Below are 68443 nucleotides of genomic sequence, written 5' to 3' on the forward strand. Positions count from 1 at the left end.
TGCATACATCCCAACCACTGTGCTGAGGAGTGGAGGGAGGCAAGTCAAGTCAATGGCAACAGAGGGCTGCACACAGCATCCGCACAAATTGTTACAAAGTGCCATTGTGTATAGTCGTCTTTTGTGTGACAGTGCTTGTGACTGCCACCCAAAAGTAACAGTCTGAGTTGGTGGGATGTGTGTGTATGTGCAAGAGAGACGTTAATAATGTGTGTACCAGAGGAGGTTGGTGGGCGGGCTCATTGTAATGGCTGGAATGGAATCAATGGAACGGTATCAAACACATCAAACATATGGAAATCACATGGTTGACTCGTTCCATTTATTCCATTCCAGTCATTACAATGAGCCTGTCCTCCTATTGCTCCTCCCACCAGCCTCCACTGGCGTGTACCACAGAATTTTCTGTGTCAAATTACAAACTACAAATGTGCTGAGAGTACAGCCAGTGCAGAACTGTGCCAGTGCAGAACTGTGCCAGTTACTACATGTACAAGGACATGCTGTGGGTCACAACAACACTCCTTTCTCTCTTTTGTCACTTTCTCTCCACCATCTCCATTCTCTTGTTTTTCTCCTTCTTTCCATCTCTCTTTCTTTCCTTTTCTACAATTTACCCATGCACCTGGGCTCCTCGGGACTCTGCCCTCTTTCTCCGGGCTCCGTCCCTGTACCATCTCGAGTGTTGGTATTGGAGGAGCTATTGGCAGCGCAGGCAGAGTCTGTTGACCCCATGACCCCTGTTGTTGACCCGCCGGGCTCAGAGATTCCGGGGGTTCCAGGTGTGGCTGTCTGCATGATCTTCTGCCTCACCTCCCTGATCTTCAGCTGCAGACACAGTTTGGTGGGGAAGGTGTCCGAATAGCGCGCCTGGAAGGCTGCAGTGGCCTGGGCTAGACGGGGGGACAGAGGAGGAGAAGAGAGGGAAAGAAGATGAGCCCTCTGAAGAAAACTATTGCAGTGCAACCTTTGCCTGGTTGTATCAGAGACTAGTTGGTTGTAATCTGGTCTTGCTCAACCACAAAACCAGTATACAAGGTGACCAATGACAGTAAACAATTTGGCTACATGAGCCAATGAGAGAAGCAGATGGTGCCGGGTGGTTACCTGAAGGGAAAAAGCCATGTTCCTGGAAGAGCTGCATAACGAGAGCCCTGCGCTGGTCCAAAGTTCTCCGGAGAGAGGAGTACGGTACTCTGTCCATCTCCCCCAAGACATCCTCAGACTCAGCACCTAGAGAAATGACAGGACAGAGGAGAGAGAGATGAGAGGAGAGAAGAGAGGGGAAGGAGGGAGGGGAAAAGATGGTGATTGAGAGAAGTGAAGAATAGAGAAAAGAGGGGGTAACAAGGGGAATCAAAACGGATGAGTGAGAAAATAATGCAAGGAGGAAGGGACAAGTAACTAAGGAAATAGCTATAGGGGTCTAGCCAAAAGTAGTGCACTATACCGTATAGGGAATAGGGTGCCATTTAGGACACAAGACATAACCTATAACAGACTGTCGTGCACTCCACACTACGTACCAGCTCTGTCGAAGGTGAAGATGTCCCCCTCACACTTGGCCTCGCTCTTTGGTGTGTTGGGCTCCGAGCTGCAGCTGGAGAGACGGCTCCGAGCTGCAGTCTTCCTCCTGGGAGAGCTGGGGTCCTCTGCTGACGAGTCCAGGTCTGAAGGGGAGGAGGAGGAGGAAGATACAGAGGAAAAGGAGGTGGTGGTGGAGTGAGTGAAGAAAGAGGAGGGGGATATAGGATGAAGAGAAGGTGTTTTAACCACAGAATTCAATAGAACATGGAATAATAATGTATTCTACCTCTGTTCTTAATGGAGGAAAGAAATCTGTTTAAATTCATGTTAGTGGCTGTGCTAGATTCTTAATACATTTTCTTTTGAATATGTTCGACAAATCTCTCCCTTGTCATGCTTGTTTCAGGATATGGCTTAACCTGACAGTGCAGCTCAAAGCCCAAATATTGAGACTGACCAAGACAGCAGGGAAGATTATTGGCATGACACTTCCCTCCTCTCTCCAGGACATTTTCCAGGAGACCATCATCAGACAGGCCAGAAAGGTAATATCGGACCCCACACATGCACTGAACACAGAGTTCCAGCTGATGCCATTGATGAGGCGTTATAGGGTACCTATATGCAGGCTGAACAGTTATAAACATTAGCTTGTCCCCGTCAATAAAACTGCTTAACAGCAGGGGAGACATAGAGGCAGACGGCAATGACGGACTGGAGATGGCCTGCAGGCCTTAAAGGGATACTTTGGGATTTTGTCAATGAGCCCCTTTATCTACTTCCCCAGAGTCAGATGAACTCGTGGAAACCATTTTAATGTCTCTGTGTCCAGTATGAAGTAAGTTAGAGGTAGTTTCGCGAGCCAATACTAACTAGTGTTAGCGCAATGACTGGAAGTCTATGGGTATCTGCTAGCATTGCCAAAATCCCAAAGTATCCCTTTAATCATGTGGAACTGCCACCTAGTCACAGCCTTGCCTGACATTAACTTATTAACTTTTTGTGTGGGTGGGGAGGGGGGTGTATGATGTTATTCTCAATTGATTCTATGTATTTATGTGGAAGCAGAAGCACTTTTTTTTTTTTACTAGGCAAGTCAATTAAGAACAAATTCTTATTTACAATGACGGCCTACCAAGAGGCAAAAGGCCTCCTGCGGGGACGGGATATACATATTTTTTTAAAGTAGGACAAAACGCAAATCACGACAAGAGTTATCATGTCAACACAGTCTTACTTATCTCTCTCTCTCTCTCACCTGTAGAGTTCCTCCTCTTCTTGCGGTAGCTGCCCAGTATGGCTCGGGGGGAGGTGGCCAGACTTTGGAGGGTGGGAGAGGGCAGCACCTCTTCTGGCCTGAACTCTGGCAGCTCGGCAAAGCGCTCCTCGAAATAGGACCCCAACAGGACCCTGTACAGTTGAAATATAGTTTGATTTTATGAGGCCCATGTTGGGATCAAACTGTACCCGGCTCCACGAGGGGGCTAAAAGGGTGCTTGTGCCTCCTCAGTTTTAGTTTTATGTCCCTATATAAAAAGAGTAAAAAAGTTCAAATGATTGAGTGACAGGTTGGGCCCAAAAAAGATGTATCTCCGCCGTGGAGAGAGCGCCGCAGTGTGTGTAGGGGGGCTCTGGAAAGCCACTGGGGTGGTTAGGTATAACTCCTTTGGGTTTCTATAAAAAGCGGTAAAAACACTTCTCATCTCTGTGGTAGGCTAAGTGAATAATGTGATTTACGCCTCCACCCTTTAATATTTGATTTGATTTATAAAGGCAGGTTCAAGTTTACCAGTCGGGCCCTGGTGAGGACACCGTGTTTGAGACTGAACTGTCTCCTTCCTGCTTCTCTGCTGTTCCTATGGGGGGCTCTGCAGGAGTGTCTGCCCTATGATGGGGTGTGTGAGGTTTTCATGTCGACATTGACTGATTATGACCGAGCTCTCTCCGGAGCCTGGAGAGGAGAGGGTGTGCTCTGACCTTTTCCCCGGCTTGGAGAGAAAATGATTGCACCGCAAAATGTTCCTTGGTGTGGCACGGAAGTTGTGTCACTGCTGGGGGGTCTGGAGACAACCCCAGTGTCGACTGTGCATCGTTCGGGAGAGAATGCTCCCTTACCTGCTTCAACAAAGGCCCATGCGGGGAAGTTTGTGCCATCTGCCTCGGGGCAACTGCTATGATGTTCCTTTATTTTCTCCATACCATGTTGGTCAATATGTATCATGTACCCAGTGCTCGTTTGGAATGTGCCATTCTGTCTCGCTGTCACATGTCCATTAGTTTGGGTTGTGTGTGCATTTAAGGGGGGTGGTAAGAAATACTGAACCGTAATGATTTCAGTTGAAGGGAAAATGACCACTGCTACATCCTGACAATGTTTATGAGGTTACTGCTTATGTGTGAGGAACGTGTCTCGGACATAATTTAAAATGTCGAGACCAGAATAAGGGCAGGGGTATGTGGTCAAGACGCGCTATAGCCACGTCTCTCTCCACTATTGCGCACTGACTCCTGCTAATTCGTGAGCACTATTTGTTTCACCGTGTCAATTGTTTGTCCATGTTTATCAATGCCCCGTGAAATATACATTCATCAGTGAAGTTACCTTTAATCCCAACATATTCCAGCATTCATTTAGAATATTTGATTACGGAAATGTTGAAAAGTCATTAAATATAATATATATTCATCCCATTCTCATTCTCCAAGTGGAAACGTCGTTTGGAGAGCGCACAAACTGTGCAACACTTGTGATGAAGAACTTTTGGTTTATTTAATTGCATTTACCAGTTTACTGTCCATTTCTTTGTTGTAGTTGTTTGGAGACTATGCGCCCGGTTTCTCCGTCATGTTTAATGTTGAGCTAACTCTCTCTCCTCTGCTCTTGTCCTTCTAGACCTGTCTGCTGCCTTTGATACTGTGAACCATCAGATCCTCCTCTCCACCCTCTCCGAGCTGGGCATCTCCAGCGCGGCTCACTCTTGGATTGCGTCCTACCTGACCGGTCGCTCCTACCAAGTGGCGTGGCGAGAAGCTGTCTCCGCACCACGTGCTCTCACCACTGGTGTCCCCCAGGGCTCAGTTCTAGGCCCTCTCCTATTCTCGCTATACACCAAGTCACTTGGCTCTGTCATATCCTCACATGGCCTCTCCTATCATTGCTACGCTGACGACACACAACTAATCTTCTCCTTTCCCCCTTCTGATAACCAGGTGGCGAATCGCATCTCTGCATGTCTGGCAGACATATCAGTATGGATGACGGATCACCACCTCAAGCTGAACCTCGGCAAGACGGAGCTGCTCTTCCTCCCGGGGAAGGACTGCCCGTTCCATGATCTCGCCATCACGGTTGACAACTCCGTTGTGTCCTCCTCCCAGAGTGCGAAGAGCCTTGGCGTGACCCTGGACAACACCCTGTCGTTCTCCGCTAACATCAAGGCGGTGACCCGATCCTGTAGGTTCATGCTCTACAACATTCGGAGAGTACGACCCTGCCTTACACAGGAAGCGGCACAGGTCCTAATCCAGGCACTTGTCATCTCCCGTCTGGATTACTGCAACTCGCTGTTGGCTGGGCTCCCTGCCTGTGCCATTAAACCCCTACAACTCATCCAGAATGCTGCAGCCCGTCTGGTGTTCTACCTTCCCAAGTTCTCTCACGTCACCCCGCTCCTCCGCACACTCCACTGGCTTCCAGTTGAAGCTCGCATCTGCTACAAGACCATGGTGCTTGCCTACGGAGCTGTGAGGGGAACGGCACCTCCGTACCTTCAGGCTCTGATCAGTCCCTACACCCAAACGAGGGCACTGCGTTCATCCACCTCTGGCCTGCTGGCTCCCCTACCTCTGCGGAAGCATAGTTCCCGCTCAGCCCAGTCAAAACTGTTCGCTGCTCTGGCACCCCAATGGTGGAACAAGCTCCCTCACGACGCCAGGACAGCGGAGCCACCTTCCGGAGACATTTGAAACCCCACCTCTTTAAGGAATACCTGGGATAGGATAAAGTAATCCTTCTACCCCCCCCCCAAAAAAAAATAATAATAAAAAAAAACATTGTAAAGTGGTTATCCCACTGGCTATAAGGTGAATGCACCTATTTGTAAGTCGCTCTGGATAAGAGCGTCTGCTAAATGACGTAAATGTAAATGTAAAATGTGTGAACAAGCTTTAGCGTGCATAGATACACCTGGCCTGCGTGCCAAGAATAGGTGTTGCCAAATGTATTTAAATGCCCCGTTTGGGGATATTCTAGTTAGTTCACTTTTGGGTAACTCAAGGGGAGGCTGTATCTGAGCCTGGTGGACCCCACCTGTGGTTTATTAGTTAAGACAGGTTTTGTCTGATGAGAGGCTTTTTCTTTTGAATGTTGACATTTTGAAGTCAGAACTTGGTATATATATATTTGTAAATATCATCGTCATCTTTGAAACACCAGCGCTGTGTAAATATATCCAACAATAATTTGCATCTATACCTGTATGCCTCCTGTTGAATCTTTGTCCTTACGACTGCTAGAAGGCCCCTATTTTATGTTGATACAGTGCAGCGGAGAAAGGCTACAGATTTCGTGCCAACCTGTCACTTCAAAAGCACTCAATGATCTTGGAGTCTCTGCATTTGAACTTCATGTTTATTGTGGTATAGCATCATTTAAACAGAATCCAATATAATTCCAATGCAAGAACCCCAAAAAATGTAGCCCCCTTGCCGATTTCAACTGCCCCCTTAGTCACTTTATCCTGGTCTGGATCGAACCCTCAACGCTAGTGATGTAAGCACCAAGCTCCAACCAACTGATTCCCTGGCTACAAATTCTTCTCCACTTGGTCATAACTGTCAATACACGTTTACTGTCAACTATGTAATCTACCAAATAGTGACCACAGAGAGAAGCAACGCGATTGTGATGTGTTTTAATTTCCTCCCATTGCCCCTCCCCCCATCCCTGTCACTCACTTTTCAACGGAGTCAGAGGGCTTTTTGAGTGGCGGTGGGCGGAATTTGGTCTTCTTGGCTGAGGGGGGCGCGTTCCTGTCAGTCTGTGAGGGAGGCAGAGGAGGGTCCAGTCCTGTGGGAGGGTGGAGAGGTTCCCTCGGTCCAGCCTGGAGAGACACAAAAAGGTAGAGGGATCAGTAACCTTACCAGCAGCCTTATAATAAGTGTTTGCGATAATTGCTTGCATCGCGATAATAGAATTGTTCGTATTGCTTTTTGCAATATCTACAGAAGTCATTGTTTTCGATGGGTGCGCGATCTTCAGCAAAACCCAGAGTCTCTTACCTCTTTGCTGTGGCCCCCGTTGCCACTGTCCCCTTTGTTGTGGCCCTCATGGGGCCAATCCTCTGCCTCCCTGGACTCCTCTGGTTCAGGCGTCCCCCTCTCCTTCTTTATCCCCCTCTCCCTCTCTCCATCCACGTCTGTCTGTTTCTCTCTGGCATAATCTCTGTCATCGTCCGTATTCTCTTCTTTCATGTGGCTGGCTCGACCACCATCTTCTTCATTCCCTGCAGGAAAACACAAAATAGCGGCTCATGATTCCTAGTAATAATACAGTTGAAGTCGGAAGTTTACATTCACCTTAGCCAAATACATTTAAACTCAGCTTTTCAAAATTCCTGACATTTAATCCTAGTAAAAATGCTCTGTCTTAGGTCAGTTAGGATCACCACTTTATTTTAAGAATGTGAAATGTCAGAATAAATTGTAGAGAGAATGATTTATTTCAGCTTTTATTTCTTTCATCACATTCCCAGTGGGTCAGAAGTTTACATACACTCAATTAGTATTTGATAGCATTGCCTTCAAATTGTTTAACTTGGGTCAAACGTTTCGGGTAGCCTTCCACAAGCTTCCCACAATAAGTTGGGTGAATTTTGGCCCATTCCTCCTGACAGAGCTGGTGTAACTGAGTCAGGTTTGTAGGCCTCCTTGCTCGCACACACTTTTTCAGTTCTGCCCACAAATGTTTTATAGGATTGAGGTCAAGGCTTTGTGATGGCCACTCCAATACCTTGACTTTGTTGTCCTTAAGCAATTTTGGCACAACCTTGGAAGTATGCTTGGGGTCATTTTCCATTTGGAAGACCAATTTGCGACCAAGTTTTAACTTCCTGACTGATGTCTTGAGATGTTGCTTCAATATATCCACATAATTCTCCTTCCTCATGATGCCATCTATTTTGTGAAGTGCACCAGTCCCTCCTGCAGCAAAGCACCCCCACAGCATGATGCTGCCACCCCCGTGCTTCACGGTTGGGATGGTGTTCTTCGGCTTGCAAGCGACCCCCTTTTTCCTCTAAATATAACGTTGGTCATTATGGCCAAACGGTTCTATTTTTGTTTCATCAGACCAGAGGACATTTCTCCAAAAAGTACGATCTTTGTCCCCATGTGCAGTTGCAAACTGTAGTCTGGCTTTTTTATGGCGGTTTTGGAGCAGTGGCTTCTTCCTTGCTGAGCGGCCTTTAAGGTTATGTCGATATAGGACTCGTTTTACTGTGGATATAGATACTTTTGTACCTGTTTCCTCCAGCATCTTCACAAAGTCCTTTGCTGTTGTTCTGGGATTGAGTTGCACTTTTCGCACCAAAGTACGTTAATCTCAAGGAGACGGAACACGTCTCCTTCCTGAGCGGTATGACAGCTGCGTGGTCCCATGGTGTTTATACCTGCGTACTATTGTTTGTACAGATGAAAGTGGTACCTTCAGGCGTTTGGAAATTGCTCCCAAGGATGAACCAGACTTCTGGTCTACAATTGTTTTTCTGAAGTCTTGGCTGATTTCTTTTGATTTTCCCATGATGTCAAGCAAAGAGGCACTGAGTTTGACGGTAGGCCTTGAAATACATCCACAGGTACACCTCCAATTTACTCAAACGATGTCAATTAGCCTATCAGAAGCTTCTAAAGCCATGACATCATTTTCTGGAATTTTCCAAGCTGTTTAAAGGCACAGTCAACTTAGTGTATGTAACCTTCTGACCCACTGGAATTGTGATACAGTGAATTATAAGTGAAATAATCTGTCTGTAAACAATTGTTGGAAAAATTACTTGTGTCATGCACAAAGTAGATGTCCTAACCGACTTGCCAAAACTATAGTTTGTTAACAAGAAATTTGTGGAGTGGTTGAAAAACCAGCAGAAGAGATACACTGAAAGTACATTCAAAAAGGCCATACGCAGAGAAGTGAAGAGAGGAGAGATGGAAGGAGAAATGGAGGTGAGAGAGGAGGAGGGTAGGTGCAAAAGTACAGCGTGAAAGTGAGGGGAGACGGACTTCAGTTTTGACGTACCTGTTGGTATATTGCTGCTGGACGTACCCATTGAGTTAGCACCGGGTTGGCTATGTGCCTCGACATCCTCCATCATCTTCTCTATCTTTATGCGCTCTTTCTTTATCTCAGTCTTGGTCTTCCTTTGGGCCTGGCCCTCCACCTGTGGCTTGTGTTCCATCTCTGCAGTCAGGTGTGGCATTCCCTCTTCATGTGACTGGGTCACCTTTGAACCCTGGACGCCAACAGCCAAGAGTGATGATTGGCCGGACACTTCTTGAGCCAAATTGGGGGGCACGGAGGTAATGGAAACCATACCTGGCGCCAGGGTGACGCTCGGGGCTGGGTAAATGGCGGTTAGGAGTTGACGTCCGGTCCCCGGGGCTCCAGGGGAAAGGGCTGGGGCTAGCAAGGGCGGTTGGCCCGCTACGAGAGGCTGCATCAGGGTTTGGCCGGCCGGGGCAATGGTGGTGAAGCCCAGGGTTCTCAGGGACGACGGCAGGTAGCCTGGGCCTGGAGAGAGAGGGGCCTGGACCGTTGCTGTGGAGACCACTCCGGTGCTGGATTGGACATAAGTGATCCTAGAGTAAAAAAGAGCCAAAAAGCAGATGGTTTAGCTATGAACACATTGTTCTGATGAACGTCAATTGACCAACCACAATAAACTAAAAGTCTGCTGAGTTTCTCTTGTCATTAAAACATGCCATGTGAAAGTAATAGTGGGACACACAGTGCATTTTGAAAGTATTCAGATCCCTTGACTTTTTCCACATTTTGTTACGTTACAGCCTTACTCTAAAATTGATTAAATTGTTTTTCCCCCCTCATCAATCTACACACAGTACCCCATGATGACAAAGCAAAAACAGGTTTTTAGAAATTCTTGCAAATGTATATAAAAAAAACCTGGATGTATCACATTTACATAAGTATTCAGACCCTTTACTCAGTAGCACCTTTGGCAGCGATTACAGCCTCAAGTCTTCTTGGGTATGACGCTACAAGCTTGGCACACCTGTATTTGGGGAGTTTCTCCCATTCTTCTCTGCAGATCCTCTCAAGCTCTGTCAGGTTGGATGGGGAGCGTCGCTGCACAGCTATTTTCAGGTCTCTCCAGAGATGTTCGATCGGGTTCAAGTCTGGGCTGTGGCTGGGCCACTCAAGGACATTCAGAGACTTGTCCCGAAGCCACTCCTGCGTTGTCTTGGCTGTGTGCTTAGGGTCATTGTCCTGTTGGAAGGCGAACCTTAGACCCAGTCTGAGGTCCTGAGCGGGTCTGGCGCAGGTTTTCATCAAGGATCTCTCTGTACTTTGCTCCATTCATCTTTCCCTCAATCCTGACTAGTCTCCCAGTCCCTGCCTCTGATAAACATCTCCACAGCATGATGTTGCCACCACCATGCTTTACCGTAGGGATGGTGCCAGGTTTCCTCCAGACGTGACGCTTGGCATGCAGGCCAAATAGTTCAATCTTGGTTTCATCAGACCAGAGAATGTTGTGGTCTGAGAGTCATTAGGTGCCTTTTGGCAAACTCCAAGCGGGCTGTCATGTACCTTTTACTGAGGAGTAGCTTCCGTCTGGCCTCTCTACCATAAAGGCCTGATTGGTGGAGTACTGCAGAGATGGTTGTCCTTTTGGAAGGTTCTCCCATCTCCACAGAGGAACTCTGGAGCTCTGTCAGAGTGACCATTGGGTTCTTGGTCACCTCCTTGGCAGCCAGCTCTAGGAAGAGTCTTGGTGGTTCCAAACTTCTTCCATTTAAGAATGATGGAGGCCACTGTGTTCTTGGGGACCTTCAATGCTGCAGAAATGTTTTGGTACATTTCCCAGATCTGTGCCTCGACACAATCCTGTCTCGGAGCTCTACGGACAATTCCTTTGACCTCAAGGCTTGGTTTTTGCTCTGACATATACTGTCAACTGTGGGACCTTATATAGACAGGTGTGTGCCTTTCCAAATCATGTCCAATCAATTGAATTTACCACAGGTGGACTCCAATCAAGTTGTAGAAACAGCTCAAGGATGATCAATGGAAACAGGGTGCCCCTGAGGTCAATTTCGCATCACATAGCAAAGGGTCTGAATACTTATGTAAATAAAGTATTTCATTTAATTATTTTTAATACAATTGCAAAAAAATTCTAAATACCTGTTTTTGCTTTGTCATTATGGGGTATTGTGTGTAGATTGATGAGAATATGTATTTATTTTTATCCATTTTAGAATAAGGCTGTAACGTAACAAAATGTGGAAAAAGTCAAGGGGTCTGAATACTTTCCGAATGCACTGAATATACTGTATAATCAGACGTTTCTTGTAGGTTAAAGTGAGTACCTTGTTGGAGGCGAGGTCAGCAACACGGTCTGAGGGGGTTTGATGCCCGGAGTCATCACAGTGGCTGTTGCCATGGATACAGGGAAGGGACCCCCAGGATGCAATGCTCCAGCAGGGTGGACATTTGTCTGGACCATCGGCATGGGGGCAATCTGGATGATCTGTGCAGGACAACACACACATACAGGTCAGCCAGGAGGCTAGTGGTCCCCATGCATCAGTTGCATGCATACTTGTACCACCAGAGTTGTGGTTTTATTCCCGCACTACCGGTCAAAAGTTTTAGGACACCTACTCATTCAAGGGTATTTCTTTACTTTTACTATTTTCTACCTTGTAGAATAATATTGAAGACATCAAAACTATGAAATAACACATATGGAATCATGTAGTAACCAAAAAAGTGTTAAAATAATATTCAAATAGCCACCCTTTGCTTTGATGATAGCTTTGCACACTCTTGGCATTCTATCAACCAGCTTCATGAGGTAGTCACCTGGAATGCATTTCAATTAACAGGTGGGGTTAAACACGTAATGTGTTTGAGCCAATCAGTTGTGTTGTGACAAGGTAGGTGTCACACCAGCCTTCGCTTTGGCTCTCCCTTCTGTCCAGCTCAGGCGTACGGCGTCGCCAGCCTTCTAGCTGCTGCCGAACCTGCTGCTGGCAAATGCCCTTCACTCATCAACCCCGGACTTGTCTCGTCATCATTACACACACCTGGTTCCAATCTCCACTCTACCACTGTATATTTACTCCCTCTGTCGTTTGTCTTTGTCGGTCATTGTAAATGTTACTTGTTTTCCTGAGCGGTATCTCTCCTACTATTTCCTGAGTACTTTATATTTTTCACTTTGGGTTTTGTCCCGCTTTGATATATGGTGCTTCAATAAATTCAGTAGTTCTAAACCTGTGACTGCCTCCTACCTACTCCTCTCTACACATGTGACAGTAGGGGGGGGTACACAGAAGATAGCCCTATTTGGTAAAAGACCAAGTCCATATTATGGCAAGAACAGCTCAAATAAGCAAAGAGAAACGACAGTCAATCATTACTTTAAGACATGAAGGTCAGTCAATCCGGAAAATTTCAAGAACTTTAAAAGTTCTTTAAGTACAGTCGCAAAAAACATCAAGCACTATGATGAAACTAGCTTTCATGAGGACCGCCACAGGAATGGAAGACCCAAAGTTACCTCTGCTGCAGAGGGTAAGTTCATTAGAGTTACCAGCCTCAGAAATTGCAGGACAAATAAATGCTACACAGAGTTCAAGTAACAGACACATCTCAACATCAACTGTTCAGAGGAGACTGTGTGAATTAGGCCTTCATGGTCGAAACCACTACTAAAGGAATAAGAAGAAGAGACTTGCTTGGGCCAAGAAACTCGAGCATTAGACCGGTGGAAATCTGTCCTTTGGTCTGGAGTCCAAATTTGAGATTTTTGGTTCCAACCGCCATGTGTTTGTGAGACGCGGTGTGGGTGAACGGATGATCTCCGCATGTGTATTTCCCACCGTAAAGCATGGATGAGGAGGTGTTATGGTGTGGGGGTGCTTTGCTGGTAACACTGTGATTTATTTAGAATTCAAGGCACACAACCAGCATGGCTACCACAGCATTCTGCAGCGATACGCCATCCCATCTGGTTTGGGCTTAGTGGGACTATCATTTGTTTTTCAACAGGACAATGACCCAACACACCTCCAGGCTGTGTAAGGGCTCTTTGATTAAGAAGGAGAGTGATGGAGTGCTGCATCAGATGACCTGGCCTCCACAATCCCCTGACCTCATCCAAATTGAGATGGTTTGGGATGAGTCGGACTGCAAAGTGAAGGAAAAGCAGCCAACAAGTGCTCAGCATATGTGGGAACTCCTTCAAGACTGTTGGAAAAGCATTCCAGGTGAAGCTGGTTGAGAGAATGCCAAGAGCGTGCAAAGCTGTCATCAAGGCAAAAGGTGGCTATTTGAAGAATCTCAAATATAATATTTGTTTAACACTTTTTTGGTTACTACATGATTCCATATGTGTTATTTCATAGTTTTGATGTCTTCACTATTATTCTACAATGTAGAAAATAGTAAAAATAAAGAAAAACCCTTGAATGAGTATGTTCAAGCCTTTTTTCGGAAAGAGGTCTACAAGTTGCTGTTATGTGGTATGCTTGTGTGTAATAATCACTACCTTGTTTCCTGGAAGAGCACCATTTTGAACAGGAAGGGGAGGGGCCACGAGGGAGATGGGCTGAGGAGGAGTAGAGCCTGTTCTCACTGTTGCCATGGGAACCAACATCTTGCTCTGTAAGACTGGAGACTGGGCTTGGACTGGTGAGAGAAAGAGAGAGAGAGAGAGAGAGAGACAGGGAGAGAGAGCAGTTGAGGTAAGACTGGTTTGACATGATAACTAATGACAACCATAAGGTGATGAATTCTATCTCTCACCAAGTATGCGATTATTGTGGATAGTTAGATTAACATAGCAGTTTGATTAAAACATTTACATGCTTTGCAAGAAGAACGATTGCCCTAATAATCCTGTTTACATGGACACATCTGAAATCAGGCTACCTGATGGCACTCTGATAAATGCAGAAAATCGCCAATCAAAATAAATGTTCTACCACAGCAAATAATTTGGTTCTGAGTTCGGACATATAACGTTTGTATGTGAAAACTACCTTGCATACATTCAGTTGTTCACTCTCACTAAAGAGGGAGGCTCGCTCGGCTGGTGCTAGCACATGCACAGATAAAATACACCGCTCGAACGTCGATTAAGGTGTTTACATGTCCTAATAATTCAAAAGATTGCTCAGAAAGCCAGGTGTTTTAATCGGCATATGCTTACTTCGATTTTGACCTTACGCCGATTAAGATAAACAGAGTAAGGTGTTTACATGACTATTGCATAATCTGTCTACTCCCGTTTAATGTCGAATTATTAGTGTGCATGTAAACGTACTCACTGACAGTTAATATTAAAGAGTAGGGATATGCGAGACTAAATAGAAGGTTACACTTATTCTGGGTTTGAAGGGGAATTCAACTAATTTCTCCCAAAAAATAACACTTAGACCTATGAATTTTGGATGGTCGTAAGCATATCCCCTTGTATATAGCAAAGTCCCCTCCCCTTTTCCATAGGTCCTCCCCTTTTCCATCCCTGTCAGCCAATCACTCCTCTCTCTCACCTCTTGCTCCAGGGCTGACCCCTCCCACTGCGGCATATCTTATTCCCGCTCCTGCCCCCGAATGTATTCCATTGGCCAGGGAGACATGGGTGGGTGGAGTAGAGGGCAGCGTGAGGACGCCGGTTGGCTGCTGGGTTAGCTGGGGGGAGGGGCTCTTGGGGTTGGCACTGACAGAAGACAGGATGGGCAGGATGTACTGCACCTGGGTGAGGCCAGGCTTGGCACCGCCAGCAGGGGTGAGAGAGGCGGCAGGAAGGAACTGGGGCTGCAGCAGGGGGAGGGGGAGTGGCAGGGTGCTGTGGGTGGGGCTTAAGAGAGGCTGAGGCGGGGCTATGAGCTGTATAGACTGGTTGGGGAAAGCTCCTCCCAGCACTAGACTGGTGACCTGCAGCCCCCCCGGCCCCACACTCACGGGATTGGGAGAGGACGAGGACAAGTACCCACCCCCTGCTGTGATAGGCCCGCCTCCTGCTCCCGGTCCTCCAATCAGAAGCGTGGCTTTCTTCTCCCCGGGGAGGGCACTGAAGGCGATGGGGCCTTCCATTGGCTTGCTGGTGATGGGGATGGGCATGCTGGCGATGGGGCATACCACGTTGGTCACCATGGTGGGGGCCATCCGGACTGCACCGAGCACCTGGGTGAGTCCATAATCCAGAGCGGGGGTGTTGGGCGCCGATCCAGGGATGGAATTAGAGGGAACCTGCCCCCCTCCTCCTCCTCCTCTTTTGGATTCTCCACTTCCCTCTTCTCCTCCCTCCATCCCTCGCTTTCGCTTCCTCTCAGAGCTCTCTCCGGTGCTCCCCCCTGTTTTCCCCTTGGTAGAGTCGGAGTGAGAGTCAGGGTGGGAGGTGCTGGTGGCATAGGGGAGAGAGGAGCGGACCACTGGCTGGAAGGCTCGCTGGAGGGGGAGAGATCAACGAGAAACGTTAACTATGGTCCCTCCTGAATTAAGTCTCTCAGTGCACCAACGTAGAATTTAAACTGGTGGGGGAATGAAACAGATCAGACTCACACCATCTTAGCATAGGTGGGAGGAAACAGTGGCAATTGAATATCTATCTATTAGATATCTGTTCAAATTCAGTATGGCAATGCTACTTCATTTGGAAGTTCCATTACCCATGAAATCTAAATTTTAACAAGTTAATAGCACCTACAGTCCAAAAGGCTAAGAGGCTATATGGCTAAACGGGTAGGGTACCTGTCCATCCGGCTCATCCTCGTCACTGTCAGTCACTCTCTCTTTACACTTGAGGTCTATGGATCCCTCAGGGCACGAGTCCTCTGGAAATGAAGAGGATACAATAGGTACAATCAGACATGATAGGACAGTAAAGACATAGAAATAAAACAACAGTGAATGTGCCATTAAAAACGGACGAATATGAGACAGACAAGCAACATAGCAGCTATAGGAGCTGTCTCTAGGATAGTTACTGTAGAAAAAACATCTATAGACTACATGTGCAAGACATTGAGAAGCCCTAGAACAGCTATAGAACAGTATTAAGACCATATAAATAGAATAGGGAATCTACTCTATTCTATTTCAACGAATGAGACAGTGGACACACAGAGTAGCCACCATGTCATTAACCTTCAAAGTTCCAGAATGGAATGATAATGGCAGCCATTTTGGTCAGGGAGAAATCCAAACCAGTCTAATTGAAATGAATGGCGGTAGAGGCATAGGTGATGCATTTCCTGCTTTTACTTTTTAAATTCTACTTCCTAATTCTATGGTAGCCACACTAAATAAGACTGTGACCTCACCCATGACATCATCGTCCCCCTCTTCCTCACAGATGACCATGCGCTCCTCATCGCTGGTCACGTCCTCGCTGGCCCCACACTGTGCCAGGGAGAGAGTAGGGGGGCGGCTTCGGAATGAGCCTGCCCCTTCTCGACACAACTGAGAGAGAAATACAGAGCTAGAAGTTAGCTCCACTGTGATAGAAGGTTTGGCACAAAATGGCCGCCGTGGATCACCTGGGTGTGGTTGCTATACATTGGTGGTGAAGGTGAGTGAGTTCCCTTCTTACTATGCTAAGTGCTTTGAGATATAATGCAGTCTTTTACTGGATAACTATTACTAAACAGAGAGAGAAGAAAGATCGAAAAATAAGAAAAAATAAAAGACAAAAAGGGTGGAAAATTGCGTACAAAACAGATAGAACAGAAGAAAAAGTGATGCCACTAACTATATCAGTCCTCTGTACCTTCTCCAGATCTCTAGCCCGCTCCCTCCTCTCCAGGCTGTGTACTGCACTCTGAGAAAAGGCCCGGGGGCGAGGGAGCTGACCACTGTTGGCCCCCACACAACGCTCAGAGCCCCCAGGCCAGTCCGGGCCTGCCGCACCCTTCACCTCCATGCCCTGAGACCCTGACTCAGGCTCTACGGTGGAGGAGGGAGGCGAAAGAGTCTTAGTAAAATCCCATTAAATAGGGCTGGTTTCCCGGACATAGATTAAGCATGCTCCTGGACTAAAAAGCACATTCAATGGAGATTTTCAATTGAGCTTGCCATTTAGTCCAGTGTCCGGGAAACAGGTCCATAGAGTACATTGTATACAAGACATACCAAAATTGTAAATACACTCATACAAGCACACAATCACACACAACCAAGAAGATTAAAAATAGCTTGTACAAGCACAGGAAAAAACAAACCCACCCACACGCACCCTCAGAGGAGTGGAGCACGGAAATATACAAATAAGTAGGTAACACTTTTCATCAAAGTGCTCTCATTACTATGTACATTTTCCTGTAAGTAAAGTGTAAGAAATGTACGATGATAAATAAGCACACACAAATGCAAACACAGCTATAGTGAAAAGACTCACACACACACATTAACACACGCACTCTCTGACCTGTGCTCTCCGACATGCTCCTCTCGCGTGTCTCTTTGGCCCCTGGGGTCTCTCGGCCCTCAGAGATAGACTTCCTCCTGTCCTTGTTGCACCACTTCCAGTCTGGGTGGGCCTTGAAGTGAGCCTCTTTCACCTGGGAGAGAGAGGGGGAGGGAGAGAAAATGGAGTCAGACACAGAGTCATAACATGAAAAGGATAGAAGGAAGGATGGAAAGAAAACAGAATATCCTATTCTCTGGTTTAGAGTCCTTGGGTGTTTTGAAAGGCACAATAAACAATACAATCTATTGATATTAACATAATTATTATAGCCTGGTCCCAAAGCTGTTTGTGCTGTATGGTGTATGTACCAATGATGTGTATAAACCCTGGATTGCTGATGCTATATATTGGCCATTGAGAGGCTTTGAAGCCACCGGTCGGCCATATTGGCACTCCCCAATAGGAGCAGTCCTCCATAGGAATGAATGGAATTTTACAGTATTTCAATTAAATGTTTCAAGGACAAAATTACATGTATTTAAGTATTTTTTTTGCTGTAGTGGGGACAGTAACATTAGTACTCTCCCCCAAAATTTTACTTTAAGGAAAATGTAGTTATATATACACAGTACCAGTCAAAAGTTTGGACACACCTACTCATTCAAGAGTTTTTCTTTATTTTTACTATTTTCTACATTGTAGAATAATAGTGAAGACATCAAAACTATGAAATAACACATATGGAATCATGTAGTAACCATTTTTTAAAAACAAATCCAAATATATTTGATATTTGATATTCTTGAAAGTAACCACCCTTTGCCTTGATGACAGATTTGCACACTATTGGCATTCTCTCAACCAGCTTCGCCTGGAATGCTTTTCCAACAGTCTTGAAGGAGTTCCCACATATGCTGAGCACTTGTTGGCTGCTTTTCCTTCACTCTGCAGTCCAACTCATCCCAAACCATTTCAATTGGGTTGAGGTCGGGGGATTGCGGAGGCCAGGTCATCTGATGCAGCACTCCATCACTCTCCTTCTTGGTCAAATAGCCCTTACACAGCCTGGAGGTGTGTTGGGTCTTGTCCCGTTTGAAAACAAATTATAGTCCCACTAAGCGCAAACCAGATAGGATGGCGTATCGCTGCAGAATGCTGTGGTAGCCATGCTGGTTAAGTGTGCCTTGAATTCTAAATAAATCACAGACAGTGTCACCAGCAAAGCACCCCCACACCATAAAACCTCCTCCTCCATGCTTCACGGTGGGAACCACACATGCGGAGATCATCCGTTCACCGACGCACAATTGGCCCAGCGTCGTCCAGGATAGGGGAGGGAATGGCCGACAGGGGATGTAGCTCAGTTGGTAGAGCATGGCGTTTGCAACGCCAGTGTTGTGGGTTCGATAATATAATGTATTTGCTAACTGTAAGTCGCTCTGGATAAGAGCGTCTGCTAAAATGACTAAAATGTAAAAAAAAATGTAAATGTACTCTTTGTCTCACAAAGACACGGCGGTTGGAACCAAAAATCTCAAATTTGGACTCATCAGACCAAAGGACAGACTTCCACCGGTCTAATGTCCATTGCTCGTGTTTCTTGGCCCAAGCAAGTCTCTTCTTATTATTGGTGTCCTTTAGTAGTGGTTTATTTGCAGCAATTCGACCATGAAGGCCTGATTCACACAGTCTCCTCTGAACAGTTGAAAAAAAAAAAACAGTTGATGTTGAGATGTGTCTGTTACTTGAACTCTGTGAATTTATTTGGTCTACAATCTGAGGTGCAGTTAACTCTAATGAACTTATCCTCTGCAGCAGAGGTAACTCTGGGTCTTCCTTTCCTGTGGCGATCCTCATGAGAGCCAGTTTCATCATAGTGCTTGATGGTTTTTGCGACTGCACTTGAAGAAACTTTCAAAGTTCTTGAAATTTTCCGGATTGACTGACCTTCATGTCTTGAAGTAATGATGGACTGTCATTTCTCTTTGCTTATTTGAGCTGTTCTTGCCATAATATGGACTTGGCCTTTTACCAAATAGGGCTATTTTCTGTATACCCCCCCTACCTTGTCACAACACAACTGATTGGCTCAAACGCATTAAGAAGGAATGAAATTCCACAAATTACCTTTTAACAAGGCACACCTGTTAATTGAAATGCATTCCAGGTGACTACCTCATGAAGCTGGTTGAGAGAATGCCAAGAGCGTGCAAAGCTGTCATCAAGGCAAAAGGTGGCTATTTGAAGAATCTCAAATATAAAATATATATGTGTTATTTCATCGTTTTGATGTCTTCACTATTATTCTACAATGTAGAAAATAGTAAAAATAAAGAAAAACCCTGGAATGAGTAGGTGTGTCCAAACTTTTGACTGGTACTGTATATATAAATTTTTTTATGTTTAGATAACATAATTGAATTTGCATTAAGGTGTCTGTAATAGAAAATTAATGTAGACATTAATAAATGCATTTCTATAGCTTTCAAAATCGTTTTTCACAATGGTGGAGGAGTACCAAGATGGCTGCACGGTGGCTTCAATAAAGCGCCCCCTGTCAGTCATCCAGGGTTTATATACATCATTGGTATGTACCTGGAAGGCAAGATCGTGGTACTTCTGCTTCTCTTTGGGCCCCAGGGCGTACCACCACTCGCCCAGGATTTTGCTGACCGTGCGGTTGTCCTGGTTGGGGTGCCTCTGGTGCACCAGCGCCCGGTGACGCTTGCTGAAGATCATGAACGCGTTCATTGGCCGCCGAATGTGGTCCTTTTCCCTCTGAGAGAGAGAGATGTGGTAAGAGGGTGCATGGAAGGGATGAGCCACAAGGAGTAGGTCGAATTTGCCCCTAATCACTGATACAGGGTAAGATATTTTTTATCCCCCTAATGGTAAGATTGGGATTGGGGGTCAGGTAATCTGATCCTCGATCTGTAGATAATGGCAATTTCTAGTTTGAGCTAATAGCACACAGAGAGAGGGACACATACTGTATGTGACTGGGAGATATTAGACTGAGAGACACAGATAAGAAAATAGAAGCCAGAGACAGACAAGCAGAGAGCTCACCTTTCTTTCTCCATCTTTGGGAAGGGCACTGAGGGACTGAGTGCGCCTCTTGATAGGGCCCGTAGACGGGGCAGGATCATTGGCTACACCCGGAAAAAACCTGCCAATCAGAAACTCAATATGATTATGGCCTGCCAATCAGAAACTCAATGTGAATATGGCATGCCAATCAGAAACTTAATATGATTATGGCCTGCCAATCAGAAACATTTAATAATGTGTGAATGTGTATGAGAAAAAGGGCAGGTTTTCCAATCTTCTTCAATTGGCGGCGCACAATTTGCCCAGCGTCGTCCGGGTTTGGCTGGGGTAGGCCGTCATTGTAAATAAGAATTTATCCTTCTTCATCACTTAATTTCTAAGTCCATTTTGTGGTTTTAAGTGGTACATTCTAATGTGTACAAACACAACTATGACATTTTCTCTATGTAGGTCTCTCCATCAAACTAAGTGGATTCAACAATCAATGAAACCAGGGCAATTGAAAGAGAACTGGTCTTTCCTGGTTCCTACTGCAATGCAAGCCTTTGTGATGGAATGTTCTTGAAAGCCAAAGTGGGGCTGTCAAAGATTACAGACAACATTATTTCCTTTTACCACACACTCGTAGTGTGTCACCTGCAATACAACAGTTGACACACTTTCGAATGACCATTAAACAACCTATAAAAAACGTACGGGTCGTCTGCATCGCTCTCTGTCTCGCTGTCGGCTCCACCTCTTTCTGCTCTTTCAGCTGGGGGGTTGTTGTCATTGGAGGAGGGTGGTGGGCAGGATGGAGACCCTCGCTCTGCGTCTGGTGGACCCACCCATCCGTCACTCACTAGGGCCACCCCGCAACGAGGCTCTGAGACAAGAGAGAAGGGAGTTAGTTGGTGGATGCTGGTGGTTTATTATCACTCTGCTCCGTGTCGTGGCACCCACCTTCTGCGCCGTGCATTCTTTCCAGAGAACGCATAGCCCCTTGTTGATTATCCCTTACATTAAGTAGCTAAAATGGTTTAATAGAGAAATTATGATTATTGGACTCAATAATCAACTCAATGTAACCCATGTTACTAAATCTCAACGTAATTGCAAAAACAGGCAGGTTGAATTTCACCAACATAAATGTTTTTTTGTTTTTTTTGTACTGAGAATTATTGATATTAGTTCAGTTATTTAACAGTTATTTATTTATGAAGTGATGCAGTAAACAGTGAAAAATGCAATACGGTATACTGAACTTTTCTCCATAACTATCTTTACAAAAGAAGTAAGTACAACACATGAGTTGTGTATGCAACCTGACTAGAATAGGCCTATTTATTCAACACATAAGTGAAGTGTTGAACAAATCCTCACCTTTGCTCTGATTGACAAGCTGTTGGCCATCAGCGGGCTGGGCAGCCGTACTCGATTGGCTAGGCTCCAGGAAAGGGACCAATGAATGCCAAGGAAACACTGGCACTGACCGGGGCTCCACATTGGTCCATACTGTGGGAGGAAAAGGCAGATTCGAAAGGAAAATATTAAGAATAGTTGGTGATTTATTTTAAGTCCCAAACGTATTTGTGCAGTGACGGCATGACTATACTGAATTCTCCGCCATTTGAATTCTCTTGTGACCCTTAAGAAAAACAAAATATTTCCTGTCTGAGCACAGTCTTTAGTCGTGACCCTCTCAGCCCCATTGGGAATTGACCCACCATTTTGGAAAACACACTCTCTTAGGAAAAAAGGGTTCCAAAAGGGTTCTTCGGCTGTCCCCATAGGAGAACCCTTTTTGGTTACAGGTAGAACTCTTTTGGGTTCCATGTAGAACCCTCTGTGTAAAGGGTTCCACAGGGAACTCAAAAGGGTTCTACCTGGAACAAAAAAGGGTTCTCCAAAGGGTTCTCCTATGGGGACAGCCGAAGAACCCTTTTAGGTTCTGGATAGCACCTTTTCTTCTAAGAGTGCACTGGTTAACAGTAATACAGTCAAACAGTCAAAGGGAACACTAATATATAGAGTCTTATTGGAAAAGCAACACAGGTCTTGCTTAGTATATAATATGCTTCAATTATTTCAGATATTTAGCCAAGTATATAATTGAGAACAAATTATATTTTACAATGACAACCTAGTTGGTCAAGAACAACGTATACTAATATGGGGTTTTACACATTGCAGCTTCTTAAGATTTTTGAGTCACATTGAGATTGATCCCCTGACATTTTCAAGTGACCCTTGAGTGTCCATATCACTAAGGATCTATCATGGTCCACACAGACCAACACAGTCATGAAGAGGGTACGACAATGCCCCCCTCAGGAGGCTGAAAAGATTCGGCATGGGACCTGAGATCCTCAAAAGTTTTACAGCTGCACCATTGAGAGCATCTTGACTGGCTGCATCACCACTTGGTATGGCAACTGATTGGCATCCGACCTTAAAGGTGCTACAGAGGGTAGTGCGTACAGCCCAGTACATCACTGGGGCCGAGCTTCCTGCCATCCAGGACCTCTTTACAAGGCGGTGTCAGAGGAAGGCCCTGCAAATTGTAAAAGACTCCAGCCACCCAAGTCATAGACTGTTCTCTCTGCTACAGCATGGCAAGCGGTACTGATGCCCCAAGTCTGGAAGCAACAGGACCCTGAACAGCTTCTACCCCCAAGCCATAAGACTGCTAAATAGTTAGTTAAATTGTTAACCAAATAACTACCCGGACTATTGACCCTTTTTTGCACTAACTCATCAAATACGCTGCTGCTACTGTTTATTATCTGTCACTTTATTCCTAGTTATATGCACATACACTACATAACCAAAAGTATGTGGACACGTGCTCATCGAACATCTCATTCCAAAATCATGGGCATTAATATGGAGTTGGTCCCCCCTTTGCTGCTATAACAGCCTCCGCTCTTCTGGGAAGGCTTTCCACTAGATTTTGGAACATTGCTGCGAGGACTTGCTTCCATTCAGTCACAAGCGCATTAGTGAGGTCGGGCACTGATGTTGGGCGATTAGCCCTGGCTCGCAGTCTGTGTTCCAATTCATCGCAAAGGTGTTCGATGGGATGAGGTCAGGGCTCTGTGCAGGCCAGTCAAGTTCTTCCACACCGATCTCGGCAAACCCTTTCTATTTGGACCTCACTTTGTGCACGGGGGCATTGTCATGCTGAAAAATGAAAGGGCCTTCCCCAAACTTTTGCCACAAAGTTGGAAGCACAGAATCGGCTAGAATGTCATTGTATGCTGTAGCGTTAAGATTTCCCTTCACTGGAACTAAGGGGCCTAGCCCGAACCATGAAAAAACAGCCCCAGACCATTATTCCTCCTCCACCAAACTTTACAGTTGGCACTATGCATTGGGGCAGGTAGCGTTCTCCTGGCATCAAACCCAGATTAGTCCGTCGGACTGCCAGATGGTGAAGGGTGATTCATCACTCCAAAGAACGCGTTTCCACTTCTCCAAAGTCCAATGGCGGCGAGCTAAACACCACTCCAGCCAACACTTGGCATTTGTGGCTGATCGGCCATGGAAACCCATTTCATGAAGCTCCCGACGAACAGTTCTTGTGCTGACGTTGCTTCCAGTGGCCTTCCACTTCGCGGCTGAGCCATTGTTGACCGGGGCAGTTGACCGGAGCAGCTCTAGCAGGGAAGAAATTTGACAAACTGACTTGTTGTAAAGGTGGCATCCTATGACGGTGCCACGTTGAAAGTCACTGAGCTCTTCAGTAAGGCCATTCTACTGCCAATGTTTGTCTATGGAGATTGCATGGCGTTGTGCTCGATTTTATACACCTGTCAGCAACGGGTGTGGCTGAAATAGCCGAATCTATTAATTTGAAGGGGTGTCCACATAAATTTGTATATATAGTGTATCTACCTCAATTATCTCATACCCCTGCACATCTACTCGGTACTGGTACCCTGTGTATATAGCTAAGTTATCGTTACTTATTGTGTATTTATTCATTGTTATTATTTTTCTATTATTTCTATTTTTTTCTCTATATTGTTGGGAAGAGCCCGTAAGTAAGCATTTCACTGTTAGTGTACACCTGTTGTTTATGAAGCATGTGACAAATAACATTTGATTTGATGTTGGCCAGGTGAGATACTGTACATGAGTTGTGTTTCCAGGATAGAGGGGTTTCTTCTCAGAAGTGTTTGAACTTAAACTTGCGACAGCTCCTCAGATAATCTCATGACATGTGGGAGGGTCATGGGGGAGCTTGTTATTTCACACAAATTGAGACTACTGGTCTAGACGGGCTAGCTTTAACCGTTCATCTCCCATTGACTTCAACGGGACTAAGTGAACATTTGAAGTGGAAGTTAGGATTCGCCCCCATAGAGAATAACTGATAGAATAGAGGAGAGAAGCACAATCCAATAAGCAGAAAGAGCTCTACACTTAACTGCACTATTTCTATCCAGAGACAAAGTATCCATGACAACACTGAAATACCATTACTCCTTTTCAGTTCAGTGGGATCAAAAAAAAACATGCCCTTGGTGCTCTGCCCGAGGTTGTGTATTGTCTGCTATATTAAGAACTGTGTGTGAGTGTCCTCCCTGTGCTCAGCAGCCTTGCATGTCTAGACAAGTCCTTTTAAAAGTTTAACTGAAACTGAAGCACACAGACCAACACCCCTTCTCACACACTCGTTGACCCCCACCCATCCCCACACCAAACTACACCACACACACACTGAGCCACACCAGTACAAACATTATGAAAGACATACCAGAACGACTGAACCACAAACATTATATTTGTCTGCCTACTACCTTATGCCTGACACAGCATTCTTGCAGCCATGTTGAACCATTTCACCACACTCAAATGTACATTTCTTGTCACTGAAGTCACTCATTTTTACACACAGGTAACTGCCAAAATAAAGAAAACACTTGAGTAAATGAGGGTTCTGACGTCTCTGTTATTGGTGTGGGGTGCATTTTCCTGGCATGGTTTAGATCCACTCAACCCCTTAGAGGGCAAGGTAAACACCAATAAATACACAGCCATTCTGAGTGATCACCTTCAACCTGTGGTGAATCATTTCTATCCCGATGGGAGTGGTCTCACTCTCTTCCAGGATGACAATGCCCCCATCCACAGGGCACGAGTGGTCACTGAATAACGATGTAAACCATATGCCATGGCCGTCTCAGTCACCAGATCTAAACCCAATTGAACACTTATGGAAGATTCTGGAACGTTTTCCACCACCGTCAACAAAACACCAAATGATGGAATTTCTTGTGGAAGAATGGTGTCGCATACCTGCAATAATAACTCTTCCCATTTCCCTTATCACTGATGTATGTTACTATGATGTCTGTACACCCCTCACCCCTATACACCTCTATATACTAACCCCTATATACTAACCCCATACACCTCTATATACTAACCCCTATACACCTCTATATACTAACCCCTATACACCCTATATAATAACCCCTATATACTAACCCCATACACCTCTATATACTAACCCCTATACACCTCTATATACTAACCCCTATATACTAACCCCATACACCTCTATATACTAACCCCTATACACCTCTATATACTAACCCCTATATACTAACCCCATACACCTCTATATACTAACCCCTATACACCCTATATAATAACCCCTATATACTAACCCCATACACCTCTATATACTAACCCCTATACACCCCTATATACTAACCCCTATATACTAACCCCATACACCTCTATATACTAACCCCTATACACCCTATATAATAACCCCTATATACTAACCCCATACACCTCTATATACTAACCCCTATACACCTCTATATACTAACCCCTATACACCCTATATAATAACCCCTATATACTAACCCCATACACCTCTATATACTAACCCCTATACACCTCTATATACTAACCCCTATACACCTCTATATACTAACCCCTATACACCCTATATACTAACCCCTATATACTAACCCCATACACCTCTATATACTAACCCCTATACACCTCTATATACTAACCCCTATATACTAACCCCATACACCTCTATATACTAACCCCTATACACCCTATATAATAACCCCTATATACTAACCCCATACACCTCTATATACTAACCCCTATACACCCCTATATACTAACCCCTATATACTAACCTCATACACCTCTATATACTAACCCCTATACACCCTATATAATAACCCCTATATACTAACCCCATACACCTCTATATACTAACCCCTATACACCTCTATATACTAACCCCTATACACCCTATATAATAACCCCTATATACTAACCCCATACACCTCTATATACTAACCCCTATACACCTCTATATACGAACCCCTATACACTAATCCCTATACACCTCTATATACTAACCCCATACACCCCTATATACTAACCCCTATATAACCACCTCTATATACGAACCCCTATACACCCCTATTTACTAACCCCTTTACACATCTATATACTAACCCCTATACACCCTATATAATAACCCCTATATACACCTCTATATACTAACCCCATACACCCCTATATACTAACCACGTAAGCCTCTATATACTAACCCCTATATACCCCCATATACTAATCCCTATACACCTCCATATACTAACCCCTATACAGCTCTATATACTAACCCCTAAACACCCCTATATACTAACCCCATACACCTCTATATACAGTGAATTCAGAAAGCATTCAGACCCTTTGACTTTTTCTACATTTTGTTACGTTACAGCCTTATTCTAAAATTGATAAAATATTTTTTCCCCCTCATCAATCCACACACAATACAACATAATGACAAAGTGAAAACAGGTTTTTAGAAATGTTTGCAAATGTATTAAGAATAAAAAAAACTGAAATACCTAATTTACATAAGTATTCAGACCCTTTGCTATGAGACTCGAAATTGAGCTCAGGTGCATCCTGTTTCTATTGATCATCCTTGAGATATTTCTGCAACTTGATTGGAGTCCATCTGTGGTAAATTCAATTGATTGGACATGATTTGGAAAGGCACACACCTGTCTATATAAGGTCCCTCAGTTGACAAAAAAATTCTGCCGCATTGAAGGTCCCCAAGAAAACAGTGGCCTCCATCATTCTTAAATGGAAGAAGTTTGGAACCACCAAGACTCTTCTTAGAGCTGGCCGCCCGGCCAAACTGAGCAATCGGGGTAGAAGGGCCTTGGTTAGGGAGGTGACCAATAATGTGATGGTCACTCTGACAGAGCTCCAGAGTTCCTCTGTGGAGATGGGAGAACCTTCCAGAAGGACAACCATCTCTGCAGCACTCCACCAATCAGGCCATTATGGTAGAGTGGCCAGATGGAAGCCACTCCTCAGTAATAGGCACATAACTGCCCGCTTGGAGTTTGCCAAAAGGCACCTAAAAGACTCTCAGACCATGAGAAACAAGATGCTCTGGTCTGATGAAACCAAGATTGAATTCTTTGGCCTGAATGCCAAGCATCACGTCTGGAGGAAACCTGGCACCACCCTACGGTGAAGCATGGTGATGGCAGCACAATGATGTGGGGATCTTTTTCAGTGGCAGGGACTGGGAGACTAGTCAGGATCGAGGGAAAGATGAACGGAGCAAAGTACAGAGAGATCCTTGATGAAAACCTGCTCCAGAGCGCTCAGGACCTCAGACTAAGGCGAAGGTTCACCTTCCAACAGGACACCGACCCTAATCACACAGCCAAGACAACGCAGGAGTGGCTTCGGGACAAGTCTCTGAATGTCCTTGAGTGGCCCAGCCACAGCCCGGACTTTAACCTGATCTAACATCTCTGGAGAGACCTGAAAATAGCTGTGTAGCGACACTCCCCATCCAACCTGACAGAGCTTGAGAGGATCTGCAGAGAAGAATGGAGAAACTCCCCAAATACGGGTGTGCAAAGCTTGTAGCGTCATACCCAAGAAGACTCAAGGCTGTAATCGCTGCCAAAGCTGCTTCAACAAAGTACAGAGTAAAGGGTCTGAATACTTAAAGTTGAAGTCGGAAGTTTACATACATCTTAGACAAATACATTTAAACTCAGTTTCCCTGTCTTAGATCAGTTAGGATCACCACTTTATTTTAAGAATGTGAAATGTCAGAATAATAGTAGAGAGAATGATTTATTTCAGCTTTTATTTCTTTCATCACATTCCCAGTGGGTCAGAAGTTTACATACACTCAATTAGTATTTGATAGCATTGCCTTCAAATTGTTTAACTTGGGTCAAACGTTTCGGGTAGCCTTCCACAAGCTTCCCACAATAAGTTGCGTGAATTTTGGCCCATTCCTCCTGACAGAGCTGGTGTAACTGAGTCAGGTTTGTAGGCCTCATTGCGCGCACCCGCTTTTTCAGTTCTGCCCACACATTTTCTATAGGATTGAGGTCAGGGCTTTGTGATGGCCACTCCAATACCTTGACTTTGTTGTCCTTAAGCAATTTTGGCACAACCTTGGAAGTATGCTTGGGGTCATTGTCCATTTGGAAGACCCATTTGCGACCAAGCTTTAACTTGACTGATGTCTTGAGATGTTGCTTCAATATATCCACATAATTTTCCTTCCTCATGATGCCATCTATTTTGTGAAATGCACCAGTCCCTCCTGCAGCAAAGCACCCCCACAGCATGATGCTGCCACCCTGTGCTTCACGGATGGTATGGTGTTCTTCGGTTTGCAAGCATTCCCCTTTTTCCTCCAAACATAACGATGGTCATTATGGCCAAACAGTTCTATTTTTGTTTCATCAGACCAGAGGACATTTCTCCAAAAAGTACAATCTTTGTCCCCATGTGCAGTTGCAAACCGTAGTCTGGGTTTTTTATGGCGGTTTTGGAGCAGTGGCTTCTTCCTTGCTGAGTGGCCTTTCAGGTTATGTTGATATATGACTCGTTTTACTGTGGATATAGATACTTTTGTACCTGTTTCCTCCAGCATCTTCACAAGGTCCTTTGCTGTTGTTCTGGGACTGATTTGCACTTTTCGCACCAAAGTACGTTCATCTCTAGGAGACAGAACGCGTCTACTTCCTGAGTGGTATGACGGCTGCGTGGTCCTGTGGTGTTTATACTTGCGTACTATTGTTTGTACAGATGAAAGTGGTACCTTCAGGCGTTTGGAAATTGCTCCAAAGGATGAACCAGACTTGTGGAGTTCTACAAAAAAAAAATCTGAGGTCTTGGCTGAATTATTTTGATTTTCCCATGATGTCAAGCAAAGAGGCACTGAGTTTGAAGGTAGGCCTTGAAATACATCCACAGGTACACCTCCAATTGACTCAAATTATGTCAATTAGCCTTTCAGAAGCTTCTAAAGCCATGACATCATTTTCTGGAATTTTCCAAACTGTTTAAAGGCACAGTCAACTTAGTGTATGTAAACTTCTGACCCACTGGAATTGTGATACAGTGAATTATAAGTGAAATAATCTGTCTGTAAACAATTGTTGGAAAAATTACTTGATGTCCTAACCGACTTGCCAAAACAATAGTTTGTTAACAAGAAATTTGTGGAGTGGTTGAAAAACAAGTTTTAATGACTCTAACCTAAGTGTATGTAAACTTTCGACTGTAACTGTATGTAAATGTATTTTTTAATTATGGGGTATTGTGCGTAGATTGATGAGGAAAATAAACAATTTCATCCATTTTTTAATAAGGCTGTAACGTAACAAAACGTGGAAAAAGTCAAGGGGTCTGAATACTTTCTGTATGCACTGTACTAACCCCATACACCTCTATATACTAACCCCTATACACCCCTATATACCTACCCCTATATACCTCTATATACTAACCCCATACACCTCTATATACTAACCCCTATACACCCCTATATACCTACCCCTATATACCTCTATATACTAACCCCTATACACCCCTATATACCTACCCCTATATACTAACCCCTATACACCCCTATATACCTACCCCTATATACCTCTATATACTAACCCCATACACGTCTATATTCTAACCCCTATACACCTCTATATACTAACCCCTATATACTAACCCCTATACACCCCTATATACTAACCACTATATACTAACCCCTATACACCTCTATATACTAACCCCTATACACCCCTATATACTAACCACTATATACTAACCCCTATACACCCCTATAGACTAACCCCTATATACACCCCTATATACTAACCCCTATATATTAACCCCTATTCAGCCCTACATACTAACCCCTATACACCCCTACATACTAACCCCTATATACTAACCCCTATATACTAAACCCTATACACCCCTATAATGATTGTTGTCTTACCTGTCCCGGGCCGTCCAATGATGATGTCCTTGCGGGGTGCAGGGTGAGGGGACTCGGCTGGTAGGATAAGTGGCAGCAGGGCGGTTGGCGAGGGGTGGCAGGCTACCGGCTGGGGCAGTGCCCCTCCAATGGCGTCCTGGTGCCCGCCGGGCTTCCTCTCCCACTCCCTACCGCCTGATCCAGAGCTGGAGAGGGCGGAGCCAGTAGAGAAGATGGAGGCGGAGCCACCACTGAGGGCTGGGCTGGAGTGAGCAGGGCGTCCGGCGACGGCTGGGATCAGGGACTGGGAGGAGGTTACAAGGACCAGGGTGGAGGCGGGGTTTCGCAGGAGGACTGCTCCATTGGTGGCGGCGCCGTTGATGGGCACGGGTGCTTGGAGGCCGGTGGCAAGGTGCAGGGGCTGGATGTGCTCTCTGGAGGAGCGGCCCCCTCCTCCCCTCCTCCCCAGGGGTCCATCTGTGAACTTGGCCAGGGGGACGTCGGGGTTCCGCACGATGACAGGGGAGTCTCGCAGGGGCACAATGCGGCGGGGGCTGGGGTCCTGGGGCAGGGGGGAGGGAGGGGTGGGGGACACCAGCATGGGTGGGGGGGTGGAGGCGGCGGAGGACGGGGGGCGGCTGGTGGCGCTCCGCGGCCGGGGGAAGGAGAGGGAGGAGGGAGTGGTGGGCTGGCTCTGAGGAGAGAGCACCCTGAAGGCAGCTGGGCTGAGGCCTATAGTCTCCCCTAACTGCTGGTCGGGCTTAGCGTAATCCTGGGCAGAGAGGGGCAGGGGCGGAGGAAGGGCATCAAGTTTCCGCTTGCTGGGGCTCATGGGCACGGTGAAGGTGAGGTTGGTCTGGAAGGTGGGTACGATGCCCGACAGGTGGCGTTCACGCTCCGAGCCCGGCGTGCCAATCTTAGTGCCGCTCAGGTGACGGTGGCGGCGAGGGGTGAGCGAAGGCGGCGCCGTGATGGGGCTGAAGGTGGCCGGGCGGAAGACGAAAAGCGGGGAAGGCGAGGGCGACGGCGTGGGCGAGAAGGGCGACTGGTTGGAGATGGGAGAGAAGGAGGGCGTGCCCGAGCGGGAGCTGCCCAGAGACACCAGCATGGTGGCCGCCTCGCACTCATCAAAGTCGAAGCGTGATAAGTCCTGGGGCAGGAGCGAGGGCAGGACCAGGCGGGGGCGTGAATCCCCTCCCCTACTGCTCGCTTCGCTGCTGTCTCGCGACGTGTTGTCCCAGTCGAACTCTGAACTGGTCCGGCCGCCGCCCAGTCTCAGGTCTGACGGGGTTAGGGTGCCCGTACTGCTGGCCCCGCCACGTTCTCTGCCCCCTCCGCTGGCCTCCATCTCTTTAGTTCTCATGGAGAGATGACGCGAGCAGTAGCCTCTTCTCTGGGACTCCTTAGAGCAGCCCTCTCTGGAGCACAGCCTCCTCCACTGCTTGCCGTTGAACTTCTTGCGGATGCCTGTGGGGGTACACACCACGTCGCCCTTCTTGTACTTCTGCTGGGCTGCCGTGAGCGGGGTGCGGGAGCGTGATGAGGACGCCGAACCCGAGCACGAGCCTCCACCTCCTCCAGATGCACCGTGGGAGCTGGAGTTTGAAGAGGGCGGCTTATCCAGGGAGCCGCGGGAGGACGAGGAGGACGAGGAGGACAAGGGGGGCAGAGGGGGCAGCTGAGGGGTGGCGATGACGGCCGCCCCCACTGCCAGCGTTCCCGACTCCAGGCCCAGTAGCACCGTGGGGGAGGGAGGGGGGTGGTGGTTGAGGGCCAGGTGGGGGCCCACCAGCGGAGTGCCTCCGAGGCCCCGGACCACGGACAGGTGGGGGCTAGGGTAGCCAGGGGGCGGCTTGGAGAGTATGTGCCTGTGCTGGGACACCGCCAGGGCCTTGACCTCCCCCCCCGCTGCCCCCATGGGCACCATGCTGAAGTTGGACACCTCTATGTCCTCCTCAGGGGTCAGGGGCATGAAGTGGTGGTGCTGTTTGGCCCTCTCTCGGTTATCTCTCTCTTGTTTCCTCTTGATCTCCCTCTCTCTCTCCATCAGGTCCTTCTCTCGCTCCCATTCTCTTCCGGGCACCAGACTCAGCACCGAGGCAGGGGTAACGGGGGAGCTGACAGTAGAGGAAGATGAGGAGGCGGGGGCCGTTCCAGGGTATGAAAGCCTCCCCAACACGGACCCAGTCACAGTCGCGCTGAGCCCCATCCCACGGCTGAGTCGACACAGCTCCTGCTCCACCTCTATCTCGTCCCTGTCCTCTCTCTCTCTCTCCCTCTCTCTCCCTCTCTCGGCGGCGGCATTGCTTTCCTCTCGCCCCCCTCCGGAGGGTCCCAGGTCGAGGTCCCAGGGGGGCACCAGCAGGCGGAGGCTCTGACGGGACACCCACACAGCCGTCGGAGTGCCCACACTGCCATCCCCCTCCTCATCCCCTGGCGGCGCTCTATCCTCCAACAACACTCTATAGGGGTAGGACACAGCCGGGTGGGTGTCCACCTGGGTTACCAGGCCCTCTCGGTACCACTGGCGCTGGGCCTCTGTGGTGCCGCTGTCCTCGTTACCTCCGAAGGGCACGCACACAGGGGTGCCGATGGGCACGGCCTGGGAGCCAGGCGGCGGGGCATCCATGATGATGTCCACTGGCCCCTGGGCACCCTCACGGAACGGGTACCGGTACAGCTCCTTCTCGCCGTTCAGCTGCACCTCCAGGCTGCCATGCTCGCCGCTCACCCTCCGCACCACACCCGCTCGGAACACTGAGTCCATGCTCTCCCTCCCCCCTCCTCCGTTCTCCTCTTCCTCTTTTCCACTCCTTCTCCTAGCCTGCCTGGCTAGCACCCGCTGGTTTTTTAAACCTTTGGCCAGGGCGTCAGCTAGCGCGTCCGACAGGCTCTGTGGGGTCGGAGTGTGTGGGGTGCTACATTGCACCAGGGCTAGGGTGTGTGCTTCGGTGGTGGGATTGGTGTGGTGAGAGTTGGAGCGGTGTGGCTCGCTCACATCCAGGTCGTGTTCGCTGGCTGTGTCTGTAGAAGAGCAGCGGACAGGGCTGGGGGAGATTTCTCTGCCTCCCTCTGGGACTCTCCTATCTCTGTCTCCTATGGGAGGGGGTCCAGGTGTGCTGTCCCTGTCCTGTGATGGAGCTATAGTGGTAGTGTAGTCCTCCGCTGGTCTCCTGATCTGACTGTTGATGTCAGTGAGCGAACCGCCCTCACTCGCTGCCGAAGAAAAGCCCGACGACTGACTTCCGGTGTTACTGCCACAGTGAGCACTATTGCTGCTCAGTGGAGGCGTGCCGGGGTTGCCGTGGTTGGCGGCGGCAGCGGCGGCAGCACAGTGCTCAGAGGTGTACTTCTTCTTGGGGACGCGGGCCTTGAAGGTGGCCGTCTTGCGGTTAGACGAGGGGTTGGGGCTGTTGGCAGCACTGGCGGTGCTGCTGCTGCTGTCTGTGCTGTGGGTGCTCAGCGACTTGACGCTCCCTGGGTGGGAGTCCTCCGACTTCCCAGGGAGGGACCCTGCTGCTGCGGCCGCTGTCTCTGGGAGCCGGGGCCCCTCTCTGTGGTCATCCCTCTCTGGCGTGGCCCTCGCCTTGAGTGTCACCGACTCCTCCTGAGAAGACTCTGAGTGAGATGAGGTTTGGGGTGAGGTCTGACTTTTGGGGGACCTATCTTTGTTCTCGTCCGAGTCTCTTTTCTCCCCATTGTCCCCCGCCCCCCGTCTCTTCCCCCCTTTGGCCCGGGTCGACGGGGGAAGGCGCCTTCCTTGCTTTTTAATCGGCTTCATCTCTGCATTGGAGTTCTTTACTATTTACAGTGGCTTATTTTTCCAGAATCCAGAATCTTTGTTCCTCTCTCCTCCCTCTACTTCCCTGCTCTTCTAGCCACTCTCTTTCTCATCACGTCCTTTCCTCTTTCTGTTTCTCCAGCTCTTTCCACCTTATTCCAGACCCTGAAACAGAGCAGAACGTAACAAGGGCTGGATTATTCATGTTTGAATGCATTGTGACATTATACAAAGCCTATTCACCGGACAAGGTAGCGGTGGGGTGAAGTGGTTGTCAAAGCAAAACTGGGCCCAGTTTTTCAAAATAATTTCAAATACAGGCCTATTCTATAAAACCATATAGTTTGAGTCCTTGGTAATGCATTTATTATTGATAGGAATGATATATAATTCAACTCAAGAAGTAATGGGTATTACCATTTTATTACAAAATAATTTCACATGAATATACATTAGGAAAACCTACTCTGTCCATGACATAGACTGACCAGGTGAATCCAAGTGAAAGCTATGATCCCTTATTGATGTCACCTGTTAAATCCACTTCAAATCAGTGTAGATGAAGGGGAGGAGACAGGTTAAAGAAGAATTTTTAAGCCTTGAGACAATTGAGACATGGATTGTGTATGTGTGCCATTCAGCGGGTGATTGGGCAAGAGAAAATATTTCAATGCCTTTGAACAGGGTACGGTAGTAGGTGCCAGGCGCATCGGTTTGAGTGTGTCAAGAACTGCAACGCTGCTGAGTTTTTCACGCCCAACAGTTTCCCGTGTGTATCAAGAATGGTCCACCACCCAAAGGACATCCAGCCAACTGGATGTCCTTTGGGTGGTGTCAACATGGGCCAGAATTGGAGTCAACATGGGCCAGCATCCCTGTGGAATGCTTTCGACACCTTGTAGAGTACATGCCCCGACGAATTGAGGCTGTTCTGAGGGCAAAAGGGGGTACAACTCAATATTAAGAAGGTGTTCCTACTTTTTCGTACGCTCAGTGTATAATGTGTACATTACATAATGTTGCCTACAGTTGAAGTTGGAAGTTAACATACACTTAGGTTGGAGTCATTAAAACTTGTTTTTCAACCACTCCACAAATGTCTTGTTAACAAACTATAGTTTTGGCAAGTCGGCTAGGACATCTACTCTGTGCATGACACAAGTAATTTTTCCAACAATTGTTTACAGACAGATTATTTCACTTATAATTCATTGTATCACAATTCCAGTGGGTCAGAAGTTTACATACACTAAGTTGACTGTGCCTTTGAACAGCTTGGACAATTCCAGAAAATGATGTCATGGCTTTAGAAGCTTCTGATAGGCTAATTGACATAATTTGAGTCAATTGGAGGTGTACCTGTGGATGTATTTCAAGGCCTACCTTCAAACTCAGTGCCTCTTTGCTTGACATCATGGGAAAATCAAAATGAATTGTAGACAATTTATTGTATTGAAGCAACATCTCAAGACATCAGTCAGGAAGTTAAAGCTTGGTCGCAAATGGGGCTTCCAAATGGACAATGACCCCAAGCATACTTCCAAAGTTGTGGCAAAATGGCTTAAGGACAACAAAGTCAAGGTATTGGAGTGGCCATCACAAAGCCCTGACCTCAATCCTATAGAAAATGTGTGGGCAGAACTGAACAAGCGTGTGACTCAGTACACCAGCTCTGTCAGGATGAATGGGCCAAAATTCACCCAACTTATTGTGGGAAGCTTGTGGAAGGCTACCCGAAACGTTTTACCAAAGTTAGCAATTGAAAGGCAATGCTACCAAATACTAATTGAGTGTATGTAAACTTCTGACCAATTGGGAATGTGATGAAAGAAATAAAAGCTGAAATAAATCTCTCTCTACTATTATTCTGACATTTCACATTCTTAAAATAAAGTGGTGATTCTAACTGACCTAAGACAGGGAATTTTTACTAGGATTATATGTCAGGAATTGTGAAAAACTGAGTTTAAATGTATTTGGCTAAGGTGAATGTAAACTTCCAACTTAAACTGTATATCACATATAATTATACACCTAACACTGTGTGAATACAAATTAAACCATAATGAAGCAATCTTATATAGTGTGTAAAGTAATATAACAATTTAGCAGAATAGTGGGGAGCACATTTGGAAGTGCTTGTCCAGACAAGTCTGCACCCACATACACACACTCTCCCCCTCTCTCTGGTTTCTTGGCTATGGCAGTTGAGGAGGGGGAATTCCTTCTTGTTCACTAGCATTTCTCTTTTTCTCTTTCTCTCTCACTCGTTCTCGGTGGTGACCTTTATCTATTTCATAGCTGAACCAATCCACCCCTACAATCCACACTTCCTGTCATGGAACATTACCTAACTTCCTGCTACTTCATTACCCTCTCTCTTTAGTCCTCTCTTTCCCCTTAGATTTCATACCAACCACTCTCTCATTTAGAGGCATTTTTCATGTTGCTGGAATGCTGACCTATGTGGATGACAGAAACTAACTGAAAACCAACAGGTTTGATTTGGGTTTTCCATTGAAACAGGCAGCGCCATGTGTTGTAGGCCTATCTTGCCTTATTCCAGCACACAGTTCCCATCCGCCTCAGAGTTTCAGACAACACAACGCCATGATTCAACAAAAAGCCTATCTAATCCTCTAACAAAGCACGACCAAAGACAAACATCAAAGTCTAGACAAAATTATGTTGTGGAGTATGAGTTTGCTTTTATCACATGGGATTTAATGCTACATGTCATGGAATGTTTGAGACATGTACATCATGTCTGGGACAAATTATGATATTTATTGAATATTAGTGTCATGTACGTCTAGTAATTTAATTAATTTAGCTCTACAGAACTCCAAGGTATCTATCTACTTATAATGAGAAACTACAGACCTGTATTGTTGTGACCACACTACATGTAAACTGCTGTTTGATAATACACAGTTACAACCCAGTATCTGTATTATGGAAATTATATTCAGGAGACTTGAGATTGCATTCAAAGAACTGTCATCATAAAAATAATTTGTTGCCTCACTTTTTTCAAGTTGAAAGTGTGCACATTGTTTACTCAATAGTGCACTATGCACACCAGCAAGTATGTGGGTGAGTGTCATAGTGATAACAATTTCGAGAAAAGAAGGCACAACGCATTTCCCTTCTAAATGTATGAGCCTTATCCATTTATCAATATTGCATCAATGTTCAATCTTGTGTTATATCAATGTTCAATAAATGTTGTCATTTCAATGCTGTATAAACCTAGCATGCTGAACTATTACCATGTTATAGCATTGCCATTTGTCACCATTGGATAACTTGTGGTAATATCCTATGTGAGCATAATTAAAATCAATATTCGCATAACATCCCACTGGGCAGACGTCTATTCAACGTCTATTCTACGTTGGTTAAACATAATTTCATTTAAATCACGTGGAAAAAACGTTGATTCAACCAGTGTGTGCACAGTGGGATGAATTTACACCTCGACTATTTCGATTAATCAATACATAACTATAAAACCATGATAACTAGTGGAGAATATGGATCTATCGTGCAACTACCGGATAACTTACAAATGTCACGTAGGGCCTACCTACCAAAGTACTTAGGCTGAATGTAGATTATTATTATTATTATTATTATTAACAACAACCCTAAAGTGAAGTACTGTAAAATGCAAACGAATGCAAGAATGGCGTCACTGTTAGTTTCGCTAAATAGTACCGTACGGTATATGTGTCAAGCACTCTTATTGGTCGTAGTGCTTTGCGATTACTATCAGCTTACTACACAACAGGGCCGTGAAGTCCAGTGACGCAGGTCTAACAACACAAGGCCGCTTAGAAAAATCTTCTTCGTGCAACATTTAACACGGGAAATTAAACATTTAAAGGCCTAGTATTCCAAAATATGGTGCTGTGGAACAACTCATAAAAATGTATTACAAACAGACTTAGGCTTACTTAAATCTAACAATATGTAATTACCTCGTACGACAGCAGCCCAAGTAATTATGCTGCGAATTCATTCGTGACAACCGTTGTAAAATGTTGACATTACTGGATGCAACTTAGTAACTAATTTACCAGCGAGTGCAAACGCAACAATGTACATTAAGTTACAATAAAAAGTACAAATTGTGGACACAACGTAGAAACGCGGCCCACAAGCCCAGGCGAAGGACAGATTCAAATAGACATTTTGTATCACGAATAGTAGCCTATGGCGAGATAATAAAGCTAATAACTATGTAGGTGATGCAGATGGCTTCAAGGTTTTGCCTTCAAGCGCAACCGAAGAAAAACACTTATAGGAAGTCTCACTCTTATAATGGCAGTTATGGCGATGGATATTTTCTGGGGGAAAAGTTTTAGGCTGACAATCCTCCCGCACCGCTCCCTTTTTATGAAGTGTGGCATCCAATCCTCTCTTTACTTCTCTCCGTAGAGTATTATAAAAAAGGAAAATATAATTGTATTAGTAGTTACAAAGGGTGCTTATTATTGGCAACGTCTACAACGTAGCAGCTCGACAAAGCAAAACTGGCTACTGCAGTGCTGCAGAAGAAAGATTCGTAGGTTTTACTCACCACAGAATTATTTTCAATGCAGATATTTATTGAGTCAGTAGCAAAATCGATAGTAGGCCTATAGTCGGAAATCCAGGGTTGACATTTAACGGACTGTCACATTATCTTTCTTCTGTAAAGCAACTTAAAGGAGGAAAAACTACTGCTCTGTACATTCTATTCTACTCTACAAGCTCAAAATGGTGAATGAAGCCCAAAGCCTTGACAACCAGTCCATGTAGCCAATCAGAGGACAGATTTCACTACAGTAGCCAGTAGATTTCATGAATCCAAGGAGCTACACGGCAATGTATATTTGATTGACACCGTGTTTAGTCGAATCGTGCTGTGGAAAAACACCAAACAGCTGTTTAGGACAGGGCTGCGGCATCCAATAGTGCTTTAGGGGAGGTCTGCTGACAGGGAGTAGGCGGGCGAATGGAAGAAAAATAACTCTCCTCACCAATCTACAAACGCATACAGCGGAGTTAACAGTCCTATAAAAATTGTCATTTCGGACCTGATGTTCTTTAACGCTCGGTTTTGCAGTTGTGGTAATGTAAGGACATCTGTTGTAAAAAAAAAAAAAAAAACGACATATAACCTGTAGCTTACATGACCAGTATAGAAGAGGAGGCAAGTGACGTTCAACCAGCAAGTACATGGGGAGGGGAATGGGATATAAAAAGTTTAGAGCGGTTTATTTGCGCTGATCAATGCGCTCAAGCAAGTGACATAGAAAACCTAGACATTATGAATTTCCATGTCTGTTATTCATTTCGAATAACCGTTTTTTTATCAATCGTTTTTTTCTATTGTATCCCATTCGATATTTTCATTATTCTCCTTTACATTAGCCAGTCTAGCCAATCACAGCGCTCTATAGACTATCGTTGACTTCAGGGCGCGCTTTGTCCCGCCTCCCCATCCAACCTGATAGACTTTAAAGCTAACGTCACCAAATCGATCTACGATTGGCCAAATGATAGAGGGTCTCTAGGCCAATGACCAGGTACTGTGATGAGGTCATGATGCTTGTTGCCATCAGCTGAGCCGAACAGGAAGGGTCCAGAGTAAATTAAGCTAAACCTAGCATTACTGTTCCTAAGGAAATTAGCCATATATACTCCTCAGTAGGCAGTCCTCAGTTAAACATTTCATAATGATGATAGGTATCCTGTTTGTATGGATTGGTTTGTAGCAGTGCAACACACTGCACTGTTCCCTGCATGTACAGATGGTGAGCGGACTGGTCTTGGTCAACAGTATAGTTATGTTTACTGCGGCAATGTAGTGTGTTTGCCACGCACGTACCATGTAGTTATAACATGCTAGGGCGTTACGTAACCTTTGTGCGTGGAAGTGCACACACACAGCAGGTTCATACACACACACCAAGCTCGTACACATATACGCGCATGCATAGGCCTACACACCAGGCTCATACACGAGCTGTACGCACACGCACACACACACACACACACACACACAGGGATATGCAAGCCTGTTCCACGCCTTGATGGGTAGAGCACTGCAGTCTCTCAGCAGTCTGTGTTCATTCACTATGTCTACGCATCATCAGAAATGTAGGACAACAGAATACAAGAGAAGAGAGGCTGCTGAGGGGAGAACGGCTCATAATAATGGCCGGAACTGAGCAAATGGAATGACATCAAACACCTGGAAACCATGTGTTTGATACCATTCCACTGATTCCGCTCCAGTCATTACCACGAGCCCGTTCTCCTCAATTAAGCTGCCACCAACCTCACGTGGAGAGAAGTAGCTTTGAGAAATAATTTCGTAAACCAGTGATATAGACAGAAAGTTTGAACGATGCAAACACCATACAGGATCTCTCGTTTTTAATGGGCTCGTTGAGTAATCCGGTAACATATTACTTAAAGCCTGCAGGTATAATGGTTTTATAACTCTGTATAAAGACTTTATAAATCCAAAAAAAAATTATTGGCCACATACACATATTTAGCAGATGTTATTGCGGGTGTAGCGAAATGCTTGTGTTCCTAGCTCCAACAGTGCAGTAGTATTTAACAACTCACAACAATACACACAAATCTAAAAGTAAAATAATGGAATTAAGAAATATATAAATATTAGGATGAGCAATGTCGGATTAGCATTGACTCAAAATTCAAAAGGCACTCGCACATCTGAGCTATCTTTGTTGCAGGTGCATGTTAACCGTTGAATAAGATGAGAAAAAATAAGAACCCGTACACTGCTCTTGCTAGTATCACTGCTCTTTAATAAGCTTTACGTATCAGCCTCAAGGCCTTCATCAGAGCTTTGTGAGTATTTTTAAATTAGCACCCTTATGTAGACATAGCCCCACCCACAACCGTTCAATGCATCGAATGGGGTTGGAGTGCAGGGAAAATAAGTAAGTTACCAAATATAACAATATGCATTTCATAAATATTCTAATAAAGTGTGTACATAAAACGTATTAAACACATCTGTAAAACCACAATGAGGACATCGACCGATTAAGCAAGTTTTCATAAATCATTGGGTACAGCGCAAGAAACCATTTACATTTATTTACATTTAAGTCATTTAGCAGACACTCTTATCCAGAGTGACTTACAAATTGGTGCATTCAACTTAGGATAGCCAGTGGGACAACCACATCTTGATCACAGTAAGTACACTTCTTCAAACAAGCAGCTGTGAGCAAAGTCAGTGCAATCAGGGACAACTACATCTCGATCACAATAAGTACATTTCTTTAAACAAGTCAGTGCTAGCAGGTGAAATAAGTCAGGTGTTAGTTTAGACAAAAGACAGTGGTAGTAAAGGGGGGGTAGAAGGATTACTATTATACTATTCCAGGTATTCCTTAAAGAGGTAGGGTTTCAAGTGTCTCTGGAAGGTGGTCAGTGAATCCGCTGTCCTGGCGTCATGGGGGAGCTTGTTCCACCATTGGGGTGCCAGAGCAGTGAATAGCTTTGACTGGGCTGAGCGGGAACTGTGCTTCCGTAGAGGTAGGGGGGCTAGCAGGCCAGAGGTGGATGAAACCGTCAGAGTAATCTGAAGTGGTGGCATTAATTCATGTTCACATTTACAACATAACATACATTTCATCATTAAGACCTTTAGGAAAGAATGTCTGGAGGGTGAAAATCCAAAAACATTATATTTTGCTCAGAGTATTATTTATATCACCTCCCCTGTCTGATATCTTAACTTTCTCTATGCCACAAAATCTAAAGGTAGAAATGTCATGTTTTTGTTCATTAAAATGTACTGCCACTGGATAATCCCTGTCGTTTCTCCCGATTTAACTTTTATGTTCACTAATTCATAACACTCTATTTGAGAGAACGAGAGGTTTTACCTACATAACACAGCCCACATGGACATTTAATCATGTAGATAACATGGGTGGTGGAGTATGTAATAATGTCATTTATGTGGAACCGTTTCCTGTATGTGGGTGGCAGAAATATTCACACTTCATCATATTGTTGCACTGTGCGCAACCTCTGCGTTTATAGCTACCATTCGGAAGAGGGCGTAAAAGAGCCTGGCTCATTTTCTTTTGTGGCTGGTAGTTGGCATGGACTAATTTATCGCGTAAATTGCGACCTCTCCTATATACAATAAGTGGTGGATGAAATTGACTAAAATACAGTAGAATAGAATACAGTATATACATATGAAATGGGTAAAATAGTATGTAAACATTATTAAAGTGACTAGAGTTCCATTACTAAAGTGACCAGTGATTCCATGGCTATGTATAAGGCAGCAGCCTCTAAGGTGCAGGGTTGAGTAACCGGGTGTAGCCGGCTAGTGATGGCTATTTAACAGTCTGATGGCCTTGAGATAGAAGCTGTTATTTAGTCTCGGTCCCAGCTTTGATGCAGCTGTACTGACCTTGCCTTCTGGATGGTAGCGGGATGAACAGGCTGTGGCTCGGGTGGTTGATGTCCTTGATGATCTTTTTGGCCTTCCTGTGACATCGGGTGCTGTAGGTGTCCTGGAGGGCAGGCACTGTGCCCCCGGTGATGCGTTGGGCAGACCGCACCACCCTCTGGAGAGCCCTGCGGTTGCGGGCGGTGCAGTTGCCGTACCAGACGGTGATACAGCCCGACAGGATGCTCTCAATTGTGCATCTGTAAAAGTATGTGAGGGTCTTAGGGGCCAAACCAAATTTCTTCAGCCTCCTGAGGTTGAAGAGGTGCTGTTGCACTGTCTTCACCACACTGTCTGTGTGGGTGGACCATTTCAGTTAGTCAGTGATATGTATGCCGATGTACTTGAATCTTTTCACCTTCTCCACTGCGGTCCCGTCGATGTGGATAGGGGTGTGCTCCCTCTGCTGTTTCCTGAAGTCCACGATCAGCTCCTTCGTTTTGTTGATGTTGAGGGAGAGGTTATTTTCCTGGCACCACTCCGCCAGGGCCCTCACCTCCTCCCTGTAGGCTGTCTCGTCATTGTTGGTAATCAGGCCTACTACTGTTGTGTCGTCTGCAAACTTGATGATTGAGTTGGAGGCGTGCATGGCCACGCAGTCATGGGTACAGGAGGGGGCTGAGCACGCACCCTTGTGGGGCCCCTGTGTTGAGGATCAGTGAAGTGGAGGTGATGTTTCCTACAGTCACCACCTGGGGGCGGCCCGTCAGGAAGTCCAGGACCCAGTTGCACAGGGCAGGTTCAGACCCAGGGCCCCGAGCTTAATGATGAGCTTGGAGGGTACTATGGTGATGAATGCTGAGCTATAGTCAATGAACAGCATTCTTACATAGGTATTCCTCTTGTCCAGATGGGATAGGACCAGTGTGCAGCGTGATGGCAATTGCATCGTCTGTGGATCTATTGGCGCGGTATGCAAATTTAAGTGGGTCTAGGGTGTCAGGTAAATTGGAGGTGATATGATCCTTAACTAGCCTCTCAAAGCAGTGCGACAGGTCGATAGTCATTTAGTTCAGTTACCTTTGCTTTCTTGGGTACAGGAACAATGGTGGACATATTGAACCATTGAGGGACAGCAGACTGGGATAGGGAGAGATTGATTGTCCGTAAACACTCCAGCCAGCTGGTCTGCGCATGCTCTGAGGACGCGGCTAGGGATGCCGTCTGGGCCGGCAGCCTTGCAAGGATAAACACGCTTAAATGTCTTACTCATGTCAGCCATGGAGAACGAGAGCCCACAGTCCTTGGGAGCGGGCCGCGTCCGTGGCACTGTGTTATCCTCAAAGCGGGCGAAGAAGGTGTTTAGCTTGTCCGGGAGCAAGACGTCGGTGTCCACGACGTGGCTGGTTTTCCCTTTGTAATCTGTGATTGTCTGTAGACCCTGCCACATACATCTCGTGTCTGAGCTGTTGAATTGCAAATCCACTTTGTCTCTGTACTGACATTTTGCCTGTTTGATGGCCTAATGGAGGGAATAACTACACAGTTTGTATTCAACCATAATCCCAGTCACCTAATGACTTATAATTACATTTCTTTTTACATTTTAGTCATTTAGCAGACGCTCTTATCCAGAGCGACTTACAGTTAGTGAGTGCATACATTTTCATACTGGCCCCCCGTGGGAATCGAACCCACAACCCTGGCGTTGCAAGCGCCATGCTCTACCAACTGAGCTACACGGGGCTTATTAATAATAATAAGGCTTATATTATTTCATGTATCTGTCAACTAATTCCAAATGGCTATTATTTAGTCCAAATCATTATGTGATGATTATAAGGCATTACAAGGAGGCTATATGTGCTCATGACAAGTCTTACAATGCATTATGACTGCATCATAACCCATTACACCCAATCCTGTTCTTTTCTCAGAGCCCTTTTAGGAGCATGATAAATACTACATGTAGGAAAGCAGAAATCCTATATCCACATTACATAAACGCATAGCTATGTGGGAAAGCTCAATCCCTCTGTTACACTGACTCACTGAGGATATCTGCACAGACATAGAGGAAAGATAGCATACAGTAAACATGCAACGCTGCTACTGTGGGCAGAGTTCAAATAAGGAGTCTGGCCAGGTTAGAAAAGTAGCTCTCCCATTCACATGACACACTGGTAATGAATCCCAATTACAGGCTGTCCAGGCCAATCTCTCTCCCTAAATACACAAACAAGCATACTCCTGCACACACACACACACCACACAAGCATGTGCTCACGCACGCATGCATGCACACACACACACACACAGTAGATCTTGGGCTTTGAGTGTCTGTTACAAAAGGGGTCTGATGCAGTCTGTCTTCAATTGGTTGCAAGGACCCTGGGATAAAAGTACTTTCACTGTAAACTGTACATTGAACATGCTTAGTACTCCAAGATTAGGCTTACCTTGGGTCCATGTAACCAGCCCTCTATGTTCAGAAAATGATTACAATGGAGGTAGCTTCGAAAATAGCAGAGAACAATATGTGATGTAAACCAATGTAAACGAAGGCAAGGACAAATGTACACTATGTAACCCATAATGCAATAGGCTGGAGTTCTATAGATGCGTACCATCTGAAGCCTATAGACCCGTATAAAGCAGACAATGCCCAACGTTCTATTGATGGCACTTTCTTTTACAGCACATAGTTGCATATTGACTACAAAATGTTAATTACACTTTAATAACCTTTGAATATCTTATTTGTTTCCACAACTTGTCAATAAATTATGTTAACATTATGTAGTTACCAATTGTGTAGAAGTTTAAATACAACTACTGTAAATAAATAAATAAAAGTGCTACCAATCTATCAACAAGTTTCCTCAATCACAGAAATGTTCTGTCAAATAAATAAAATGTTTGCATAATTCTATTATTTCTGCACAAAAGCAACAATGTATTTGCTATACCCACTAGCTGACACACAACATTCTCTGTCTGTGTTGAGTTAGTGACAGTATAAAAGAATGGATACTACGGCAACACAACTGAAGATAATTAGCAGTCTTTGTGATCTTGTTCTTCGGGGCCGGCCTCCATCTCTTCTCAAGACGTTGACCTCTGCCTACGGCCAGGCAACAAACCCTCCCAGCGGGCAGCTCAAAGCGTCCTGTCAATCAACCTTTGTGGGACGCAGCCCCCCGGTGAGCTGCTCTGCATATGATTTGCTGCAAGTTAGATAGGCAAATGTAGAGCAGGGAGAGATCACCTGATGACATTCGCTCCAATGAGAGACGATGATGAAGGAGGAGTCTGACAGAGAGATAAAAGCAAAGAGAAGAGATACATTTACGCAGGGGAGCAACTTTCACTGTGGACATGAATTGTTTTTCACAATTCCTGACATTTAATCCTAGTAAAACTTCCCTGTCTTAGGTCAGTTAGGATTACCACTTTATTTTAAGAATGTGAAATGTCAGAATAATAGTAGAGAGAATGATTTATTTCAGCTTTTATTTATTTAATCACATTCCCAGTGGGTCAGAAGTTTACATACACTCAATTAGTATTTGTTAGCATTGCCTTTAAATTGTTTAACTTGGGTCAAATGTTTCGGGTAGCCATCCACAAGCTTCCCATAATAAGTTGGGTGAATTTTGGCCCATTCCTCCTGACAGAGCTGGTGTAACTGAGTCAGGTTTGTAGGCCTCCTTGCTCGCACACGCTTTTTCAGTTCTGCCCACAAATGTTCTATAGGATGGTCAGGGCTTTGTGATGGCCACTCCAATACCTTGAATTTGTTGTCCTTAAGCCATTTTGCCACAACTTTGGAAGTATACTTGGGGTCATTGTCCATTTGGAAGACCCAAGCTTTAACTTCCTGACTGATGTCTTGAGATGTTGCTTCAATATATCCACATAATTTTCCTTCCTCATGATGCCATCTACTTTGTGAAGTGCACCAGTCCCTCCTGCAGCAAATCAGCCCCACAGCATGATGCTGCCTCCCCCGTGCTTCACGGTTGGGATGGTGTTCTTCGGCTTGCAAGCTACCCCCCTTTTCCTCCAAACATAACGATGGTCATTACGGCCAAACAGTTCTATTTTTGTTTCATCAGACAAGAGGACATTTCTCCAAAAAGTACGATCTTTGTCCCCATGTGCAGTTGCAAACCGTAGTCTGGCTTTTTTATGCCGGTTTTGGAGCAGTGGCTTATTCCTTGCTGAGCGGCCTTTAAGGTTATGTCGATATAGGTCTCGTTTTACTGTGGATATACAGTGGGGGAAAAAAGTATTTAGTCAGCCACCAATTGTGCAAGTTCTCCCACTTAAAAAGATGAGAGAGGCCTGTAATTTTCATCATAGGTACACGTCAACTATGACAGACAAAATGAGGAAAAAAAATCCAGTAGATCACATTGTAGGATTTTTAATGAATTTATTTGCAGATTATGGTGGAAAATAAGTATTTGGTCAATAACAAAAGTTTCTCAATACTTTGTTATATACCCTTTGTTGGCATTGACACAAGTCAAACGTTTTCTGTAAGTCTTCACAAGGTTTTCACACAAAGTTGCTGGTATTTTGGCCCATTCCTCCATGCAGATCTCCTCTAGAGCAGTGATGTTTTGGGGCTGTCGCTGGGCAACACGGACTTTCAACTCCCTCCAAAGATTTTCTATGGGGTTGAGATCTGGAGACTGGCTAGGCCACTCCAGGACCTTGAAATGCTTCTTAAGAAGCCACTCCTTCGTTGCCCGGGCGGTGTGTTTGGGATCATTGTCATGCTGAAAGACCCAGCCACGTTTCATCTTCAATGCCCTTGCTGATGGAAGGAGGTTTTCACTCAAAATCTCACGATACATGGCCCCATTCATTCTTTCCTTTACACGGATCAGTCGTCCTGGTCCCTTTGCAGAAAAACAGCCCCAAAGCATGATGTTTCCACCCCCATGCTTCACAGTAGGTATGGTGTTCTTTGGATGCAACTCAGCATTCTTTGTCCTCCAAACACGACGAGTTGAGTTTTTACCAAAAAGTTATATTTTGGTTTCATCTGACCATATGACATTCTCCCCATTCCTCTTCTGGATCATCCAAATGCACTCTAGCAAACTTCAGACGGGCCTGGACATGTACTGGCTTAAGCAGGGGGACACGTCTGGCACTGCAGGATTTGAGTCCCTGGCGGCGTAGTGTGTTACTGATGTTAGGCTTTGTTACTTTGGTCCCAGCTCTCTGCAGGTCATTCACTAGGTCCCCCCGTGTGGTTCTGGGATTTTTGCTCACCGTTCTTGTGATCATTTTGACCCCACGGGGTGAGATCTTGCGTGGAGCCCCAGATCGAGGGAGATTATCAGTGGTCTTGTATGTCTTCCATTTCCTAATAATTGCTCCCACAGTTGATTTCTTCAAACCAAGCTGCTTACCTATTGCAGATTCAGTCTTCCCAGCCTGGTGCAGGTCTACAATGTTGTTTCTGGTGTCCTTTGACAGCTCTTTGGTCTTGGCCATAGTGGAGTTTGGAGTGTGACTGTTTGAGGTTGTGGACAGGTGTCTTTTATACTGATAACAAGTTCAAACAGGTGCCATTAATACAGGTAATGAGTGGAGGACAGAGGAGCCTCTTAAAGAAGAAGTTACAGGTCTGTGAGAGCCAGAAATCTTGCTTGTTTGTAGGTGACCAAATACTTATTTTCCACCATAATTTGCAAATAAATTCATTAAAAATCCTACAATGTGATTTTCTGGATATTTTTTCCTCAATTTGTCTGTCATAGTTGACGTGTACCTATGATGAAAATTACAGGCCTCTCTCATCTTTTTAAGTGGGAGAACTTGCACAATTGGTGGCTGACTAAATACTTTTTTCCCCCACTGTAGATACTTTTGTACCTGTTCCCTCCAGCATCTTCACAAGGTCCTTTGCTGTTGTTCTGGGATTGATTTGCACTTTTCGCACCAAAGTACGTTCATCTCTAGGAGACAGAACGTGTCTCCTTCCTGAGCGGTATGACGGCTGTGTGGTCCCATGGTGTTTATACTTGCGTACTATTGTTTGTTCAGATGAACGTGGTACCCTCAGGCGTTTGGAAATTGCTCCCAAGGATGAACCAGACTTGTGGAGGTCTAAAAAAAAATTCTCAGGTCTTGGCTGATTTATTTTCATTTTCCCATGATGTCAAGCAAAGAGGCACTGAGTTTGAAGGTAGGCCTTGAAATACATCCACAGGTACACCTCCAATTGACTCAAATTATGTCAATTAGCCTATCAGAAGCTTCTAAAGCCATGACATCATTTTCTGGAATTTTCCAAGCTGTTTAAAGGCACAGTCAACTTAGTGTATGTAAACTTCTGACCCACTGGAATTGTGATACAATTAATTATAAGTGAAATAATCTGTATGTAAACAATTGTTGGAAAAATTACTTGTGTCGTGCACAAAGTAGATGTCCTAACCGACTTGCCAAAACTATAGTTTGTTAACAAGAAATGTGTGGAGTGGTTGAAAAATGAGTTTTAATGACTCCAACCTAAGTGTGTAAACTTCTGACTTCAACTGTATGTCTGTCCCTAAATGCCCCTTGGTATGTGTTTTGAGTGGCAAAATTGTTTATATTTAGTCAAGTTAAAGTAACAAGCAATGCATTGTAGCTTTTTATATAATTTTATGCTCTGACATGTCTCTCAGATAAAAGGATAAATATCACAAATAAGGAACGCAAAAACTGGATGTTTTAAATTCCGGAAAGTCCCCTCTCACCATCTGCCTCAATGAACATGGAGAGTGGCCACCTGACCTCTCTCTAGGAGAGTGGCCACCTGACCTCTCTCTAGGAGAGTGGCCACCTGACCTCTCTCTAGGAGAGTGGCCACCTGACCTCTCTCTAGGAGAGTGGCCACCTGACCTCTCTCTCTAGGAGAGTGGCCACCTGACCTCTCTCTAGGAGAGTGGCCACCTGACCTCTCTCTAGGAGAGTGGCCACCTGACCTCTCTCTAGGAGAGTGGCCACCTGACCTCTCTCTAGGAGAGTGGCCACCTGACCTCTCTCTAGGAGAGTGGCCACCTGACCTCTCTCTAGGTCAACTATACCAGGCTTTATTATCCTAATTGAGGACATTTTTTCCTTTTATTAGGACATATCTACATTTTTAAGGACACGTTTTGGACATTTCTGGACTCAAACAGCCCTTTTCTCCCCATTTTGAGGACAGCATATCTGTATGCGAAACCTGTACGTGCACACATCATTTAGCCCTAACAATTTATTTTGCAGTCCTATTTCAGCTGGTATTTACTATAGTACGATATACTACAGAGCTATAATTACATAACCATCATATTTTTAAACAATGCCATTTACTAGGGAGGTAAAATATTCTATACAATATATTTCCTAGCTTATCTGTCTCCCGTGGACATTACTGGTTAGAGACACAGACAAAGTACACTACTGAACTAATCTCAAAGCAGGACCATAAATGACCAGCAGAGGGGGACAGTCTCCAAGTTAAGGAAGGCCATGGGAAAATCCTAGGTCAGTTACTGCGTCTTTCAGTGCAGCAGCCTACGTCTGTTATAAAGTTTGGTTGGTCATGATGTTCACTGGCCTTCAACAACAATAGCTAGTTGGTTGTGATATTTACTAGCTTTCGAGTACGAGAGCTATCTTAGCACAGCAATAAGAGTCTAGTTGTTACAGATGGGTTTGAAAATGTCACAGAATCAAGGGGGTGGATTCTGAATAGAGGAGGACTTACAATGACACCCAAGACAGATATAATATGGAATAACATCATACAAAAGGATTTCAACTCTTCAAAGAAACATGCATACACACTCAATTCCTACTGTCTGAGTATTTCCATTACAATAGCTTCAGTGCCTTTAGAAAGTATTCATACCCCTTGACTTATTCTACATTATGTTGTGTTACAGCCTGAATTCTAAATGGACTAAATATTTATCACCCATCTACACACAATACCCCATAATGGCAGTGAAAACATGTTTTTAAAAGTTTAGCAAATTGAGTGAAAATGAAATACATAAATATCTAAGTATTCACACCCCTTTGCTATGAAACTTCGAATTGAGCTCAGGTGCATCCTTGAGATGTCACTACAACTTGATTGGCGTCCACCTGTGGCCAATTCAATTGTTGGAACATGATTTAGAAAGAAACACACCTGTCGGTCCCACAGTTGACAGTGCATGTCAGAGCAGAAACTATACCATGAACTCCAAGGAACTGTCCATAGATCGCCGAGATATAATTGTGATGAGGCATATATCTGGGGAAGGGTATAAAACTTTCTAGAGTGTTGAAAGTTTCCAAGAGCACAGTGGTCTCCATCATTGGAAATTGAAAAAATATTGAAATACCCAGACTCTGCCTAGAGCTGGATGTCCGACCAAACTGAGCAACCGGACAAGAAGGACTTTGGTCAGGGAGGTGACCAAGAACCCAATGACAGAACTACAGAGTTCCTTGGCTGAGATGGGAGAAGCTGCCAAAAGGACAACATTCTCTACAGCACTTCACCGATCTGGGCTTTATGGGAGAGTGGCCAGACAGAAGCCACTGCTGAGAAAAAGGCACGACGGCACGCCTGGAGTAAAAAAGCACAGGAAAGACTCGGATCATAAGGCAAAGAAACCTGTGGTCTGACGAGACCAATTGAACTCTTTGGCCTGATTGCAAAGTGCTATGTCTGGAAAAAACCAAGCACAAATAATCACCTGTCTAACACCATCCCTAATGTGAAGCATGGTAGTGGCAGCATCATGCTATGGAAATGCTTTTCAGTGGCAGGGACTGGGAGACTGGTAAGGATAAAGCGAACAATGAATGTAGCCAAATACAGGAAAATCCTTGATGAGAACCTGCTTCAGAGTGCAAACGACCTTAGACTGGGGGCGAGGATTTACGTTCCAACAGGACAATGACTCCAAGCATACATCCAAGCAACGCTTGAATGGCTTCAGAAAAAGAATGTGAAAGTCCTTGAGTGGCCCAGCCAAAGCCCAGACTTGATTGCCATTGAAAATCTGTGCAAAGACTTGTAGATTGCTGTTCACCGCCGCTCCCCATCGAATTTAGGAGAATGGGATAAAATCCCCAAATCCAGATACAGACGTACCAAAGACAACTCAGCTGTAATCACTGCCAAACGTGCTTTACAAAGTATTGACTTAGGGGTGTGAATACTTATGTAAATGAGATATTTCATTTTCAATAAATGTGCAAACATTTCTAAAAACATGTTTTCACTTTGTCATTATGGGGTATTGTGTGTAGAATTCAGGCTGTAACACAAAATGTGGAATAAGTCAAGGGGGTTGAATACTTTCTGAAGGCACTGTAAATTACTTGTTCCAGTCATACTTCGCATTGGCTGTCACAAGAGTCATTTGTGAGATGGCCTTTGTAGGTTGTTCAGGAGAAAAATTTAAGCAAAGTTACATCTGCACAGACCTCGTCATGAGGACACAAAGTTATTGTTAACGGAGTTGTGAAGCTAGCTAACACCATAGAATCAAATATATTCATATACAGTGCCTTGCAAAAGTATTCATCCACCTTGGCGTTTTTCCTATTTTGTTGCATTACAACATGTAATTTAAATTGATTTTTATTTGGATTGCATGTAATAGACATACAGTGGGGGAATAAAGTATTTAGTCAGCCACCAATTGTGCAAGTTCTCCCACTTAAAAAGATGAGAGAGGCCTGTAATTTTCATCATAGGTACACGTCAACTATGACAGAGAAATTGAGGGAAAAAAATCCAGAAAATCACATTGTAGGATTTTTAATGAATTTATTTGCAAATTATGGTGGAAAATAAGTATTTGGTCAACTACAAACAAGCAAGATTTCTGCCTCTCACAGACCTGTAACTTCTTCTTTAAGAGGCTCCTCTGTCCTCCACTCATTACCTGTATTAATGGCACCTGTTTGAACTTGTTATCAGTATAAAAGACACCTGTCCACAACCTCAAACAGTCACACTCCGAACTCCACTATGGCCAAGACCAAAGAGCTGTCAAAGGACACCAGAAACAAAATTGTAGACGTGCACCAGGCTGGGAAGACTGAATCTGCAATAGGTAAGCAGCTTGGTTTGAAGAAATCAACTGTGGGAGCAATTATTAGGAAATGGAAGACATACAAGACCACTCATAATCTCCCTCGATCTGGGGCTCCACGCAAGATCTCACCCGTGGGGTCAAAATGATCACAAGAACGGTGAGCAAAAATCCCAGAACCACACGGGGGGACCTAGTGAATGACCTGCAGAGAGCTGGGACCAAAGTAACAAAGCCTACCATCAGTAACACACTACGCGCCAGGGACTCAAATCCTGCAGTGCCAGACGTGTCCCCCTGCTTAAGCCAGTACATGTCCAGGCCCGTCTGAAGTTTGCTAGAGTGCATTTGGATGATCCAGAAGAGGATTGGGAGAATGTCATATGGTCAGATGACACCAAAATATAACTTTTTGGTAAAAACTCAACTCGTCGTGTTTGGAGGACAAAGAATGCTGAGTTGCATCCAAAGAACACCATACCTACTGTGAAGCATGGGGGTGGAAACATCATGCTTTGGGGCTGTTTTTCTGCAAAGGGACCAGGACGACTGATCCGTGTAAAGGAAAGAATGAATGGGGCCATGTATCGTGAGATTTTGGGTGAAAACCTCCTTCCATCAGCAAGGGCATTGAAGATGATACATGGCTGGGTCTTTCAGCATGACAATGATCCCAAACACACCGCCCGGGCAACGAAGGAGTGGCTTCGTAAGAAGCATTTCAAGGTCCTGGAGTGGCCTAGCCAGTCTCCAGATCTCAACCCCATAGAAAATCTTTGGAGGGAGTTGAAAGTCCGTGTTGCCCAGCGACAGCCCCAAAACATCACTGCTCTAGAGGAGATCTGCATGGAGGAATGGGCCAAAATACCAGCAACAGTGTGTGAAAACCTTGTGAAGACTTACAGAAAACGTTTGACCTGTGTCATTGCCAACAAAGGGTATATAACAAAGTATTGAGAAACTTTTGTTATTGACCAAATACTTATTTTCCACCATAATTTGCAAATAAATTCATAAAAAATCCTACAATGTGATTTTCTGGATTTTTTTACAGGACTCTCTCATCATTTTAAGTGGGAGAACTTGCACAATTGATGGCTGACTAAATACTTTTTTTCCCCACTGTACACAAAATAGTACAAATTGGTGAAGTGAAATGAAAAAAAATAACTTATTAAAAAAAATTCTAAAACATAAATAACGGAAAAGTGGTGCATGCCTATGTATTCACCCCCTTTGCTATGAAGCCCCTAAATAAGATCTGGTGCAACCAATTACCTTCAGAAGTCACATAATTAGTTAAATAATGTCCGTCTGTGTGCACATGATCTGTCACATGATCTCAGTATATATATATATATACACACCTGTTCTGAAAGGCCCCAGAGTCTGCAACACCACTAAGCAAGGGGCAACACCAAGCAAGTGGCACCATGAAGACCAAGGAGAAGTACAGACCATGAAGACCAAGGGGTTATAAAAAAATATCTGAAACTTTGAACATCCCACAGAGCACCATTAAATCCATTATTAAAAAAATGGAAAGATTATGCCACCACAACAAACCTGCCAAGAGAGGGCCACCCACCAAAACTCATGGACCAGGCAAGGAGGGCATTAATCAGAGAGGCAACAAAGAGACCAAAGATAACCCTGAAGGAGCTGCAAAGCTCCACAGCGGAGATTGGAGTATCTGTCCATAGGACCACTTTAAGCCGTACACTCCACAGAGCTGGGCTTTACGGAAGAGTGTCCAGAAAAAAGCCATTGCTTAAAGAAAAAAATAAGCAAACATGTTTGGTGTTCGCCAAAAGGCATATGGGAGACTGCCCAAACATATGGAAGAAGGTACTCTGGTCAGATGAGACTAAAATTTAGCTTTTTGGCCATCAAGGAAAACGCTATGTCTGGCGCAAACCCAACACCTCTCATCACACGAGAACACCATTCCCACAGTGAAGCATGGTGGTGGCAGCATCATGCTGTGGGGATGTTTTTCCCATCAGCAGGGACTGGGAAACTGGTCAGAATTGAAGGAATGATGGATGGCACTAAATAAAGGGAAATTCTTGAGGGAAACCTGTTTCAGTCTTCCAGAGATTTGAGACTGGGACGGAGGTTCACCTTCCAGCAGGACAATGACCCTAAGCATACTCCTAAAGCAACACTCAAGTGGTTTAAGGGGAAACATTTACATGTCTTGGAATGGCCTAGTCAAAGCCCTGACCTCAATCCAATTGAGAATCTGTGGTATGACTTAAAGATTGCTGTACACCAGTGGAACCCATCCTACTTGAAGGAGCTGGAGCAGAATTGAAGAATGGGCAAAAATCCCAGTGGCTAGATGTGCCAAGCTTATAGAGACATACTCCAAGAGACTTGCAGCTGTAATTGCTGCAAAAGGTGGCTATACAAAGTATTGACTTTGGGGGGTGGGGGGTGAATAGTTATGCACGCTCAAGTTCTGTTTTTTTGTCTTATTTCTTGTTTGTTTCACACACAACATTTTTTTTATCATCTTCAAAAAGTGGTAGGCATGTTGTGTAAATCAAATGATATAAACCCCCCAAAAAATCCATTTTAATTCCAGGTTGTAAGGCAACAAAATAGGAAAAATGCCAAGGGGGGTGAATACTTTCGCAAGCCACTGTACAAAACAAAAACGCAACAATTTCTACTATTTTACTGAGTTACAGTTCCTATAAGGAAATCAGTCAATTGAAATAAATAAATTAGGCCGTCATCTATGGATTTCCCATGACTGGGAATAGTCATGTTGGTCACAGACACCCAAAAAAAATATATAGAGGCGTGGATCAGAAAAGCAGTCAGTATCTGGTGTGACCACTATTTGCCTCATGCAGCGCCACACATCTCCTTCGCATAGAGATGATCAGGCTACTGATTGTGGCCTGTGGAATGATGTCCCACTCCTCTTCAACGGCTGTGCGAAATTGCTGGATATTGAAAATGTATGCACTCACTACTGTAAGTCGCTCTGGATAGAATGGCATTGGCGGGAACTGGAACACGCTGTCGTACACGTCGATCCAGAGCATCCCAAATGTCCTCAATGAATGATATGTCTTGTGAGTATGCAGGCCATGGAAGAACTGGGACATTTTCAGCTTCCAGGAATTGTGTACAGATCCTTGCGACATGGGGCCGTGCATTATCATGCTAAAACAGGAGGTGATGGCGGCGGATGAATGGCACGACAATGGGCCTCAGGATCTCGTCACGGTATCTCTGTGCATTCAAATTTCCATCGATAAAATGCAATTGTGTTCATTGTCCGTAGCTTATGCCTGTCCATACAATAACCCCACTGCCACCATGGAGCACTCTGTTCACAACGTTGACATCAGCAAACCGCTCGCCCACACGATGCCATACACGCTGTCTGCCATCTGCCTGGTACAGTTGAAACCGGGATTCATCATCCGTGAAGAGCACACTTTTCCAGCGTGCCAGTGGCCATCGAAGGTGAGCATTTGCCCACTGAAGTCGGTTACAACGCTGAACTGCAGTCAGGTCAATACCCTGGTGAGGACGACGAGCATGCAGATGAGCTTTCCTGAGACGGTGTCTGACAGTTTGTGCAGAAATTCTTCAGTTGTGTAAACCCACAGTTTCATCAGCTGTCCGGGTGGCTGGTCTCAGACTATACCGCAGGCGAAGAAGCTAGATGTGGAGGTCCTGAGCTGATGTGGGTACATGTGGTCTCCGGTTGTGAGGCCGGTTGGACGTACTGACAAATTCTCTAAAACGACGTTGGTAGGCTTATGGTAGAGAAATTAACATTACATTCTCTGGCAACAGCTCTGGTAGACATTCCTGCAATCTGCATGCCAATTGCATAATCCCTCAAAATTTGAGACATCTGTGGCACTGTGTTGTGTGACAAAACTGCACATTTTAGAGTGGCCTTTTATTGTCCCTAGCACAATGTGCAGCTGTGTAATGATCATGCTGTTTAATCAGCTTCTTGATAATCCATCCACCTGACAGGTGTGGCATATCTTGGAGAAATGCTCACTAACAGGGATTTAAACAAATTAGTACACGAAACTTGAGAGAAATAAGCTTTTTGTGTGCATGGCTATTTCTGGGATCTTTTATTTCAGCTCATGAAACATGGGACCAACACTTTATATTTTAGTTCAGTGTATATCTATGACTAACACATTCACAGCAGTGCGGCAGTAAACGTGTCAAGGCGACAGGAAACTTGCACAAACAGTACAGCTAAGGAGGATGAGGTAGAAAGGCCTTGCCCTGAAGTGACTAATGTAATAAACTCATGTGTAAGTCCTCTATTAAAAAACACAGACACTTGTCCATTTTTACCTGTTTTAATGAACCCTGATTACAATTTAATTACAAATAAGGGGGGGGGATACAAGAGAAACATAAGGTATGTTTCCTCAAGGCATGGAGTCTCATCTCTCAGTTTGAGTGTTAAATAACCACTGAGAAGAGTGAAAGAAGAGAGGGAGGATGGAGGGAGAGAGATGGTCACCTTTCAAATAATACAATGTCAAAACAATAGAATGTATTTCTCAGAGTCCCCCAAAAGTGAAAAATAATAATATATATATATATATACACACACACAAGACCAAAAAATATATTTAAAAAACAAAGGTAATGTGATAGGATTATGTGAGCCCCTCTTTTCCATGGGTCCACAATTACAAATACAACCAGCTCAGTTGAAGTTATAACTAATATTTTAGTTCAGATAATAGTAAGATGGAGGAGTTGTCATTGTCTGGAAAATATATACTGAAAAATTAAATACTAAACTCATGAGAGATTCAAATAGCCATGGAAAAGAGGTAGGCCCAGAGGAGGAGTACAAAATAATCAAATAGTAAATCATTGTTAATAATAATGACAGTAATAATACATTTTGAAAAATAATAAACAGCAATGATGATATTGAGGGAAAAGTATCAACATAGTAGGAAAAAATGTACGGTGATTACATTTTTCTTTCTAAGCAACAATTAAGGCAGCTGTCAGTTATAATGCAAGGCGGGACAAAAGACTAGCTGGGTGGCTAAAGGCGTCAGCATGCTTCAGTTCGGCTGGTGCCGAACTCAGCTAGCCGAACAACTGTGCTCGCATACTCCCTTAAAAAGACCTTCGCTTGAAAAACAAGAAAAAAGCAGCACTAGTACGGTTTGTCCATTTTGAGATGCCATAGCCAAATTCCTCAAAATAGTCAGAATAACTCAATAAAACTGTCATTAATTTACGTTTTTGCCGAGAAGATCTTAGTCGTCTCTCGTTGATTGACAACTAAGAGTTTATTGAAGAATCCCTACTGTTGACCAATCACAGACGAAGGGGCATAGACTTCGGCTACTGACGTCGGTTTGCCTCGAGAAAAAATTTGATGTGCCCAAACAGCCGAAAAACCCCTTACCGGAGTACAAAACTAACAAAAAAGGTAACAAAATGTCGTCATAATATATGCACAAACACTTCTGAACCGTTTCTGCTGGGAAGCATGCGGACACCTTAAGGCAACACCAACACCCGCTTACAGACACCCACTCACGCCACACTAGCGCTATGAACAAACTCTGGGCAAGTCTTATTTTGGCCAGGATCTTGTTGTGTTACCCAGCTGGAGGGGCCTAGACGCAGTAGACGGCACCTGCAGAGAGTCTTCTCAGATTACGGGAAGTACCTCAGAGGTTTTGTGATGTCATATCCTGCGTGGGCGAGGGTGGTTTCTCTGGTTAAGAGTCTTGCAAGCCAGAGAGACTAGTACGGGGGTGGGGAATCATGTCGCTAGTGATGTCACCTTCCTTTTACTCTAGGTTAACCGCATTTAAGCATTACACCCCTCTCAGCAGACCAGGTCTACCTCACATGTACACACACAGGTGGTGGAGTGTTGCTGATGCATTCTCCTAGTATAGTTCATGGTCCAAGACAAAAGGTTGGTTCAGTGGACCTCAAAGGCTCCTTGTCCTTGTGTTCCCAGGAGCGTTTGGGGTCCCGAGAGGGGGTGAGCCTGGTCGTAAAGTTAAGGTTCGGGGGACAAGACAAGGTTGTCTGTTCTTCTCAGTGATCTCAAATCTTAAGTGTCCATGATCCAACATTTCTCCATTATTTGTTCATTTACTGTCCCTTTTCACCCACCACCCTTCAACTCGCCCAAACAGAATACTTGTTTTTACATTACAAATAGAAGTGTTCCGATTCCTCTTGCACAAGGACCATTTTCAATGCAGCTCCACAGTCAAGAGGGGCAAGGAGAGAAGAGGGCTCCCTCATATATATATATATATATGCCCAACATATAGCTACCATTAAAAATAACATTCCTGATTCATATCAAATTATACGTTTTGAAATATAACTTTTGTATTTAATATATTCAAATAAAATACATGTAGTATTTGTTTTAGTTATTCAGCATGTTTCTTAAATGGTATAGAAAAAGAAGGCAAAGTGGCAGTCAGTGTATGAGGTCTGTTCCCACGCCACACTTTCAGTATGCTATGCTCTTGAGGCTTCTAGAGTGTGTGTGTGTTTGTGGGGGAGGTACCATGTGAGTTAACAATGAGAAAATTGTTTACATGAGTGTGAATGTCAGGGAAACAACATTGTGTGTCTGTGTGTGGGAGAGTGTGAGCACATTATTTGGCCGGAGTAATTCATTTTAAGTCACCTGTCAGTTTAAAAAAGGCACAATCTCAATTTGTCCTGTTTGTTCATTAAAACGGGCTCCGGATCTTTAAAACTAATTACAAAGTTAAAATGTCACTAAAAAGGCTTTGTGAAGTTTTGCCTGATTTCACCTGGGTACTCGCATTCATTTCATGGTATACTTTTTTGGGGAGGGAGGGGAAAATCAATTCATTTCAGTCTCAGTTCAAGAACATTGTATATACAGAGGTACTTCTAACCCTCCGTTCACTGCAAATGCCCCACCGCGTCTCCCCAAATATGGTCGCTCTCTATGGGAGAAAGAGGAGCGGCTTAAACGAGGTGAAAGGAGGAGACCTTTAAGATAATCGTTCGACACCATTCCAAGCGCGGACAAACTACCAATCTCCTCGATCAACTCTCCTTATAAGATTGTGCAAAAGTCTTGTAGAGTCCCTACATTAATGGCCCCTACCTTATAGTGTCCCAACTTGAAGGGTTTTCGCTGCTCCCCTATTTGGACCCTGCACACTACACAAGCTGTCCATTAAGGCCTGGTTGGGATGGGTACTGCATTGTTGCCATGGGAGCTGTCAATCAAAACTTGAGTGACAGGAAGGCCATAAGAGGTGGGGGGTATTACTGCTGCCCTGAGTCTCCAGACAGTCCATCCACATCCTCTATAGATCCAGATAGAACTGCATGACATATAGATCTGCACGCCATTTTGTTTTTTGTCCCTACGCTCAAGTTGGTGGGGGACGATGATCAAAGAGCGTCTTGTGAAAGAGAGTGCTCACTCAGAAACAAATTCTGTCTTAAGTCAGTCCCTGTTGAAGAGGTCATGATTAGACAGACAGACAGGGAGGTCTCTTTGTTATGACTCCTGAGATCCCTTCCCAGTCATCGAAGGTGATGGAACAGTTGACAAGAGTTGGTTTACAAAGCAATTTCCTCTGCTTTGTAAACCATTGTACGTAAAGACAAGCACTTCTGTAATCTCTTTTCAAGTCTGTTGAAGATAGAAGGCATTGTCATGATGTCATCCCACCCAGTGTCAGCAACATTAAGGTCCGTCTGGTGGAGTGGGTCTAAAGGGATTCTTTCCCATCTGTTTTGATGCATCTCTGAAAGGCTAAGGAGCTATGGGCGTTACTGGGATGAGATGTTGAGGGGAGATGGAGGCACCTTAAGGCAGTGTACAGGTCTTAGGGATGGATCCTGGATCTAGGCCCTAGGGGCTTTTGTTTAGAGGGGATATCAGTATTAATGTATGTCTATCTTTAGTGTCTCAGTCACAGCATGTTGAGCTATGTGTTAATGTTCTGTATTAAATGAGTTCAAAATGAGAGTAAAAAAGCCTTCCGCACAGGCACATGTGTCTATGTGTATGCTTGGTTATATGAGTGAGTGTGTATGTAGGTACGGGCATGTGATCGTGTCTCTATGTATGTATGCATGTATGCATGCATGTATGTATGTATGTATGCATGTATGTATGTATCCCTGCCTCAGCAGGCTCCATGGTTCTCCAGAGACAGCTGGGCTGTGGCTCTCTGCAGCTCAGAGCTGGCCCTGCGCTGGGCCGGAGGGGGAGGAGCACCCTGACTCATTGACAGGCTTCTCCTTGGCCCCTCCCCATTCTCTGACTCCCTCCTTGCCGGCTCCTCCACCACCTCTTTCTCCGGCCGCACCTTCTTATCCTCGGCCTCCTCGCGCTCGCCATTGGCCTCCATCTTCTGGTCCTCGCTCCAGCGGCGTTTGAAGCGCAGCTTGAGGGGGATACAGAGGGTGCCGCCAGGGCTGATGGGAGGGCCCTGGCCTGGCTCGCTCTTCAGGCCCAGCAGGGAGGGGGTTAGAGGGCCCATGGGAGGGGCGGCGGGTGTCTTGAACACGTCCTCTTCCACGTCGTCCTCGGCGATGGCGCCCAGGTTGCCGTTGGTGATGGCAGTAGGGGCGGTTCCGTTGGTGGGATGAGGGGGGGTGAAGACGTCGCCCTCGTCGTCGTCGAGCAGCTCGTCCTCCTCGCTGATGTCGGTCACCTCCACCTCCTCATCGGACTCGATGTCGGAGATGGGCTCCACCTAGACAACAAGAGACAACAGATTAGTCATTGTTGAGAACATCTCTTTTACATTAACAAACTGGTGGTTAGTCAGGCTAACCTTGATTCTGGTTAGTGATTGACTCACCTTGATTTTGGGAGGGCCCACTGAGGAGGAGGAGTTAGAGAGCAGCCCTGAGGCAGCGTAGGAGGAGCCTAGGCTGGAGGAGGACCCACCGGTAGAGGAGGCGGAGCCGTCCCTCTGTTTACGCCCCAGCGGAGGCGGCTGCAGCTTGAACTTGAAGGGCGAGGGGTGCTGCTCCTCCCCTTGATGGTGGTGCAGCGAATGGGAGTGGGGCATAGGCGGGGCATGGTGGTGAGCTGGGGGGTGGGCTGTCATGGGCTTGTCAGGGGCAGCAGAGGGCCTGTGGGGCTGGGGGACCACGATGTTGGGGTAGTGGAAGAAGGCTCTGGGGCTGAGGTGGTAGTTGTAGACGCTCTGGTGGTGGGCCTGCAGGTAGCGCTTCATGTCGTCCGGGTTGAAGGAGAAGTGGGAGCCCAGCATGGGGCTGAGGGAGGGGGACGGGGTATAGGGCAGGTGGGAGCCAGGGGTAATGGACAGGGCCGGGGACAGGGTGGGGCCCAGGAGGCCCCCAGGGCCCGGCAGGGGGGACACCGGGAATGGAGACATGGGGTCACCATGGACCCTGTGGCCGGGCGGGGGGCGGCCTAACCCGCCGGGGCCTCCGTAGGCGCGAAACAGTGAGTCATGGGAGAGGCGGGGGTGTAGGAGGCCGCGGAAGGCCCGTTCAGGGCCCACGCCGCCACGATCTTCACCCCCCACGCCTTCCTCCAGCTCAGAGTTGGTGGAGGTGCCGTCGCTGCAGTCGGAGACAGAGCCACGGCCCATGCGGCGGGCCACGCTGCTGAACACACCCGGGCTGCGCAGGTCCTCACTTGGGGAGAGCACCTCGGACGGGGTGGAAGGGGGGAAGCGGAAGTTGCTGCCCCCGGTCGGCACGGGAGGGGCGCTCTGGGGGACTCCCCTACCTGGAGAGAGAGAGAGGAGAGGACGAGTGAGTTAGAGAGGGTAGGAATGAAACAGTGAGGTGAGAGAGAGAGAGAGAGAGAGAGAGAGAGAGAGAGAGAGAGAGAGAGAGAGAGAGAGAGAGAGAGAGAGAGAGAGAGAGAGAGAGAGAGAGGAAAACAGTAGAGAAAAGTTAGTGTGAGGCAATAGGTGACAGAAGGAGAATGAGAGACAGAAAGTGAAACTAAGTAACAAAAAGCATGTGAGTGAGAGTAAAAGTTTCTGTACACAGAATCACAGATGAGACAGAGCGAGAGAGAAAATCACTGCACACAATGGCCACGTGTTACTTTCCACTTTTCTGCCCTGCGATACCATATTGTGGCACACAACTTCTTGGCATCCTCGCCCGTGCCAAAATAAAATATTGGAAAGTCGTTCTTTTTGCCATCACAAACATGGGTCGGGTTGCTCTATTTTCCTAAAACCGCTAAGTGAGTTAACGTCGGAGAGGCATGGGTGTGTGTGACCATTATATCAAAACACATGTCAAAACCCAGGCCACATCACATGTGGAGTATAATAAAAACTCCACACAACAGTTATGTCACATGGTATCAGGCTTCAACAAGTGTGCCCTATTTACACTGTGTGGCTGTGATTACTGCCCGAGGGCTTTTTAAAAAGGGGAAACACTTGGTATGAAGCATATAAACAAATATGCAATATGCAAACATCGCTACACTACACAAACCTGATTAGTATTTTTAGCATTTAGTCCACCTGTCAGTCATTGTAGCTGTCTCCATTACAGAATGGCGCTACTATGAGTTAGCTCTCAGGCACATTAGGGATCTGTATTAGCGTAGCTAGTCTTTAATAAATGTATAATTGGACAGATACATAAAACAAATCTCCCAACAATCAGACATCTGTAATTACGTATGGGGACTTTATGGAAATGCTTTAAGAATAGTTAGACTTCCAAATGATGTACACTTACAACTTATCCATCTTTAGTATGCTTAAAACTGTGCCAGTGATGGTCTCCGGTGTATTTCTAACCAGACTAGACAGAGTACTGACCAGAGCCCATGTCGATGAAGGGGTAGTTGACCAGCACCAGCTTGTTGAAGTTGAACTTGTAGGTGAACCTCTTCCCTTTGGTCTTGTGGAGGATTCTCTTGTTGTAGTAATATCTGTGGGAGCAAGGTTTACACGGTTACTCACTCTTTGTTCAATTTAAAATGGTTAAATAAGGATTAAATACATTAAATGACATCCATTTCAGCATTATGTGGTCCTACTGAGTGTGATACACAGAACCCCCCCCCCCCAAAAAACAAAAAAAATAAACAAGCAGTATCTATTACCATGTAATTGTTTAGCTATTTATCTAAGGCAGGGGTTTCCAACCCTGTTCCTAGAGAACTACCCTCCTCCAACCACAGTTCTAACCAACCTGGTTCACCTTATCAACCAGCTAATTATTAGAATCAGGTGTGCTAGATTAGGGTTGGTGTGAAAACCTACAGGACGGTAGCTCTCCAGGAACAGGGTTGGAGAGCCCTGATCTAAGGGTATCATTATGTGCAGTAACCATGACAATATTAAATGTAATGAGTACCCACTGGAGAATAGTAGGACTCTCTTGCAGGATATGTTTTACCTCAATGAGACAACCCTTTACAAACAATGGTCAAATAAACACACAGGGAAACTGTGATTCAGTCTAAGAACTTCTGTTGCACTACGAGTGGAAGGAAGTCCTCAGCCATTGAGTGCGCTGCAGTGGCTGCTAAACCAAAGGTAGCTAGTTCTAGCTCTTTCTTTGCTGAACCTCTCACCCTGGCACAGTGAGGACTCAATGAATGAAGGGCCTCTTCTGATTGCAGCGACTACCACTATGACTAGAGTGGGCTCCCACCTACACACATGCTAAATGGCAGTAATAGTAGGGGACTGCTTAGTGCTTACTTTGATATAGATGATGTGAAGTGGAGACAGGAGGTTTGGACTGGAACGTAATGTTCACAGGCGCAGAAAGAGAGCACTCGAACACGTGGGGGAAAGGCCACGCACATACACACACCAAAACATGCACACACACCCCAACACACATACACCCAACGTGATATGGTGAATGACTTTACTGGAGTTGACACACGCAAGCACACACACACACAAAGAGAGCTGGGAGAAACATGCAGGGACACACAAGGGCTCAAGCTTGCTCTACGGTGCTTTGAAGAACATTTGAACTCACTTCAAACAAAGCACAAAGGCCTAACGTTTCTACTGCCTCTATGACAGCTGTAAAGGAGGACGTTCTAAACACTAACACACACTTCATAGCCCAAGCAGCCCCTAATCGAATCCTAAACCCTAATGAGGAAAGAACATTGCCATATTTCAATTACTTCAGAATTGAAAGCTTCTTTCATCAAAGAGTTTTATGACAGAAGAAAGTACCATAGAGGTTAGGTCAGACCGTTCGAGGAGACTAGTACACCATAGAAACAAACCGACAAGGCACAGATGGGATGGAGGAGGACTGACAGCGAAAGCAGCTGTGACGAGTCATTGGTAGGATGAGCACTAGCTGACCCACACCAACCTACGACATGAAGGTGACACTGACAAGCCAGTGTGTGGCCAGCGCTGGCTGCTAAGTATGTGTGACAACCAGAGATATGCGTGTGGTGTGTGAGATTGAGTGAGAGAAAGAGAGCAAGAAAGAGAGTGAGAACTGACTGAGGACTAAATAAAAGCTCTCAGCTAGCTCTCAGCTTCCCACGTGCTCTGCAGTGTGTGTTTTTAAAGACAAAAGTTATCTAAATGAGCTGTCACATGAAACGAGGGACCTTGACGTCACTATGAGATGAACAAGTCGTGATGAACCGCGCCCCCACATTCTCCTCCGTTCTCCTCCCCCTCTCTTTGAAAAACAAACAAGGAGGGAGCCACTCCAGAGCTCTCATTGTTCTGGCCCGTCTTAAATCAGCTAAAAACGGTCTTCTAATAACAGCTATTAGTTGAGTCCGGTGTATTAGAGCTGGGTTGGAGCAAAAGCTTAAAACACACTGCAGCCCTCTATGACTACAGACTCCCCCACTTCTGGTCTAAAGGCAAATGTCATTGAACCTGTATTTATACAGGTTTGTCACACATCGATTAAATCGCTTTTGCAAGAGAGACCCGTTCACTTCATTTCTTCATAAATACCCAGAATCCCTAAGTCGAGCAATAGTTGTTCCCCTTTCTTACCTAAGCGCTCTGCTCAGCTTGTCGTAGTTCATCTGAGGTTTGCACTTGCGGGCACCCCACAGTCGGGCCACCTCTTCAGGGTCCTTGATGACAAACTCTCCGTAGTCGCCCTGCCAGGCGATGACTTCATGGTACTCCTCCTTCCGCAGTAGCTCCAGGATGAAGCACCACAGCTGAATCTGTCGCGAGCCGGGGCTCGACTCGGGCTTGTAGGCCCAGTCGGGGAAGGCGAACCCTGGGGAGGGGAAGGAAGAGAAAGGGGGTTAGATGGCGGTGTAGTGTTCAAATGCTGGGAGTGATGGAGCATGGGGCTGAGAACATCAGAGGCAACAGGGAAAGGCAGGTAGTGGAGAGTTGACAAAGGGTTGAAGAACGGGTCCAAAAAAACATTTGTGAATTGTGTGTTTGATCTCCATGTGGCGGGTCACAAGTAGATTACTGACTAAGTCACTTTGGATAAAGGAGTCTTACAGGGCTGTACTGGGATCAGTGTATAAAAGCAAAGAAGGTTGGCTTTTTGGGGTAAATTTGTTTGAGTTTGAAATCAAAGCTGTACAGGGATTAGGGCTGGTGCTTAATGTTCATTGTAAATCAAACAGCCTCGAGTATTGAAGACAAAATAAAAGATAACAAGCATTAGACAAACAGAACATGTGAGAACAGTGAGCGCAAGTATATGTTTTAGAGATGTAGGTTGTGCTTAAAGACTCAACACCACTTCAACACAAGGCCAGGCAGACTAGCAGAGACATAACCACACACACACCTCATTAGGACCAGATGTGCTCTAGCAACCAGGCCGAGAAATCGCTCTCGGAGAAACATATGGGCACAATGCAACACATAACACACTACGGCGTACATACCAGAGGTATTTATATTATAATACAAAACATATATCTAGAATACTAGAGTAAACACTTAGATAAGAACACAAACACAGACCGCAATACCGACAACTGGTAGCCTATTGCCCCATTGAACCACCTGTTGGGCAAAGTCCACATGTCACTATAAATCTTCATTCCAGGTCAAATGCTGCTGCACCAGAGTGACGCCCATTGTCACTAAAAAAGCTTTGTATGAAGGAAGGAAGATTAGATTTTGCGAGTGGCCCAGTTAAAAGCCTATGACACGTGACTCATACAAAGTAATAGGATAGGCTAAACCATTGAACTACTTCAATTGTCTCTAGTCTGAATTGAATAAACAGTGAATGGTTCTGATAGCTATCTGACGCTTCACAGCTCATAAACTATAAGCGTATGATTCCCACATCGTCGACAAGAGGGCCCAAATCAATGGCGCCACTTTAGCATCTGTGCCACATGGGCAGATGCTGGGCAGCTGGTGTGAATGCACATGTAAAGCCCGGCAGGAGCAGATAACATGAGAGCGAGTGAGCAAATTGAACACACACACGTTCCGAAAAGGTAAAGTGGGTGCATGCGTAGGTGCAGAGTGCTCACACATACAAATACCAGCAATGCCCACTGAGCGTGCGTCAGTGCTGACTCATGGCCTCTTCTTGTTTGTCATTCAGCTTTCATATGGAGCACGCCTTTCCCCTCCGCACTGCCATCCCTTTCTTTCCCTCGCTCCCTCTGACACCATTGCCTAGCAACAGGACATTTTAGCTCTATAAATAAACACCAGAAACACACCGAACATTAAGCTGTAATTCAATTTACAGGTATCTAAAATCATATTTTTTCAGACACGTTCAGAACGTGTGTGTGGGTAAAAGAGAAAATGGGCAAGAGAGGAGGGAGGAGGCATCAAAGGAAGAGAACAACTTGTCATCTGTGGTTTCACTGATGAAAGTTCACGGTTCCAATGTCCCTTAGCGGGCTGCCTTATGAAACGACAGACATTCACTGTAGTGTCCGTCACGTACAACAAATCTCTAACTCAAATCACTGACACGCACAACGCTGCTCCTCTCTAGACAGATGTGCGCACACACGAAAACACACAGCATAACAGCCATTACAAGCCTGTCTTCTGCTCTGTTGCGCTAACTACCAGTGGTCCAGGTGGGACTGCTGCTGATCCTGCGGGTGACAGTAACTATGATAGGAATTACACACAGATAAACACACTCATAGTGAAGCACCATAATGACACATATCATTTCCCATGTGGGGTGTGCCGATACCTGGGAGAGTCATGTAGTTGGCCATAATGATCCAACGAACATCAAGTATATGAGGTCAGTAAGAAGAGACAGTTGTCCAACCATTTTCCCTGGGTCTCTAAGGGAAAGAACTGAAGGAGTAGTGACAAAACATGTTTGTATTTTTAGGGCTACCACCAGAGTGACCGTTATTCGAGGCACCTGAATTTCCCTTCCAACAGAAATACAGGATCTTTAAACGAGAACCATTTTCATACGAGGCTTTCAATACGGCTACATTTGTTAGCGGCCCCATGACGTCATGTGTTTATAATAGTAGCTTTAATAACAGATAGTCATCGTGTGCCTTGTCCTGAACGCCTACTGGTCTGAGACCAGGGGCTCCGTCTCCTCTTTTTCACCCTGTTCCCTCCATCAATTCCCCCCCCTTCCTCCTATTCTTTGCTGGCTCTATATTTA

General features: G+C 45.4%; 2 protein-coding genes across 3 annotated transcripts in view; both read right to left on the bottom strand.

The window, feature by feature from the left end:
* Nucleotides 1-312: 312 nt before the first annotated feature.
* LOC121586443 (protein capicua homolog) lies at nt 313-39044 on the bottom strand. Of its 2 annotated transcripts, none has more exons than XM_041903124.2 (20): nt 38886-39044; nt 30541-34465; nt 21600-21731; nt 20934-21102; nt 20256-20355; nt 19782-19964; nt 17205-17337; nt 16548-16723; nt 16102-16240; nt 15530-15612; nt 14773-15226; nt 13323-13462; nt 11137-11297; nt 8822-9381; nt 6808-7031; nt 6484-6629; nt 2786-2937; nt 1527-1670; nt 1108-1233; nt 313-893 (listed from the first exon to the last, which is right to left on the bottom strand). In XM_041903124.2, exons 2-20 carry the CDS (start codon nt 34298-34300, stop codon nt 607-609), a joined length of 7269 nt encoding a protein of 2422 aa, XP_041759058.2. In that variant the 5' UTR covers nt 34301-34465; nt 38886-39044; the 3' UTR covers nt 313-606. The 2 variants fall into 2 exon arrangements, with proteins under 2 accessions (XP_041759058.2, XP_041759057.2); XM_041903123.2 differs by having other exon boundaries at nt 14329-15226.
* A 21099-nt stretch (nt 39045-60143) lies between these two features.
* The window catches only part of LOC121586444 (ETS domain-containing transcription factor ERF-like), a 26808-nt gene continuing 18508 nt past the window's right edge, over nt 60144-68443 (bottom strand). Inside the window, exons 2-5 of the mRNA XM_041903125.2 lie at nt 65848-66082; nt 63667-63779; nt 61702-62603; nt 60144-61593 (exon numbers count right to left, since the gene is read on the bottom strand). Coding sequence (XP_041759059.2) covers nt 61021-61593; nt 61702-62603; nt 63667-63779; nt 65848-66082 — 1823 coding nt within the window. The 3' untranslated portion in view covers nt 60144-61020. The remainder of the gene's footprint in view (nt 61594-61701; nt 62604-63666; nt 63780-65847; nt 66083-68443) is intronic.

Source organism: Coregonus clupeaformis, chromosome 17, assembly GCF_020615455.1.
Source record: "Coregonus clupeaformis isolate EN_2021a chromosome 17, ASM2061545v1, whole genome shotgun sequence".
Taxonomy (NCBI): domain Eukaryota; kingdom Metazoa; phylum Chordata; class Actinopteri; order Salmoniformes; family Salmonidae; genus Coregonus; species Coregonus clupeaformis.

Coding starts and splice junctions, on each gene's coding strand:
- LOC121586443 (XM_041903123.2), bottom strand. CDS start 34,300: ATGAAGCCGATTAAAAAGCAAGGAAGGCGCCTTCCCCCGTCGACCCGG. Junction 21,732..30,540: donor CATTGGACGGCCCGGGACAG/GTAAGACAACAA, acceptor TTCCTCCCACAG/TATGGACCAATGTGGAGCCC. Junction 19,965..20,255: donor CCAAAGATGGAGAAAGAAAG/GTGAGCTCTCTG, acceptor TCTCTCTCTCAG/AGGGAAAAGGACCACATTCG.